The sequence below is a fragment of the Ipomoea nil genome, unplaced genomic scaffold, assembly GCF_001879475.1.
Source record: "Ipomoea nil cultivar Tokyo-kokei standard unplaced genomic scaffold, Asagao_1.1 scaffold0327, whole genome shotgun sequence".
Classification (NCBI taxonomy): domain Eukaryota; kingdom Viridiplantae; phylum Streptophyta; class Magnoliopsida; order Solanales; family Convolvulaceae; genus Ipomoea; species Ipomoea nil.
Genome location: NW_017616755.1, coordinates 817713 through 889801, shown reverse-complemented (window position 1 = coordinate 889801; position 72089 = coordinate 817713). Strand labels below are relative to the sequence as shown.

General features: G+C 36.5%; 5 protein-coding genes across 5 annotated transcripts; all 5 read right to left on the bottom strand.

Annotated features, from left to right (window-relative positions):
* Positions 1 to 28: 28 nt before the first annotated feature.
* On the bottom strand, positions 29 to 1039 carry LOC109171660. The gene has a single exon (XM_019320731.1). The coding sequence runs from the start codon at positions 1037 to 1039 to the stop codon at positions 29 to 31; it is 1011 nt and encodes a 336-aa protein (XP_019176276.1).
* Positions 1040 to 2589: 1550 nt separating this feature from the next.
* On the bottom strand, positions 2590 to 3570 carry LOC109171658 (uncharacterized mitochondrial protein AtMg00810-like). The gene has a single exon (XM_019320730.1). The coding sequence runs from the start codon at positions 3568 to 3570 to the stop codon at positions 2590 to 2592; it is 981 nt and encodes a 326-aa protein (XP_019176275.1).
* Positions 3571 to 13995: 10425 nt separating this feature from the next.
* LOC109171657 (transcription repressor OFP15-like) lies at positions 13996 to 14913 on the bottom strand. Its single transcript, XM_019320729.1, has one exon. It carries the CDS (start codon positions 14911 to 14913, stop codon positions 13996 to 13998), a length of 918 nt encoding a protein of 305 aa, XP_019176274.1.
* A 17919-nt stretch (positions 14914 to 32832) lies between these two features.
* Positions 32833 to 37240, bottom strand: LOC109171686. Its single transcript, XM_019320752.1, has 2 exons — positions 35533 to 37240; positions 32833 to 33855 (listed from the first exon to the last, which is right to left on the bottom strand). The coding sequence occupies exon 2, from the start codon at positions 33818 to 33820 to the stop codon at positions 33098 to 33100; it is 723 nt and encodes a 240-aa protein (XP_019176297.1). The 5' UTR covers positions 33821 to 33855; positions 35533 to 37240; the 3' UTR covers positions 32833 to 33097.
* Positions 37241 to 37301: 61 nt separating this feature from the next.
* LOC109171685 (probable CCR4-associated factor 1 homolog 11) lies at positions 37302 to 38540 on the bottom strand. Its single transcript, XM_019320751.1, has one exon. The coding sequence runs from the start codon at positions 38433 to 38435 to the stop codon at positions 37569 to 37571; it is 867 nt and encodes a 288-aa protein (XP_019176296.1). The 5' UTR covers positions 38436 to 38540; the 3' UTR covers positions 37302 to 37568.
* Positions 38541 to 72089: the final 33549 nt, after the last annotated feature.

Genomic DNA, 72089 nt, shown 5'->3' with positions numbered 1-72089 from the left:
CTATTTTTGACAAAAACATATGACAAATTCAGTCAGAGTCAGAGGATGTTGCTTCTGGGGTTCCAACACCCTGTTCTTCTCCTTGGCTCTCTTCTTCTTGATCTTCTGCAGCAGTATCTTCTTCTTGGAATTTTTCAATCTCCCCTTCAGATTCTTCTTCATCAGCATCTACTCCTTGAGATTTTTCAGCCTCCCCATCAGACTCTTCTTCATTATTTCCTCCTAAAGCTGTCATCCATTTGAGTACCTCAACTTTCTCTTCCTGGATTTCCAATTGTCTCTGTTTTATGTTCTTTTCAGATGTAATCAGTTCATTGAGTCTCTTCTGGAAGTATTTTCGAAGGATATCATTGTTCATAGGGTCATCTTCTGGATTTGTGGTTCTCAGGTCATTTTGATGAGATCCCTTTCTCAGTTTAACAGACACATTTAGAGTTTTGATCTGTTGGAGCTTTTTCTTGGTAGACTTTAGGCCTTGTTTGGTGAGGATGGTTTGAATTAGGTTTGGAAAGATTAGAGAGGCCTTAGGAGATTTGTTTTCAGCTAGGTTTATGACTTGTTGATGGACCAGTTCTCCATAGCTGATTTTGATCTTTTTTCCTACTTTGTATAACAATTCAGCCAAGCTCCATTTCACAGTGTTTTCATGTAAGGAGGGCATCCAGTTTTCCAGAGCTATTTTTTGTTGAATGGCGTATTTGCTTGTCAGGCAGGCAGCTTTGATCTTCTTCTTTTCAAGAACTACATTTCCAGCTGTGATCTCCTGGGCTATGATGTCCCCATTGTGGTTGTACTGATCATCTTGTTCAAAGGTGTTGTAACTGGCATTTATAACATCTGGGGAAAAATCATAGTATTTTCCTCTTAGGTAAACTTTTCCATACAAAGGACTTGATGGGACTGATGATTCTCCTTTGAGATTGCAGTAGAATTCATGAATCATCTTTTCTTCAAAGGGTTCAATTTTTGTGACTGTGTCTAGTAATCTTCCTTGAATTAGGAGTTCTATGATGTTTTCTCCATCTTTGAGATTCTCCATACTGACCAATTTTTGAGGGATGATTTTTTGTTGTGAGATCTTGTGCCACAGATTGCTCGAGGCTTTATCCTGGAATTGGTTGTTGGGAGGTTGTAGTAAATTGGATGTTAGAAGTGTGGTTTCAAAATCTATCTCTGCTGTTTGTTTTCCCTTTTCCTTTGATGTGTATTTCCTTCGTGACTTGCCCCAGTCTTTTGAGGCATTTTTCTAGGGCTTTTTAGACCTTTCATTCTGGCATTCTTTACTGTTTTCCCAGTCATCATCAGTTTCTTTTTGTTTTCTTTTGGCAGTTCTTGTCATTCTTGGCGGTGGGATGTTAGGAGTCCTTCTTGGGGGTCCTACAGAGATTGGAAAATCACATGGCCTTTTAGCCCTGGGGTCAGCTCCTTCATATGGATCTACTCTTCTTCGTTTTCTTAGAATTTCATCAGGATTGTTCTCATTTGGGGCTGTTTCGTGATCATCTATTCTCACTTCGGTAGGGATTTCATCTAGCTCATTCTCAAAGCTGTCAATTGTGTCAGAATCCGTAACCCTAATTTCTGGGTTAGACTCTGATTCTATAATTTCTTTCTCACTGGCAGGGGGTTTTTCATGTGAGAATAAATCTTTACCTTGTTGGTGTGTGATTTTGTCTAGGTCGAGTACTAATTCCCCAAAGATACCCTCTGAACCAGTAGGTTCTTCTTCTGCATTTGGGTCCGAGGGAGATTGTGGGTTTTCATTTAAGGGTGTTTCGAGGGGCAGAGATGAGTTACCTGGTGGTGGGTAGATGCCCTCGAATGGTATTTGCGTGATTGGCACTGGATCCATGATTATATCTTCGGAGTGTTGTGGTTGATCGAGTGGGGGATTCTTGTTGATGGCAGGGGTTCCTCGTCGTGGAGGCCGACGGGATGATTTCTTCACTTTCGGCATTTTGGGGGCTCTTGATTTCTTCATGGTTCTGTTTTTGGCGAGTGATGAAGAAGGTAATCGACAATGGTGGTGGTCGTGGATGGCGATAGTGGAGGTGATCATGGATGGTGGTGTGCAAAGTAGAGGAGCGACGTGAGGGATTTCAATCGGAGCCGGGTATATTAATTTGGACTTTGAAGCGGGTTCATGACTTCGGTTTTCGGGCTGAGATACGAATTCAGGCTATGGCTACCATGGGTTGACGGGTTGACCCTCTTTAAGTAAGCATTCATTCCCCTTTTGTTTTTTTATAATAAATATAAAATAAAACTAATATATATATATATATATATATATATATATATATATATATATATATATATATATATATATATATATATATATATATATATATGGAAATAGAGAGAAATCAATTTAATCTACACAGCCCAATTTCTGACCTTAGTCTAGTAAATTTATTTCCGTCCAATCCTTTTGTCATTATGTCTGCAAGTTGGTTTTCTGTGTTGATGTGCCTCATGATGATGATTTCTTCCTCCACTAGTTCTCTGATGAAATGATGTCGTATGTCAATGTGTTTGGTACATGAGTGTTGGACTGGATTTTTTGAAATGTCTATGGCACTTTTATTGTCACAATATACTGTCATTTTTGCTTGACTGATACCATAGTCTTCCAGCATTTGTTTCATCCATAATAATTGAGTGCAACAGCTCCCAGCAGCTATATATTCGGCTTCTGCAGTTGATAGTGATGTTGATTTTTTTTTTTTTACTTATCCAGGAGACTAGATTTGTTCCAAGTAGAAAGCATCCTCCAGTAGTGCTTTTTCTATCATCCATGTTGCCTGCCCAGTCTGCATCACAGTATGCTGATAGGTATTTGTTTGTGTCAAAGGAATACCATATTCCTAGATCAGTAGTTCCTTTAACGTATTTGATAATTCTCTTCACAGTTTTCATGTGTGATTCCTTAGGGGATGATTGATATCTGGCACATATGCCTACTGAGTAGTAAATGTCTGGTCTGCTGGCAGTTAAGTATAGTAGGCAACCAATTATGCTACGATATAGTTTTTGTTCTACATCTTTTCCTTCTGTATCTCTGGCAATTTTCTCTGTTGTTGCAACAGGTGTTCTAACAGCTTTGCTTTCTTTTAGACCAAATCTGTTGACAAGATTGTTCGCATATTTACTTTGTGAGATGAAGATTCCGTCTTCCAGTTGTTTTATTTGTAGACCTAGAAAGTAACTGAGCTCTCCAACCATGCTCATTTCAAATTCGCTTTTCATGTGACGAATGAACTCATCTTTGTAGGTTTCTCTGGTTGATCCAAACACTATATCATCAACATAGATTTGTGCTATGATGATGTCACTTTTGTAGTGTTTGACAAACAGTGTTTTGTCAACACTTCCTCTATTGTATCCTTTTGAGAGTAGAAATTGTGTTAACCTTTCATACCAGGCTCGTGGGGCTTGTTTTAATCCATATAAGGCTCTCTTGAGTCTATAGACATGGTTAGGATGGAATGGATCCTCAAACCCTTTTGGTTGGGATACGTATACTTCTTCTTTTATATATCCATTCAAGAATGCTATTTTTACGTCCATTTGATAAAGTTTAATTTTTAGAATGCATGATACGGCAAGAAGAAGACGTATGGATTCTATCCTGGCAACTGGGACAAAGGTTTCTTCAAAGTCAATTCCTTTCTCTTGAGTGTATCCTTATGCTACAAGTCGGGCTTTATTTCTCACTATATTTTCTTTCTCATCAGTTTTGTTTTTGTAGATCCATTTTGTTCCTATAATGTTAGAGTTTTCTGGGGTAGGAACAAGTTCCCATACTTCATTTCTTTCGAATTGTTGTAGCTCTTCTTGCATGGCTTCGATCCAATATTTGTCAAGGAGGGCCTGCTCAATGGTTTTTGGTTCTATCTTTGAAGTGTAGCACAAATCTCCTTCAGACATTTTGAGGTAATCTCTTTTCTTTCCTCTTGTCTGTATTCCCTAATTTAGGTCTCCAATGATGTTTTCTGTAGGGTGATTTTTCTGGGTTTTAGTGATCTGTTTGATGGGTGCTTCATCACAATTTGTTGGTTTTCCAGTGTCATCGTTCTGTTCTGTTTCTATAGGTGGTGTTGAAACTTCTGTTTCAACACTTATGGTTTGTTCATCATCATCTTTGATTTCCGTTGAATCTATGTCAGTGAATGAGACATTTATAGATTCCATTACACTTTGAGTTCTGAGATTGTAAACTCGAAATGCCCTGCTGTTAGTGGAGTATCCCAAAAAGAATCCTTGATCACCTTTGATGTCGAATTTTCCCAAATGTTCTCGGTCTCTTAGAATGTAACATGTGCTGCCAAATATGTGTATGTGTTTAAGATTAGGAGTTTTTCCTTTCCATATTTGGTATGGCGTCATGTTTATCTCTTTCCGTATGTATACTCGGTTGATTAGATAACAGGCTGTACTTACAACTTCGGCCTAAAACTTTTGAGGAATTCTTTTGTGATTTAGTAGTACCCTTGCCATTTCTTGTATAGTTCTATTTTTTCGTTCCACTATTCCATTTTGCTACAGTGTTTTAGGAGCTGAGAATTCGTGGTGTATTCCTTTTTCTTGGCAAAAATCTTTGAAGTACGAATTTTCGAATTCTCTTCCATGATCACTTCTTAATCGCAAGATTTTTCCTATTTTTCCTTCTTTTTCAGTTTCAATCTTATTGATGAGAGTTTTGAAACTTTTGAAGGTATCTGATTTTTCTCTCAGGAACATGACCCATGTGAAGCGAGAGTAATCATCTACTGTTACATGAACATACCGTTTTCCTCCTATGTTTTCAACTTGAGTTGGACAAAAAAGATCCATGTGTAGGAGTTCCATAATTCTTGTGGTGTGGATTCCTGATATCTTCTTGTGGGTTTTTCTTGTTAGTTTGTTCTCGAGACATGTTCCACAAGTTTTGTTCTCGTTTATTTCGAGTTGTCGTGGTAAGCCTCGATATGCTCCTAGTTTTATCCCTTTCTTCATGTCATGGAAGTTTATGTGTCACATTCGTTGATGCCAAATTTGTACTTTAGTTTCTTTGGAAAGATTACAGGAGAATTGATTTGTCCAGACGTAGCACTTGTCTGATGATCTATTTCCTAGCATCACACATTGTTCATTTTGATCATAGACTTGGCAACTGTCTTTGGAGAATTTTACTTGTAGATTGTCATCACATAGTTGACTAATGCTGATTAGGTTTGCTTTAAGTCCTTTCACCAAGAAGACTTGAGTAAGTCTTGGTAATCCGGTCACATTTAGTGTCCCGCTTCCAATAATTTGGCCTTTTTCCTCCATCTCCAAACGTAACATGTCCTCCTTCTTTTGGTAGTATGTTAACCAGATGTTCTGGTTTCCCAGTCATGTGGCGTGAACATCCACTATCGAAGTACCATATTTCTGTATTCTTCTCTATTTTGGAGGTGAGAGCAACTGTTTGTGTTTGATTTTTTCTGACCCATACCTTTCTGGTTTGTGATTGTTTCCTCATAAGACGATTTTGTCTAATCCAGCAGTGTACTTTAATATGACCTGGTTTGTGGCAATAATAGCATCTGATCCTTCGATGTTGGAAATGTCGTTGCAACATCTCTGGATTTTCTGATTGTCTTTCATCAGTGTGTTCGATTCCCTGAGAGTTTTCCTTCAGGATTTTTTCTTCAAGATCTTTTTCCTTTTCTTGGAGTTTCTTTAGTTCTTCTTTTGTTTCCTGATGATCTCGAATTTCTCTTTCCTTTTCAATTTGTAAATCACGGTTCTGTTGCATGAGTTCTGTATTGACTCTAATAAGCTCCTGCCATTTTGATTGCAGCAATGTGTATGCTTTGAATAATCCTTGAATGTCCTCTTGGGAAGTGTCTTCCTCTTCTTGTGTAATGGTGAATGCAACGAAATTTTCATTTTCATTTTCACTGTTGGAGTCATCACTAAGTGTGGTGACATAGGTTCTATTTTTCCTTTTCAGGTATGTCGCACATTCCGATTGGATGTGTCCGTATCCTTTACATTCGTAGCACTGTATCCCATCGATGTTTTGAGAGGATTTTCCCTTCTTCTGATTTTCAGATGAGCGTGGTTGTGAGTTTGAGTTGTTTCCATTGTTGTTTGGGAAGTTCTTGTTTTTATTTCTAAACTTGTTGAACTTTTTAACCACTTTATTGAAATTCTTGGTGAGTAGAGCAATAGTTTCTTCCATGGTCTGTGTGACATCATCTGAATCAGTAGCTTGTGTAGTTTGTAGTGCGATTCCTTTGTTTGACACATTAGGTTTTCTTTGAAGCATCTCAAGTTTGTATGTTTGCAGGTTTCCCATCACATCACTGAGTTTGTAGGTGTCCAGGTTTGTACTTTCTTATATGGCTGTGACTTTCATGAGGAATCTTTCAGGTAAAGATCTGAGTACCTTTTTGACCAATTTTGGTTCGGGAAAGTGTTCTCCTAGATTATATGCTGCTCCAGCTATGTCAAGAATCTTTGCATTGAACTGTGTGATATTTTCGTCTTCTTCCATTTTCAAGGTTTCGAATTGAGTCTGAATCATCTGTAGTTTTGATTGTTTGACAATGGTGTTGCCTTCGTGATGATTGCATAAGATTGTCCAGGCCTCTTTGGCTATTTCAGTGTTTGATATCAGTTTGAATGTTTCTTCACTGACTGCTCCGTAAATAGAGTTCATGGCTTTCGAATTGTAGTCAGCTTCTTTGATTTCTTCTTCAGACCATTCTCTTTTAAGTTTCTTTTCTCCTCGTTCATTGGTAGGTGACACCCAACCTTCTTCTACTGATCTTCATACTCTCTCACCTTGGGACATGATATAGACTCTCATTCTAGCCTTCCAATAGGAATAATTTGCACTGTTTAAAGCTGGGGGTCTGCTACTTGACAAACCTTCTCTGGGAAAATCCATTGTGTTGTTCCTTTGGGTGGTGTAGGATCCTGCTAGTAGTTTTAGCAGCCTACTCTGATACCAATTGAAAAAAATATAAGGAGCAACACACACAGTAATGTTGAAACGTACGTTTGTAACACCAGGAAATTTGTAACGCAGTTTGGGCGAAATATCCTAATCTGCGAGGCACTTCTCGTATTGAGAATTAGCCTAAATTCACTATGAGCAACTTCAAAAATACAGAGTATAGGAAGAGGGAAACTTTACACAATAGATCTCACAATCTCTCATAATCTATTGAAACCTAACTCTCGTATTACTCCAAAGTGATAGACTCTCTCTCTCAATATATCTATATGCACCCGATCAGATTACAAAGGTAAGATCGCTGCATCTATTCTTCTAAGAGTCTTATTAAAAAGGTGACACTTGATCATAATCCTAATTGAAGTATGAATCCTAATTAGACTAGGATTTGAATGATACTTGTAGTTTGACTAGGAGATAATTGAATTTTATCTTCAATTATCTTTTTGCCAATAATATTCTTGACAAGTCTTTATTCAACATATATATATATATATATATATATATATATATATATATATGTGTGTGTGTGTGTGTGTGTGTGTGTGTGTGTGTGTGTGTGTGTGTGTGTGTGTGTGTGTGTGTGTGTGTGTGTGTGTGTGTGAGTTAATACCAGCTAAGGTCCCTCGAGTATAGTGGTTCTGCCACCTATGATCCTAAACTTTCAAATCGACCCTTTGTGATCCTCCGAGTTTCAAAATCGACCTACGATAGTCCTTCCGTTAATTTTCTCTGTCTCAACCGTGAAAAGTGAGGACATAATAGTCATTTCACATTTTTCCAAATCCTTTTGCTTTTCTCATCTTCCCCAACTTCATTTTCTCGCTCAACCAAGAAGTTCTTACTTCTTTTTCAGAGAGACATTTTCAATTCATGTTTCTTTTTCCCTTTTCTGTTTCATACCCATTATAATACCTATTTCGAAAGAGCACGGGAGTTACAACCTTAGAAGACATTTTCATGAGACATGAAGAAAAAATATTGAAAGAGCATTGCTGGCAGGCTTTAATTTTTTTTCAACTGGGATTTGATTAGACAATCATAAACAGGGGCAAAAGCATATCATATTAATTAGACAACACTAACATCAAATCCAAGCACATCTACTGTATTTTTCTTTCTCCTTTTATTCAATCAAAGTTATCCCCATCCATCACATCCCTACAGTGAAGGAGAGGAAACAAATTGCTTGGGTAAACTAAAAAGATCTTTCTCTTCAAAAGGAGAAGTTCATTCGCGCGACCCACCAGCAGATGTTTCCACGGGAGCTATTTCATCCTGCAACCTAGGAATTGAAATGCCATCCACTCGAAAAAGCAGGTTTCATAGCAACTATGGCCCCAAGTCCATTTGTAAATGAATTGAATGCATGGTGGTTGCACGAGAAAATGTTGGAGGCCGCGTCCGACAAGTTCATGGTGGTCGTCGACCAACGAACCTCGTCTCGGGGCTTGCTGGGTCGGGTCTCGCAATGCCCGTCGAGGTCGTCCAATTCTGCTGGAAATACAATCTGCTCCGCCTCCAGGAGATGTTCAGAGAATTGGATTGAGAAGCCAAGTTGAGATTGGACGGCGGTAAGCCTTATGTGACGGATAATTCCAATTACATTTGACTCCTATTAAAGATTCACGTGCTGCCTGGAAGGAGATTTCGGCTTTGGAAGGTGGATTGTTCTTGGATATGGCCGCCACTATGATCATTGCTGGAAACGAAGGAGTGTATGTGAAGAATATATGGTGGTTTACTGGTTGTTTTGCATAAGTGAGTTCATCGTTGTTGGCCATAGCCCTCCTGATATGGGACGAAATGAATTAGGGTTAGGGAAGGATGAATTATTTTATTTTCTGATGGAATTAATGTATATTGGGTGGGAAATAAATGAAATGACTATTATGCCCTTACATTTCACGGCTGAGACGGAAAGAATTAACGGAAGGACTACCGTAGGTCGATTTTGAAATTCGGAGGATCACAAATAGTCGATTTGAAAGTTTAGGACAATAGATGGCGGAACCACTATATTCGAAGGACCTTGGCTGGTATTAACTCATATATATAGGTCAGCCTCAGACTACTTGATTGATTCTTTTATATTTGATTAATGCATTTTTTTTTAAATTCGTGGTGAACATTATACTATGAAGTGAATTCAGACAACATTATTCTTTAATTTACAGTAAATATTGACATCAGAACTTTTCTAAAAAGGAAATATGCTTTTTCAATCTCATTTGAACGATGGGTCGTTGGTGGAAAGTGATAATGTTGAATTTGGCAGTGACATTGCGAAGAGAATATATTAAATTTCTTGTTTTTATCCTTTCAGCCAGTGAGGATTGAGGCCTACCAACGAAACCCTCCAAAAGTACGATTCTCTGTTCTGGTCTCAATCTTAGAAAAGAAAGAAATTTACAAAATGAGAAAAGACTGATTTAAACCCAGGAATTGAAGTAAAAATTTAATACAACAGCATATTCAGTTACTATAAAGAGACATAGGGATGAATATAATGTTCTTCAATATCATTATCTTTATCGATTTTTAGGTTCTTTTTTTTCTGGTGATAATGTTGCAGACTGAGGATGATGAGATTGGTCGTGTATATAAGAATCTGGAAGGACCACACTTTATGAATTTATTCATCCCACACTGTTAAGTCGTAGCCATCAACTGAAAAATGACTTTCAGATTTGAAATCTAAAATAATTGATGCCCCTAGCTTAGCTTTGTGTGTTTTTGGTTATTATGTATTTGGCCTCATTGGTTATTCTTTAAGCTATAAAATAATTGGTAATTGTTTAAACTTTGTATCTGATGAGGATATATATACGGATGCATGTATGTATGGATAGGCTAGATGCAACTAGTTTTGCAGCTTTCTAGAGTTCATTATTTGTGTTCAAAAAAGTATAATATCAGTCCTCACGATCCTAATGCTCATATTAGTGCTCGATACATGTTGTGACCAACTTGAGCTACCCATAGTCATATGCCACATTAACCTTGGAATCAACAGGTTTCCAGCATTAGTCATATGTCACATTAACCTTGTCGACAGGCCGATTTTCAGCATGTGTTCAGTGCTCTAACACTAAATAGAAAGCTTTCGCCTACTTGTAGAGTGATCTCATTTTTAAGACCTCTAGTACATTTCGTGACCTAGTTAGAGCGTAGCCTCCCAAACTCACTTGTAATCAAAACTGTGATTTAATTTTAGTCTCTATAATGTTTTGATCGAGTTAGTTGTATTGATTTGTAATTGTCATATAGGTAAATCGATATATGTCACTTTTTATTGTTCCAAATTAAATTATTGTGATTTTGCCTTTTGACCTCCCTGACTCCTTCCACTAAAAATGACAATAGGTAGTTAAAATTTTATCAATTATTAAAAACATCCCTTTCAGTCGTAATATTAAATTTAGCGACGAATCAATACGCTAAATTCCGGTAATAATAAGTATTTTTGGACAAATGAATGCATTACACCACACGTCTAAAAGAAAACTTTACCTAATGAATGTGTTAATCAATTATTGACTAAAAAGGGGGGGTTTTTTTTTTTCTCGTGCAGTCAATCATGACATAGCAAGTCAAGCAAAATAAAAAATAAATAAATAAATAAAAATTGTCTAGCTACTATACGCACCAAAAATAATTTTCTTAGATAACAAATCTGCATTATATGTAAATCACACTGTCGCTGGTGAGACTCGATCTCTCTTTCAAAGTTTCACCTCTATGACCAATTGAGATGCTCATGTGGGTATATATATAGCGGATCACGTGCAAATATAACTTCTCGTGTGATTGTGCGGTTAACATAAAAAGACGCACCTTAAGCACATAAACAGAGCACCTTAAGAACACAAACCACGCACCTTAAGTTTCAACAATTGACCCATCTGGCCTTAAGCATACAAGTCATGCACCTTAAGAAGGAAAACAATGTAACGCACCTTAAGAAGGAAAACCACGCACCTAAAGCTTTACGCCGATGCACCTTAAGTTTCAACAACTGACGCACCTTAAGCCCAAAAACCACACACCTTAAGAAAAAAAATCATGCACATAAAAATTTAGATCGACATACTTAAGCTTTCAACACCGGCCCTGCCGCACCTTAAGCCACATAGTACAAAAACCACTCATCTTAAGCACAAAAACCACGCACATTAAGAAGGAAAATCACGCACCTTAAATTTGACCTAGATGCAAAAAGACCAAATTGCCACCGCGTGATTTTCTAATCACTGTTAATCCTGGACGTTGATTTAGGCAAGATCAATGGTTCAAATTTAACTGCACAACTGCACGGGACACACTCAACCGCATGGGATCTAAATTATATATATATATATATATATATATATATATATATATATATATATATATGTATATATATATATATATATGTATATATATATATATATATGTATATATATATATATATATATGTATATATATATATATATATATATATACATATATATACATATATATATATGTATATATATATATATGTATATATGTATATATACATATATATGTATATACATATATATACATATATATATATATACATATATATGTATATATACATATATACATATATATATATATACATATATATACATATATATATATATATATATATACTAGTTTTTTACGCACATTGCGCGATTGGGATAATGCCCAATATTTTTTTTAAAATAAGTACTTTAAAGTATATCAATGCAAGATTATATTGGAATTGTTCATGCATAGATAATTGAATGTGAAATTTGCGTATTTGAATAGGTAATTCTAAGTTTACAAATGCAATATAATATACTTAATTGAATGTTACTCATGCACCGCGTTCGCACACATTTAATTCGCGTTCGCACCCACTTAATCTAATCTAGACAATTAAAAAATATTAAATGAATGCATACGATTTTTTCTCACGTTGTTCTCATATGATCCGATATATATATATATATATATATATATATATATATATATATATATATATATATATATATATATATATATATATATATATATATATATATATATTGAAAGGTTCCCGTACGGTTGAATGCTTCCCGTGCGGATGTGCGGTGGATTAATGTGCGTGTAATTTGTACTCAATGTGCGTGAGTGTTGTGCTTAATATATATGCCTAAGATTTGTACTTAATGTGCGTGAATGTGTAAAATGCAACAAAAAATATTGATGTCAGCTTCTTCCCCGTCCTCAGTAGCCATTTCCCCCTCCCTGATGATGATGATGCGGAGGCGAGCTATGGTGGTTAAAAATTATGGGAATAATACAATAGAAATCCACACTTAGCTGCTGTGCAAATTTTACTGTGCGTGCGTCATTTATATAAACATTCAACTACACTAAAGGTAGCTGATAATCCAGAATCCATGGCCAAATTGAAGGAAGAAGTAACAAGAAACTTGGGCGTTAATGTGCGTGAGTTTCTGTTCTGCTTCCTTCTGAGCTCGTAATTCTGAAATACGCACGCACATTAAGCACAAATCTCACGCACATTAAACACAATACTCAGGCACATTAAGTACAAAACTCACGCATATTAACATGACGCACATTAAATACAAATCTCAGACACATTGAGTACAAATCTCACGCACATTAAGTATAAACCTCACGCACATTAATCCACCGCACATCCGCACGGGAAGCAACAAATGCACTTGATCTCTTCCCTATATATATATATATATATATATATATATATATATATATATATATATATTTGCGATATGATTAAAAACGTGAAAAGAAAGAATACAAAAAAAATTCTGCACATACATTTGTACTATATATTCAGCTAGGGACAGGTCCATCCTCAAACAAAACAAAACAAAAATGGACACCTTGAAATTCAGCATAGCATTAATTAACAACCCAAATGCCGTTGAAGCAACCTCAGCTACTTTTCACTTCCTCACTCCAAACAAAATATACTAAACTATTGTCATGCTCTTCCTCCTATACGGATTCCATGTATATCAGATATGATTCATAATAGGAAGACCCTTGAAATTTTAGGGAAAAAAAAATAATCTTAGTTGAAGACAATAATTTAACTATTTGTTGGTTGGAGGTCTGAAAACCTAGTATCTTGATGCCGATGAACATTGGAAATACAATAGTAGCCACCGACTGACATTCGAAACATGATGCTAACTGTTATGCAATTATAAAGAAATAAAATTAGTGACAAGAGAAATCCGCAGTCACTATCCGAGGGTTTGTACCGGGTAAATCCCGTCTTGTGATTCTAACTAGCCGGCAAAGGACCACAAGGAAGTAAACTAGTTTAGGTTGACCTGCTCAAACCAAGAAAGTTAGGATTCCCCCACCCCACCCCAGGCCGACATAACATTATTTGAGAGAATGTAAATCACGGTGACTCAATGATTCATCAAACAGGCCAGGGCCAATGTTTGTGTGCACAAGGGGATTTGTTCACTTTGAACATAATCTCCATATTGCTGCTCCCGAGGTTCGAACCTTGGTCTCTTCTCCTAAATGCTGAACCAATGAACTAAGCCTGTGCGGGCTACAAATTTGTATCTTTAGCAATATTGGCTTGGCTAGGCTAGGTAGGGTTACATGCATTTAGTGTAGTGATCTGATAAGATGCTTATTCTAACAAGCTTAAAATTTTAAAATATCACTCACTAAGCAGAGTAGATATGGTGTATTATATGCCATTGATTTTCACACAGGTAGTGTAATATATTAATCATTGAAATGAAACCTAGCTAGAGCCAAGCAAGAGTAAAGATATAGTTATTATTTTCAAAAATGTTCATCATGTACCATAAATAAGGCTAAAAGTACACGCATGCATACAGTGAGTAATTAAGAAGCCAGTGGAAATGTCTACCACATACAAATTAAATTAATATAATGCAACCCATCCAGGCCAGCCAGTATAATACAAACTATTATACTTTTTTTTTCTTTTTTTTGGAATTAATTCAAGAAAAATGTGGAGACGAAGATGAAGATGAAGATGAAGATGCATTGTCTATGGGATTCTCAGTCTCATCCTCAGCTTCCTCTAGCAAAGACAAAGAAGAACAAAAAGATAAAGGAGAGGTGAAGGAATGGGTAGTAGAAGAAGAAGAAGAAGAAGAGGAAGATAGTTGACAATGGCTATAAGTATTGATTGAAGATGTTAATGAAGAAGAAGAAGAAGAAGAAGAAGCCATGGATGAAGAGGAAGAAGCGACATTAATGGTGTCAGATTCTTCATTGGCTAAACTCTGATTCATGAAAAGCTCAACCAGCAAGTCCACAAAAGCTCCAACTATGTATCCATGGCTGCTTTTCCCATTGATTCTCAGATAGCAAGCCAGGAGATCTTCCAGAAACTTCCAATCTTGAGGAAACCCGCCGCCGTGGGCTTCCACCATCTCCGCCATTGATCTCCTGAAATCAGCAAAAGGGTTTCTAGAAGCGATTTCCATCTCCACACTCTCCTTGAACACAAAACTCTCCCCGCCACCGCCGCCGCCACCGGCGGCCACCCTCGGCGGCCGATCTTCCTCTTCCAACAGCTTCGAGGATCTCGCTCCCCCGGGCTCGAAGAACAGCCTCTCCGACGACCTCAACCGGCGAATCACATTCTCTACACACTCGCCGCCATCACCAAAACTTTCCGGTGCCGACGAGAAGCTCTCCGCCGCCGCCGCCGCCGCCGGAGACTCACCCCAACTCACGGAGGAACATCCATCAACCACATACGCCGAGTTCAGAGTCTTTAACATGCTGTGACTGTCGCCATCGGCTCGGAAGGAAAGCGTTTTGGGATTGCCAATAAAGCCGCAGCTCGGCCATGGCGGCCATGCTTCTGAGCTTCTGAACAGAAATGGAAGCTTCATTTTCTTCCCCATTTTTTTTTCTGCTTTTTTACCTTGGATCGATGATGAAGAAGAAGAAGAGAAATGAATATATTTTCTTGGCTTGTTGGGCGATGGGAGAGATGCCCTTTTTCTGCACTGTTAAATGTTGCAGTTAATGTTGTAGACAGGGTCGTTGTTCAATTCAATAACCAGATTTAATTTTAAATAAATGGATTTATTGCCACTTCTATAACAATAAATAAATATTCAATTTTGTATTTATATTCATTATATTTCTCCCTTTTTTTAATATGCAATTTTTTTAAAAAAAATATGAAATATTCAAAAATGTAAAATAAGATGTACCATACTAGAAAAATTGGTGCTTTAATGGTACCCGAGTGTGGGGTATTGACTCTTTGTGTTTCAGTAAGTTGAGAAAGTATATATGAGAAGATACTACATTGTAATAGAGTCAATAACATTCAAAAAAATGTATGCAACTCCATAATTAATAGTATTACACATTTTTTGAGTACTATTGGCTCTATTACTATGTATTATTTGTCTATACATACTTTCTAAACCTATTGAAGCACAAACAGTTAATGTCCCTGCTAGAGTTTGAACATGTGATCTCCCATTTGAAACAATAATCATCATTTAGTATCGTTACTATGTTTGTTTGTTAAAATAAAGGGAAAATTGTCAAATTGATCATCTAAGTCAAACGGATAGTGCAATTGAGATCATAAATGCAAAAAGCTAGATCTGAGCAAACATGTGGTGCGATCTGAGCTGTTGATCAAAATAGATCAACGGCTCAAATCTAATAAAAATTTTTAGAAAAAAAATGCACATCCTAGAAGTAGAAGCAGAGTCTAAAAATGGCGCACCTTAAGTGTTACAAAGACGCACCTTAAATGTTAAAATGATGGCACCTCTATCACTCTATGGCTCCCTTGAGGGAAGGTCATAGGATCGAGCCCTGGTGATGAGGTATTGACTCTTTGTGCTGCAGTAGTTAGAGAAGTATAGAATAGATACTACATTGTAATAGAGTTAATAGTATTCAAAAAAAAAATGTTAAAATGGCGCACCTTAAGTGTATAATGTTAGATCTAAATATAATCTAACGATACTGAATAATAATATACGAGAAACCTAACCTCGTAGTCTCGTAGTAGCGGAAGCAGAAGCAGTGCTGACCTCCAACCACAGTTGATGTCTTGTTGTGTTACCTCTTGAACGGTAGACCGTCAGCCATTTGTCCCATACTTGACTCAAAACCACAAATGGTGTATTGGTGTCTATTGAGCAATATAAGTACCGTAACTGAATGTGCTATATAATGAATATGGCTTGTACCCCATCAATCTAACTACTTAGTAAGCTTAGTCAACTTGCACCATTTAATTAAAGCATCTAATATATAATATATATTATACGGGGAAAACTTACATATAACTGATGCACCTTAAATGTTAAAATGATGCACCTTAAATGTTAAAATAGCGCACCCTAAACTTTGAAACGACACACCTTAAGCTTTAGAATGACGCACCTTAAGTTCTCAACTGAAGAACTGATGCACCTTAAGCACAAAAATCATGCACCTTAAGAAATGAACACGATGCACCTTAAACACAAAAACTACGCACCTTAAGTTTGACCAATACGCAAAAAGACCAAATTGCCACCGGTTAGTATAACATATTCAGTTTTATTTTATATACATTGTAGTTTCATTCCAGCACAACTAAAGTTTCATTTTATTTCAACTACAGTTTCATTTGACATTGTACATACAATAGTCTTATTATAACGAGACATGTTATTGAATTTCGTTTTATACTCATTGTAGTCTTATTACAACACCGTATCACTAAATTATAATTATAATTCAATTACAGTTTCATTGGACAATATACACTCAAATATAATATATGAAACTGTTATTTAGTTTCATTTTGTATTACACTGTAGTTTCATTACAACACAACTAAAGTATCATTTTGATATAACTAGAATTTCATTTGACAATATACACTCAATATGTGAGACATGTTATTCAATTTTTTTTATACATACTGTAGTTTCATTTCAGTAAAACTAAAGTATCGTTTCAATTCAACTACAGTTCTATTTGACAATATACACTCAATATGTGAGACATGTTATTCAATTTCATTTCAACACAACTAAAGTATCATTTCAATTTAATTACAATTTCATTTGATAATATATGCGAGACAAATTATTCAATTTCAATTTAGATGCACTGTAGTTTCATTTTGTTATAAAAATATAAAAAATACGAGATTTGTTAAAATTTAACAACAGCCGTTTCTTTACATAAAAAAACAGCGTCGTTTTCGAACCATGATCCACAGTATAACAACCATTTAAATTTTCGTAACAGATTCAGACCTAATTTTTTAAAGCTCGACTTCGCTCGACCTATTTGCCTCTCTATATATACACACACGACAATAATTAAGAGAGTAAACTTTACCTAGAGTATAATTCAACGACCATATATACTATTTTCCCTATAATTAATTTCCTAATGTACGCATGCAGTGAGCTTGTTGGTTGGTGTAAAATTAAATAATAAACAGTATACAGTACTTCTGATCTAATAAAAACTTTAATTGCTACTTCAATTTTTTATTAAAAATTTTTTAATAAATTATATAAAATTAATTAATGATTGTCAGTTCTATTTTTTTTTTTTTTTTTTGAATTTGGTTGGGCATCTATCCCAGAGGTGTCAGATTCTTGGCCACTTCTTCTGCTCTGCAAGACAGCAAGAGTGTTTTCTTTTTTAAAATTTATTTGAAGGGGAGTTCTATTTTGTTGTTTTCTTATATTATATAGTTGTACAATATTTAATACTTCTACTAAGGATTTTATATCATTTGAATAATTGAATTAGATCAAACTTTAGTAGTTATATATCAAAGGACTTTGTGATCATGCAGCATAATTATGGCTCTCTTAAATGAGATGTCATACGTTTGAACTCAAATGGGATATTGACTTTTTGTGTTTCAATATGTTTAGAAAGTAGGTATGGACAAATACTACTATACATTGTAAAAGAGTCAATAGTACTCAAAAAATTATCATTATTATAGATCAAGTCCACTTAGCTTGCAAGGTATATCATGATCTAAAAATTTTACTTTCTTAATTTATTGTATACAAAATAAAATTAAGGAAAAATACATTTTTAGTCCATCAATTGTTTCTTGCTAGTCGTTTTAGTCTCTAATTTTTTACCGTTGCAATATACACTCCTAACCCTTCAAAAAAGTTATAGTTTTAACCCTTAGATCAACAAAACTATTAAACTCTATTAAATATTACGGAATACTTAGTACACGTTTATTTTAAAATTTTATTGTCCTTATTCTTTATAACTTTTTCATTTTTGGTATTTGATCGGCAATATAGAGAATTGACAATATTCTTTCTTAAATTTTTCTCCTTTAATTATGGTACATCGTCTCTATTTTTTCTACACGAACCTATTAAAATCAAATTTTTTATTTTACAAATGAAAATTTGAGACTAAAGAATATTATAATTAAATAAGAAATATTATTGTTAAGGACCTTGTGGTCCATTGGCACCAAATTGCTCCCCTATGTAGGAGGTTGTGGGTTTGAGCCTTAGTGGATGTGGACTATTGACTCTTTGTCTTTTGTTAAAAACAGATACTACATTGTAACAGAGTCAGTAGTACTCAAACAAATAAGAAATATTAAGTATTAAAATACCTATGTACTAGGCAATAATTTAAAAGTTTTGTTGATCTTGAAGTTAAAACTACAACTTTTTAAAAAAGTTAGGAATGTATATCGCAACTCTAATAAGTTTGGGACTAAAACTGCTAGCAAGTAACAATTGAGAGAAAATACATTTTCCTCTAAAATTAATGTATAAAAATATGTCATTAAAAAGTTTAATTGAGATCTACTTATATTATACTATTAAAATGTTTCATTAAAAAGTTTAATTGAGATCTACTTATATTATGCTACTTTTATTAGAAACATTCAATGTCTGGTAGTCATAATGAACTAACTTTGCTTAATTAAAAATTAAATTAGTTGTCAAATCTATTTTAATGCCCTTGAGATTCTACTTGTACAAATAAAATTGATCCCAGGCGCGATTTTAGTTGATTGATGAGGAAAACTTGTGGTTAAATAAAAAAAATCATTTTCAAATTCCATATAAAAAATTCACCTTAGTGTGTATTGTTATAATTCTCCTTTTAAAGTTGTTATGTGATTTTAATTATTTTGAACACAAAAACTTGTGTGATTTTTTTCATATTAGATGTATAATACTTTTTAATGAAGATATAATATCTTTTCTTTATAATTCATTAAAAAAAATTTATATTTTCGTTAAAAAGTATTATATGTTTCACATTCGACAATCTCACACAAGACCAATTAATCTCTAAATGTCTACTTTGTTTAGTGTATATTGTTATTACTTATTCAAATAAGCCTATAAATACAGACATATTTGTACTTTTCTAATATCATCAATACAAAAAACAGAATATTATTTCTATTTTAATATTATTTACTGTTTTATTAATTTTTCTATCATATATTTCTACTTTTCTGATGAGTTGTATTATTATATTAACATGTATTGCTCCGTTTACTATCATAATGTTATATAAGTTATTAGATCATCCTCCACCGTTCTTATTTTTAGGAATTTTTACATGTGTGATTATGAAAGAGAAAATGGGAGGAAAGAAAAAGAAGAAAAAAAATAAAACAAAACAAAATTTGAATTAAAAAAAAATAAAAAAAACTCGCATTAACGCGCCCTACTAGGCATTCCTGCCTTCCTGGTGCGCCTCACACATGGCAATTTATATCGTGCACCAGGGCACGCATTGCATTGTGCGCCCTGGTACAAAACGACGTCATTTCGGATTTTATTTTATTTTTTTTTTGAAATTTCGCTATCCTGTGTTGGTTTTTAATTTTCTTTAAAAAAAAATCTCATGTTCAAAAATGTAAATATTTGTATACTAAAATGTACATAATTGTATACTAAAATGTAAATAATTGTATAACAAAATACACATACTTTTTTTGAAAAGATAATACACATATTCTAACATAATACATAATACACATATAAAAAAATGTATATAATTGTATACTATAATGTACATAATCGCATCAACTCCCTACATAACTTACTAAAACGACATCGTTTTGGGAGGCGCAGAGCGCACAGTACTATGTGCGTCGTGGTATAGGGTATAACGATTGCCTCACACACACTAAGTGAATTTGTTCTAGCTAACTAGTGGGACCCACAATTGAAACCAAAAATTAGTTTTCCAGCAACACACTAAAATTTTCTTTCTCTTTTTTTTTTCTCACTTCCATCTAGAATACATTGCCTCAAAAATCCACCAAAAATTATTGGTGGAGATGCTTTTATGGTCCACACTCATCTTGGTTCAATATTTATAATATAATTGATAAAAGTTTAATTGTAGACATGCAAACTGAAATGTTGGCTAAAAGTAGATAGGTACTATATATGAAAAAGAAGGATTAACCATTGAAACTAGGTTGGACCTACCATCCCATATTTATCGCTTACTTTATTATAATTCTATTATCTATTAATATCTTCTTAGTTACTAATCTCAAACTGCTGCAATTTCTGACAAAAACGTGACGTGTAAGAAAATGATAGAAAGGGATGAATAAGATGGTTGAGAAAAAGTGCCCAAAATGGATTGAACAAAGAAAATGATTGAGAGGGACAAACCCTATACATCAAAATAAATTATCAATTTTACAATTTATTTTTATAATTATTGTATTGGTATATTTTCTATAAAAAAGTTATTAGAATCAAAAGCTTACCGCTACAGTAGTACCTAAGTTCGATATCACTTGTTAGGATAAAAAACGCGCATACCACTATACTAAAAATTATAATTCATAACGAATGCGTAACTTTAATTTTTATTGATCGCCATATTTTCAAAAGGTATGGTGCTAGACTTGGCCAGATGGAGCCTAACCAAATAAAAAGGGACAAACTTCCCCATTATATTACCACTTGCCAATTCTCAATTATATTTCACACCTAACTCAACAAGGTTCTACATACCTTAGGTAATACTTCAATTCCTGCTTTTTTCCATACTGATGAAAAACTGACTAATAAGCTAGTAAGCTACCATCCCTCATATATTTCTTCCTCTAAACCCGCATGGGCAGCTCAATTGGTTATAGAGGTGAAAAGTTAGAAGAATGACCAGGAATCGAGTCTCACTAGCGACAGTGTGGGAGCTACCTCTCAAAGTGATGGGGGCTCCTTGTGCGCCAAAGGTCTAGCCTCTGTGGTTCATGTTCAGTTGAGTTACCATGATTTACATCCTCCCAAATGCTCTGTCGGGTTGGGGTTCAACCTTTTAGAAGAATATTTCTTCCTCTAAACCTGGTATGATTGAATAGATCTTGTTTGAAATCTTCTTAAAAATCGGTAATATTTTGTAATTAAAATGTAATAATGTTTTATAAACTAATAAATAGTAATACACTAATACATTAATTTTAACTAAAAAAAAATATTATATGTCCCACATGAGATAATCCTACACATACAATACTTTAATTTATGGAAAAAATCTGCGGATCAAAAAAAGGCTCTGTGTGAAACCGACTTTGTGACCCAAGCTAGCAAAAGATCAAAAGATAGTAAATCGGCTAAGGTTGTCCATAGTTGACTGGCTCAAATTAAGAATACCAATTGGTAACTTCCATGGGGAGTACGTTGAACATGGAACATTGTGCACACATACAATACTTTTTTCTATGATTGTATTCACAAATTTTCCGAATTCACAATTACTCTCCCTGTCCCATTTTATCTGTCATGTTTAATATTCATTAGTCAAGCCAACTCTTTCTTCTTTGCTTATTTTCTTTATTAGTTTTTAGTGTTATTTAAATTTAAAATTTTGTGATTTATAGTACTTGTTGGTTTTACGGGTTAGGGCAGCCGTATGGCGAGCCAACATTACCGTAAAATTACTAAATAAAAGAGAGTATTTGAGAGAAAAATTGATCAGAATAACGGTGCTTGTATTAAGGCCCTGTTTGGTAAAATGGCTCATAGCTGATAGCTGATAGCTGTTAGTTATTAGCTGATTGTGTTAATTAGAGGTCAGGGTATAAATGTTGATAACATTAGCTGATTGTAGAAAAGTGTTTGGTAAATTAGCTGTTAGCTTATAGCTGTTTGGTATAATTTATTTTCTCAAAAAGCTAATTGAAAAAGTTGCTTGGAGTAGCTTTTTGAATTTTAGCCTTTTGGAGTTGCAAAAAGCTAATTAATCAAACATTTATATTGATATTTTAACTAAATCAAACAATTAATAGTGGTCAAATAAGCCAAAATTGGCCTATAGGCCAATTTTTTACCAAACAGGGCCTAAATTTAGAACCCCTTACAATGTGACCTCAGTATGGTGTTTATGGGCCTTGTAAAAGGCAAGAAAGAAGAAATTAACTAATTTTTTTTTATTACAAAGGAAAGAGGATACTCAAATATACAAACTACGCCTCCACAGACGCTTAAACACAACACCTGTTACATAAGGGAGCAAGGTGATACCAGTGGACCACAAGGTCCTTATAAAAGGCAAGAAAGAAGAAATTAACTAATTTAAATCTTAGGAAAGCTTCAAAAACTCCAATGTTAGCTTCCTAATGAGAAAAAAGGAAAATTCCTTGTTGCCCAAGGAAAGAATCTCCGCAAAATCTTCATCCACCGCCTCTGGACGTGGCACCCAGTCGAGACACCCTCGACTGCCTAGCACGGTCGTTCGGCCGGGCGGACTGATGAGTCGAACAAGGGGCAAACAAGCCCTAAGCCGCTAGGGTCCTTTCTCCTTATACTTCTAAGTGTTTTAGCCGCACCCACCTGACCACCTAGGGGCACTCCTGACTGGGTACCCTACTAGGTAGGGGTGTGCAATCGGTTAACCGTTTGGTTAACTGAACCATTTTAACCGAAGTTTTTAAAGGTTTAACTGTTAATCGAACAGAAGTTTGTATAATAATACCTACAATAATAAATCTATAAGAAAATATACAAACACAATACCATAACAATACTAGAAACATAAAATCACAAATTATATAGTCCAAACATCCATATATATTTAAATATATATATATATATATATATATATATATATATATATATATATATATATATATATATATATATATATATTTGTAAAATTTTGGTTAACCGTTCGGTTAATTCGGTTAACCGATAGTTTCGAACAAAATTAACCGTTAACCGAAATTTTACAAATCCTTTAACCATTAGCCGAACTGAAGTTTTTCGGTTAAAGAATGATTAACCGAATTTTTTTGGTTCGGTCAATTAACCGAACTTTCACCGAAGTTTGCAAACCCCTACTACTAGGGGTATCTATCAGTACTTTTCATGTTTACTATTAATTAGTTATTTTTAAATTTAATTTTTTGTATTTTATTGTACTTTTTATGTAATTTCTAAATATATAAATTTTATATACTAATATTAAACTTAATATTATAAAAATTTGAATTCAAAATTACTTCAGTCAAGACTTGTTAACCGAACTAGACACAGAATGGACGGAGGGAGTACATCTTTTTTTTTTTTTTTGTAATAATTCTTTAAGGTTTGAATTTAATTTTAGAAGTATTTTTATTTTGTTGTAATTAAAAGTATTTGTTATTTAAGTGTAAAATATTATCTGGGTAATTAAGTTGTATTGTAATTATTTATGAATAACAACAAAAAGTTGAGATGAAATTTAAACCACTTTGTTGAAAACATGACATTTGATATATATATATATATATATATATATATATATATATATATATATATATATATATATATATATATATATATATATATATATATATATATATATATATATATATATTGGGGTGATCACATGTGGTCATGTTGTTAGGTGTGGTCGTGTGGCGGAATTTCATAATATACCAATAGTTAAGTAAGATATACACCATCAACGTCAAGAAATGCATCACAAAAAACGCATACAAATTAGGTACGCATCACCAACAACACACCATTAGGTGTGAGTAAAAACATCATACAGTGTTCGGAAATACACCATTGGGGTTGGTGAGTTACATGGTGTATTTTTTGGGTCTGTTGTGTATTTTTTGGTATTTTTTTTGCATTTCATTGTGGTGTGTTTCCTTTACACTGTTGGTGCATGTTGTTAACACTGTTAGTGTATTCTGAAATTCCGCCACACGACCACACCTAACAACATGACCAAATTTTCTGCCCTCCCAGGAAAGAAATGAGAACGCATGCCGTTCGTCCACGTGTTCAGATCTAACGGATGAGAAACACTGTTTTTTAAAAAAAGTGATGATATTTTTGTAAATAATTAAACATCGAAGTGCAAGTTAAATGTATTACTAGTGCAAGTAGTAGTTTCATATAGCGCACCCCAGTACAATTAAAATGTATTACTAGTGCAAGTAGTAGTTTCATATAGCGCACCCCAGTACAATTAAAATGTATTACAAGTATGTAAAATGTATTACAGGTGCAAGTAAAATGTATTACAAGTGCATGTAAAATGTATTACAGGTGCAAGTAAAATTTACACTGAGCATCAATACTAAGTGCACCTAACGTTATAACTAGGTGCACCTAACGTTATAAATAGTTCAAGGGCTCGAATGTTAACAAGGTAAATTACTTGCACTTGTAAGTGATTTTACTTGCACTTTTTACTTGCAAAGGTGCACCACTACTTGCATTTATAATACATTTACTTGCACCAAAATTTGATTTATTTACGAAAATGTCACCTCATCGTTTTTTAGAATTTGGATCATATGCGAAGGAACTGTTTAGGTAAAAAATAGGAATAAATCTCAACCATAGATATAGTCCAAATCAATAGTCCAGATTGAAGATTAATTAAAAAACACGCGGTGGCATTATTGTAATTTTGAGTAAATCAGATTATCTTTGTATTCGAGTGCACATTTTTCTTCTTTGAGTGCACATGTTTCCTTCTTCAAGTCCATATTTATATTCTTCGAGTGCATCTGTTTTGTTTCAGTACAAGTTTCTCCTTTGAGTGCACATATTTGTGCCTTTGCGTGCAAAAATTTAACCTTCAAGTGCACGTTTTGTAACCTTAGCTTCAAGTTCATGTTTTTCTTTCTAAGAGTGCACAATTAATTTTCTTCGAATTTTCCCTTTTATTGTCTTTTTTCCCCCTTGCCTTCTAGTGATCCTCTTTTATGCCTTCAAGTGCTCACTTTCATGCCTACAAGTGCATGTGTGTCTTAATACTATTGTGTAAAAAAAAAAAAATTACTTAAGGCCCGTTTACTAACAGAAAACTGTTCTCTGTTTTCTATTTTCTATTTTTTAGTTTTCATTCTTTGCTTTTCATCCTCTGCTTTATGTTTTACTACCACTTATTTTTTCAATTTTCTTTTTTAAGATTAACGTTATAAAATTAACACAAGTTTAATTTCAGTGATTTTTAGATCTTATATTTAAAATATTTTTACATATGTTTGGTTTAAATGGAATATATATATTTTTTTCTTTTTTACTTTTAAGTCTAATATATGTAAGGATTTTACTTTTGATATCCGAAAAAAATTTATATCTATATATAACATAAAAATTAAAAAATATATCCGAACCAATAATCTACTAAGTTCACCTAAAATTTAGTTTAGATAATATTAATATTTTTTGAGCTAATATTTAAAATATTTTTTTTGCTATACTCATTTGGATGGCATGTATATAAATATATAATTTTTACTTTGAATTTTAATATATGTGAGATTTCAATATCCAATATCCGGATCGAACTTGTATTACAATATAACATAACTAATAAAAGTATCTGAACTAATAATCTATTGAGTTCAATCAAAATCTAAAACATTGTATAGAGTTCAATTTTTAATTTTGATAATGTAAATAATGTCTAACTTTAAAGTGTAAACAAATAAGTTATGTTTAAAAGAAGATGATAATAAATGTAATCACAGTAATGTGGTTATAGTGACATAAAACCAAATAGATGATAGATGATTCTGTTTTCCATTTAGAAAACAGTTTTTAAGAATGTTCCAGTTTCCAACTTGAAAATTATTTTTAATTTTCAAAATGGAAAACTGTGCTAGTAAACATGTTTTCTGTTTTCTATTCTCCAATTTTTCAGTTTTCTAGAAAATTGGAGAAAATTTCCAGTTAGTAAACGTGCCCTTAACATTCCATTGAACCATTTTTTTCCTTCTAGTGGATGTTTTTAGCCTTCAAGTGCACGTTTTGTAGCATTCAAGTGCATGTTTTCCTTTTTAAAAGTGCACAATTAATTTCCTTCGAATTTTCCCCTTTAGTGTCTTTTTTTTTTCTCCCTTGCCTCCTAGTGATCCTCTTTATGCCTTCAAGTGCTCAATTTCAGGCCTACAAGTGTATGTGTATCTTACTATTGCGTAAAATATATATATATATACTTAGCATTCCAGTGAACCATTTTTTTCTTTATAGTCCATGTTTTTAGCCTTAAAGTGCACGTTTTGCAGCTTTCGAGTGCATTTTTTTGTTTACCTTCAAGTGCACAATTTTGGGCCAGTATTTGTTATATCTTTTGCATTCTTTTCAATAACATATAACTAAATTTCTAATGAAATTTGTGAGATTTACAAACGATTTGTATGGGTAATTGCTTTAATAACACTTAAGTTGAATAACTATCATTTTTGGTACCATAAATTGCATCAATTGCACATTTATTTACCTTCGAGTGCATAATTTTTGCCTTCAAGTGCACATTTTTGTATCTTCAAGTGCATAATTTTGAACTTTCAAGTGCACAATTTCTATTAATTCGAAAGTATATATATATTTTTTAAAGAGCATCAAATCTGAATGAATTCAATAGATAAGATATTTGCACATTTTTTTTTACCTAGGGAACTATGGTGAGCAGTGGTCGTATGGTGTCTTCATTCACACATAATCCTAGACCTATATATATATATATATATATATATATATATATATATATATATATACACAAGTGTAGAGAGATTTCGTGTCAAGTGGAATGCCATAATGAATGGGACTTACAGCATGTTTGGTTCACGGAATGAATTTTGAGGTAATAGGAATGTTATTCCATAAGGAGTGGAATAGGCAAGGAATAGAATAGGAATTGTATTCTATTGTTTGGTTCGCGGAAGGAATAGACTTTAGGAATTATATTACAGTGTTTGGTTGATTTAAGGAATAGAAATGAAATATGTTTTAAAAGACATAAATACCCTTATAAAAATATGTGGTGGTGGTGGTGGTGGCAGTGGTGGTGGTGGTGGTGGTGGTGGTGGTGGTGGTGGTGGCGATGGTGGTGGCGGTGGTGGTGGTGGTGCTGGGGTGGTGGTGGTGGCGGTGGCAGTGGTGGGGGCGACGGTGGTGGTGGTGACGGTGATGGTTGTGGTAGTGGCGGTGGTGGCGACGACGGTGGTGGTGGTGGTGGTGGTGGTGGCGGTGGTGCTACTGGGTGGTGGTTCTAGTGGCGGTGGCGGCGGCGATGGTGGTGTCGGTGGTGGTGCTGGGGTGGTAGTGGTGGTGGCGGCGGTGGCAGTGGTGGGGGCGGTGACGGTTGTGGCGATGGTGGTGGTGATGGTGGCGGCGGCGGCGGTGATGGTGGTGGTGGCGACGACGGTGGTGAAATAGGATAAATTTATATATAGGATAAAAAAATTAGGTTAAAGAAAGGTGAAAAAAAAAAAGAAAATAGATTCTAAAATCTATTCCTGAGCGTTCAGTAATAGGCTAATACCAAGGGGGCCCTAATAATAGCTATTACCTTATTTGAGGTAATAGGCTATTACCAAGAATATTATTCCTGGTAATAGAAATGGTTACCAAACAAAGGAATAGGCCTATTACTGGAAATGCTATGTCATTCCCGGCCTATTCCGTGAACCAAACGGGCCATTAATGACTTGTCGTTGTTGTCAGTGGGTTATTGTCTTCGCAACCACTTTTAACAAAAATGCTTCAAAATTGCATTTTTATACTTCAGTTATACATGTTTAGTTTTTAACTTATATTTTGTTACGATTATCTTTTAACTCTTAAGTTATTCATGAAGTGATGATTTTAATCCTTCAGAACTATTTTTGTCACCAATATGTCACTTAATAAAGTGGTTGATTTGATCCTTCAGAGATTAAAATTGTCACTTTATGTATAATTTAGGATTAAAATAGTCATGCATATAACCAATAGACTAAGTTTGTAACTCAACAGGGTAGCTCAAGTGGCAAATGAACTCTCTTTGTGGGGGAGAATTTTGGGATAACGCGGGTTTGAATCCCACAAGTGATGAATGATGATTCCCTTTGGGCCAACTTCTGTGTCTCTTGGAGAGAACCGAGTGGACTTGGACCGTTCAACGGACAGAGAAAGACCCAGACCACAAGACAAAAACAAGTTGAACCCCAACTCTTACTGCGCACAAAGAAAGACTCGATCCCTGGTCATTCTTTCCAACTTCACCTCTATATGACCAGTTGGGCAACTCACAAAAATCTAATTTTTTTCAAAATAATTTAATAATTTTTTCCCGCACCTCACTACTACATTTGGGCATGTAACTACCTTACTAAAATGTGAACTTTGCCAGTCAGGAAATTTAATATTTTTTTTTCTTCCTGTCTTGTTTTATCAATTACAAGTAAAGGACAAGGTTGAGCATACCAAACTTTTTCCACAACACTATTTTTATTTTAGTTTTTTTTTTTGGAGCATTATTTTTATTTTAGTTCCTCAACTATAACAACATTTGTTATTCTTAGTTCTCAAGATTCATTTCATTTTTAATCGTTGATTTAATATATATATATATATATATATATATATATATATATATATATATATATATATATATATATATATATATATATATATATATATTTTTAATTCAAAATAGCAAAATGTTCTCGACATGTTTATTATAATGAAAATTTTAAAATGAAACATATCAATACTAAAAATCAATTGCGAATACGACTCTTATTCACTTTATTTATTGAATGACTAAAATATTGTATTTTGATTTAATAAGTTGCACAAATAGAGATTAAAAAAAGGTATGTTAGAAGTTACTTGACCCCTAAACTTTGAGTTTATTTATATACTCCGTATTTGTGAATTTATTTATTATATTTGTAAGACCGAGATGAAATAAATCTCAAATATATACTTTTGTTTAGTTAAATTATACTCCCTCCATCTCTTTCTATGTGTCTCGTTCGGTTTTCATAATATTAAGTTTAGTATTAGTATACAAAATTTATATATTTAGAAAATACACTAAAAGTACTATTAAACACAAAAAATTAAATTTAAAAATAAGTAAAAAATAGTCAAGAAAATAAACAAAGAATAAAGAGTTCTTGACCAATGAATAGTAAGTAAGACAGATAAAATGAGACAGAGGGAGTAATACTTTTTATACGTCAACAAATATGACATTTTTTACTAAAAAAAATATTCTTTGTTCCTTAAAATAAGTGGCAAATTATACCATGGACCAGAGTTTACTTTGCAGTGTGGACCCTAATCCAAAAATTACCTTTAAATTATGTACATTTTATGTGTCTACAAATAACATATATGTACCTACAATTAACAATTTGTATATCATGTTATGTATCTGTAATTATCATGTTATGTGCCTTCAATTTGTTTACAAGTACAAAAATTGTGTGTTAACTGTGAACAATGATATAACAATTGATCTCACGTGAGAGTCTCATACAAGACCAACCATAAAAGCAAAAACAATAACAATAATAAAACCAAAAAAAATAAAAATAAATAAAAAGAAGACAAATCATTACTATTTCACAACTAACACATTTATTGTGAGTGGGTAAATTGAAGAGGGTACCAGCACAAGAAATTCAAACTCAAAAAAATCTTCATTGAATTCTAGATTTTATACATGCACGTGTATACACAAAATTACAAATGGATTGAGTGCTGTTGTAAAGTAGGGCTTTGATGATACATACTAAAATTGTTGTCTACATGGTGTACTCCCATTTTCTACCCACAACTTTTACTCTCACACACAAAATCTTGATGTAAACACTTATATTGGGACCCACATGAAAAAAATAGTTCATCAGAGCCCACCACAACAAGGAATAAAATTGAGGGAGTAAAATTTAAGAGTACATGTCCAACAAAGAACCAAATTAAATAAGTTTTACTACATGTACTCCCAAATCTCTCCCTAAATTTTATTCCCTGATGTGGCAGGCATTGATAAACTACTTTTTTCATGTGTGTCCCAATACAAGTAGATTTTGTGTGTGAGTAAAAGTTGGGAGTAAAAAATTGGAGTAGACAGTATTTTCAAAATTAAATACAGCTGACACGGTGGGGTTGGGGGTGGTCCTTCTGGACAGTGGACATATATATGTATATATATAAACCCCCAGTAGTATGTGGTTCTGCACTTCCTGTGTTCAAATTTCAAATCCTGCATTCATCAAGACAGCTTCAGAACATAAATGACTTGAAACGGTTCGGTTTCACAATTCATTTTGAGTTGCATAGCATAGCCCAGAGAAAACTTACGCTAGATTCTGCGTGACTGTACAAGGCAGATGAGAAAATTTTCGGTATTGAACACTGGCAAGATGAAAGGATACTGTGAAGATATATAGGAATGAAAGCACCATTCTATAAGAATATCAAACATCCTGAAAACGAGCCACATCTGCAGGATAGACAATTCTGACAACACAAATACTGAAACCGTCGTTTAGCTTGAAACCATAATACAAAATGCACAATTGAAACCGTAATACTATTTCTAAGGTGAAATAGTACTATGTGCCACCTGTAACATGTTTTTAATAGTAACCAGCAGATTCAACTAATTTGAATATAACTGATTCAGGTTTTCTCGTCTCCTACCTGGGTTACCTATAGTGCAATTCCCCTTTTAGTACACAACTGATTCAGGTCACTCCAGTTGGGATTTAAACTGGAATTAGTTCACTAGTGTATGCTAAGATCGCAGTTTGACCAAGCTAAAGATTGTAGTTTGACCAAGAAAGATACAGAACTACCTCTGGAAGCTAGACCACCTAGTACTCTGTTAAGAATACTGAACAGACAAAAAATTTCAAATACCCTGCAAGCTCATAAAATTAATACCAACCTATAAAGCTTTTATTTTTATTCTGTTAAATATTTAGAAGATACTGACTACTTCAATATTTGTTTATAGCAAGTCACTGAATATACACAAAACACATTTTGTTTATACCTTTAAATGCCGTACTTCTAGTCATGCAGCAACAAAAGCCTCTCTTTCCTAGAACAAATTATCAGGGGCCTAATGAATCTTCTGCATCAGGCAAATCTTTTATTGATGCATCTCGCAACCATTATGCATAATATGCTCTCAAACCCAAAATCAATTGTTTGGTTGGGGAGTGGAAATCCCATTTTAGATTCACCACCTTGACATGACATCCCTTCTTTTGCAAAAGGAAAATAAGAGTATAATTATACAAAGAGTTAATTCCATTTTTTGTTCTAGATTTATAGGTGACATTCCACTTTTAGTCCTTTATTTTTAGAATATCCCTTGTTGGTCCTAGAGTATTATTGTGGCATGACCATTTTTGGTCCTCCGTCAACAAATCTATTTAAATGGTGTTAAATATGAGGGCATTTCAGTCTATTCAATTCTAAGTGTTAATTTCTTTTTTACCCTTAGATTTACATGTGTCATTCAACTGCTGTGGAGGCGTGGATTGCAATTGAAGAAACAGGGGGCTCTAGCAGTGAATTAGGGATTTTTTTCAAAAATAAAAATAAAAATATAGCAGGTCAACCGAATTGGTATAAAAAGACCGAAATGCCCTTGTATTTAAGGTCATTTAAGCAGGTTTGTTGACGGAGGACCAAAAATAGTCATGCCACAATAATACCAATAGGGATGCTCGAAAAAAAAAAAAAAAAAAACTAAAAGTGGAATGACACCTATAAATCTATGACCAAAAATGGAATTAACTCTTATATAAAGATATCCACAGTTTTGGTTAGGGGAAAAAGGAAGGGAAACTCGATTAAACATTCAATCAAATTCCCCCAAGCATACATGCCCTAAATAACCTCTAGACATCATAAAAATGCAAATATCAAATAAGTTATTCTAGTGTGCCTTTTGTCATCTCCATTATAAGTTATGTTTCCAAGTAAAAGCCAATGACAACTCAAATCAGTGCAGAAAACAGTTGAGAGTGACAAGCAAGGTCAATGAGTGAAGGCATGGGCTACTTTTGGGAGGAAACTGGGAGAAACTTATATGCAGAGAGTTAGATTAAAATGTTAGGGGAAGTCCTGAGTAGAATTTTTGGATGGAAAAGAGTATCTACAATCTGATTAGGACAGAATAGGAGGACAACCAACCAACTTTATCCCTGGCAATTTCAATCCCCAAACCAAAGAAGCCTAAACAGTAAATTTCAACCTCATGATAATTATCATTGAAGAGCAAAATCAAATAAGTTGCTCCCTCTACATTTGATATGAATCATATAATCCAAAGTTATATTTGCAAGTATATATGGAAATGATAACTAATAAAGAGTGCAGAAAACATTTTATAAATTTTAAATAAGCAAGATCTATGAATGTTGATGTTGACTACTTCAATCCACTTATGTGCTAAAGGTCACAAAATAGAACCCCAGCATTCCTCAAGTATCTATCTATCTATTATCTATAATACTAATGAAGAAAATGTTAAATATAAAAAGGAACATGTATGTATATGTGTGTGTGTTAGAGATAAGAACAAAGAGGTATGTTTTATTGACTGAAAACTTAAAAAAAGGAACAGGAAGTCATAAGACCTTCCCCACAAGAGTATTAGGCTCTTGCCCAGCTACTTAGAGCTTCAAAGACTAAGGTAAAGAATCCGATGCCCTACTCTCTTCTAGAGATTCTGATTTATAGTACTAGGAAATAAATAATTATAGAAAGGAGATGATTGCTGAGATGATTGTTGAGATGATTATGCCCCTCTTTATTTGTCAAAACCCTTGAGTTAAGCCTTCCCATGTATATCCTGATTTGCCTGATTTGCATCCTTCCTTTTTCTGCGTGAGTAAACCATCCATCCTTTTGGATGCGTATCATTGCCACCCACCAAAGAAACAACCTTGTCCCCAAGGTTGGAGTGAGGAAACTGACCGTTGAAGTCAGATACGCTACAGTATTCAGCCCAATGGAGGAAGCGTCCCCATTGCTTTGGTTGTTCAGAAGTCATACACCGCAAATACTGCTCCAGGCATCGATTGAGGACTTCTGACTGGCCGTCCGTTTGAGGGCGGTATGCAGTGCTCAAACGCAACGTGGTGCCCCATTTGTCAAAAAATTCTGTCCAGAGGTTGGAGTAAACCTCTGGTGCCATGGTGTCATACTTATTCTTTTGACACACTAGGCATTCAGCTACGAATTGTTGCGTTCGCTTCATCCACCGGAGCCAATGTAGAGCCGGTCCTTGCATATTGATAAAGGTTGTCGGAACCTTCAGATCTTCCCGGGTGTGATGTATGGCGAAATATTGCTCCACTCTGGGCAACCATCCTATCGGGTCGCCACCATCAAATGTAGGAAGTTCCAATCTTCCCGTGGGAAGTGTGGTGTTGTCGGGAGGAGCCAATCGTTCTGACGAGGGGTTGGAATCAATAGTTGGGACTGCTACCGATGACGCACTGGCATCGCCCTGCCCTTTGCTTTGGAGGGAGAGAGCGAGGAGGTCGGACATCCTAGCCACAGAAGCTTCTACGGCTGCAAATCGATCTGTCAATGCAGTCAATTCAGTACGGATTGCATCTTGGTTCTTCTCTAACGTCTCTATGCGGGAATCATGTGTGTTCGCCATTCAACGGCAGGTCGGACCAATTTGTTAGAGATAAGAACAAAGAGGTATGTTTTATTGACTGAAAACTTAAAAAAAGGAACAGGAAGTCATAAGACCTTCCCCACAAGAGTATTAGGCTCTTGCCCAGCTACTTAGAGCTTCAAAGACTAAGGTAAAGAATCCGATGCCCTACTCTCTTCTAGAGATTCTGATTTATAGTACTAGGAAATAAATAATTATAGAAAGGAGATGATTGCTGAGATGATTGTTGAGATGATTATGCCCCTCTTTATTTGTCAAAACCCTTGAGTTAAGCCTTCCCATGTATATCCTGATTTGCCTGATTTGCATCCTTCCTTTTTCTGCGTGAGTAAACCATCCATCCTTTTGGATGCGTATCAGTGTGTATCTCAACTATACAGTACAAATACTAAGGAAGTCTTCATTAGTTGGAAATTTTTCCAGAAAAACGGAAAATAGAAAACATTTTTCCAAGAAAGTTGGAAAACTACTTAAGGTGCTCAGTTTTTGGTGCACAGAATTAGCACACACTGCTAAAACACAATTCAGTAAGTCATTTAGGTTGGAAAAACAAATGGAGGGCAGAAAGAGCGGAAGGAAAATTCATAAGCCCTTTATATCTAAATGCAACAAATAACTGAAATGAATAACGTGGGTGCCTAATTTAACAGTACTGCTTTCTTCCACTCCAATAACGGGGGAAAGAAAGGATGGGATAAACCCAGCTGTCTTTTTTGCTATATTGCCAGCAAACAGTGTCAGAAATGAAAAAGATTGGAAATGTATCTTCTGATATATTTAAGGAACAGTGTGACTGCCACATTATACATACTTGAGAGTTAAATTTGGATTTTTCTCAAAATTTCCATAAGCATGATGCAGGTCCCTAATTTTTTCAGAATGGATTGACAATTTGACAGGTCAACATAGTCTTCAATTCTTAGTGTCCTTCATGAGCTAGATTACAAAACTTCAACAAATAAAGGAAGATTCCATAATTGATTAACCATTAGAAGTTCAGGTACAATAGTACTTGCTCAAAAAGCTAAGGGAAAAGAGTCAAATAAGCCCTCAAACTATACAAGATTATGCAATTGAGCCTATGAACTAAAAAAGGCCTCAAATAAGCACCCAAACTTGCCAAAAGAAAGTGAAATTCGCACTTTTAGTAGGTAACCTATTGACTAAACCAGTAAAAGCTGACATAGAGTCTATGTGAAATTTTATTTTATGACATGGCGTTGAGATGGACAACCCAATGTCCCATGGGATTTAAATCCAAAAGTATTTTAATAAAGATTTAAAACTCATACTTAATTATGAAATTAAATTTATACTCCTGAACAACTAATTCAACTTTTTTTTGGCATGCGCACTGGTATCCGCATCAAGAAACAGATTGTATTAGAATGATAGTCTCTAAGCAACAAATATGTATATCCCTAATCTAAAGGGATCATACACCAATTTTAAACTGTGGCAAAGATAAATAATAGATAAATTAGATATTTCTGTAGCATTTACAAGTGAGGAACTGTATTGCTTGAATAAAGTAGACTCCTTATCATAATGAACAAATAAGCTATTTAACATACCTTTTTAAATATAAACAAGACTTCAGTTTGGTCAATTCCCTGCACCTTGTTGATTTCACTTCCTTTAGCAACCATATCACTTGTGGCTCAGGCTGCATGGAACTCTAACATTGAAGCACAGTAATGGTGAGGGAAACACCTTGCAAAAAAGAACTTTACTGGTTAAGGCTGCATGAAATTTTCCGAAATCTTAACCTAAAGTCCATACTTTAAACCATGTGTATGTCCACTAATAAAAAATAAAATAAATCCAAATTGCACTGCTTAGCAGCCAATATGCATATCAGTTTCTTTAAACTAGATTTAAGGATTGGTGCCATTCATGCATGCACGATGATAAACATAATTATCTACAAGATCAACAAGTTGTCATTTCTTTCATAAAGAGTATACAGTGAGAACTATTATTTCAAAGATGAGAAAAGGAAAAAATATGTCCAAGAGCAAAACTGATCATAGCCAATCTATTTAAAGTCCCTCCATAAAAATAAAGATAAGATATTCCCCACAAGAAGTTCTATTTTCCTTTCTTTTATCTCAGTAATGTTTCAACTTTCAACCCAAAGAAATTCCATCCATACCAGTGACTCACATGCAAACTCCAAATATTATCTAGTGGCTACATTTATTCAAAACCTTCTCAACACTTCAGGTTCCACCACCAAATATATCCACAGGCTTTTAATGCTATTTGTGTACATAACTGAATATAATCACCTAAAAATTCTTTAAAAATAAAATTTGTAAATACAGCTTAAAAATTTACTACAAGAGGCCTTAGTGATCCCAACTCTTTCATCAACTATGTCCAACCCACCCCAATTAACCACTTGAGATTAAAATATACAATAGTGAATCAGTGATCCATCCAAGTCTTATCTTAACAGAAAGATAAAGTTTCAAGTTTCAACTCCAAAGAACTTTCCTAGTGGCCACCTCAATAATACGGAATTCTAAGTCATCCATGACATCTAAACCACCTACTTATTCAATTTACCAGCATCCTCTGAATATATTCCCAACTGCCTCGTAAATAAGATGATTTTAAGCATGTTATTACAAGCCAGGCATACTTATTATCTTATGTTTTGTTAGCCCCTAGAGTCCTTGGAATAAACCACCATTAATCCCACAGAGTTGAGTGCTGCTTTGAGAAATCAACAAACTTCTAAAATAGAAGGCTCACATAGCATCTCTTCTCATTACATAAAGCAAAAAAAAAAAAAAAGTAAAAGCCCCTTCAAAGACATATATTCTTTTAAAGTGTCATAAAGTAGAAACTGTACAATGAACTCATCCCTCTCTTAGAACTCAGCATTAATTTATTCGTTAGATGTCAAAATTGTGGTTTTTAAATTTTAATTGAAGGAACTATTTCAACAGGTTTTAAATGAATAAACTAAATTGAAACTAGGTTCAACAGGTTTTAAAATAAAGAAAATCAAGAAAGACTTAAAATCAGGTTTTAAATCAGGAAATACTTGGAGTTAGAGTTCACATTGCATAAACTAAATTTAGAAGGTACTGAATCCTACTTCTACAAATAAGGGAAATCAAGAAAGATCTAAGTTCGGCAGGATTTGCTACTTCTGAATATATTAAAATAAAGGAAATCTAGAATGAGTATTAGACAAGATGAAATGTGTGTTGAATATGAAATGTATTGGCTGGAAGTTAGTAAACTTAATCATCAAATTTGGTTCTTAGAAATTACCTCGAAAATTTAAGTTGTGGCTTAGAAATTACCTCCAGTATTTAAGTTCTGGCCCAAGATTTTAACAAGTACTATGGCATTGGAGTAATTTTAAACTTGTGCAACTTTGTGTCATAGTTTTGATCACCTTCCTCTAGAGTCCTTGATTTGGTTGGAATTTGCAGGTTTAGTAACCATTACATGTTTGTTCTTTATTCACAAACATGAAAGTCCAATCAAGGGCAAAAGAAGAATAATTAAACTAGTTCCTTTTATCCTTTTTATACAAAGGAAATGGTTTTACAGATTATCATCAGGGAAATTTGAACCGGAGACTCAACATCTACAGAGTCTGCGGAAAGAGGACCTCTAACCCATAGAGTACGCCTGCATACTTCTCAGTAAGCGCCTCATTGTTGTCAAAGTAGAGCTTTCGGATCTTCTGAAAAGAGTGCCAAGTGAGTAAACTATCAGACCCGGCCTGGTGGCACTTCCCGACAGCCCTGTTAACCTCAAGCGAGCTGGCCACTCGGTCCAGTCCACCATAGAGGCTCTTGCAGAACTTCATCAAATGTTTCACGTCATACACCCTCTTCCCAAAGAAGAGCCCTAGCAATCCCAGGAATTGCCGGAGCTCCCCCGGCAGGTTCCGGCCGGTTAAGGCCTTGATCAGGTATCCAAAGTCATAGCCACTGTGGAAGGTGATGTAGGTGACGGCCTCATTGCACACCAGACCGGAAGACATCATCAGCTCCGCAAAGCGGGCGGTATGCGCCCCAAAAGCCCGAGTCCGGTCGAAATCAATGCCCTGGTGGCGGAGGAGCTCTATGGATCCCGGAGCGTGATCATCGCGCACCACATCAAAGTCACAGAAGTTGAACTCCCAAATGAAGCGGAAGTGGGAGCCCAGGTCCGGCAGGTTCCCGGCGGCATCAGTGAGAGTGATCCCCACCTGGATAAGCTTCAGCGCGTCAACATTCGACTTCAGATAGATGTAATGCTCGTCCGGCTTCCAGTCCCGGAGGTCATGGCGGAAAACCACGCCGGGAAACTCCGTGTCCATCGATACGAACGGGTAACGGTCGAGGACGCGGCGAATCAACGCGAATTCCGACTCGAGATTTGACGACCACACTGAGCGGATCCGAATCGGCTTCTTGGAAGCTACGAGCGGAGGAGGAGGTGGAGCAGGCGGTGGAGAATTAGCCATGGAGGATTGGAGTGATCGATGATGATGATGAGAGCTGCTCTGACAGTGATGGGCCGGCCGGGTTCGATTAGGGCTGGAAAGCCGCGTATTTATACATGGAGTTTATTATGCAATCAATTACTATATGCGTATATATAAACTGTGTATCTAATGCCAACTACTAAACGTGCAAGTTTTATATGCAGTTTTCTTTTTAAATTATCCGATAATCACATTAGATTATGATTAAGGGAAAATGGCTCTTTTTATCCCTTAGTTATATACTTATAGCACTTTTCCCCCCTCAATTATTTAGGTAAGCACATTAGTCCCCTTAATTATTCTAAAAGTGGTGTTTTTTCCCATGATATATTAAATTGACATTTATACCCTTAATGTAAATATTTTATTTATTTTACTACTCCAACAAATTATTGCGTACACGTAGGGATGACCACGGTTCGGTTTGAATTGAACCGGATACTAAAGCAATCGAATTAATAGTTTTCGGTTATAATTCAGATCTAGAATACAATATTTAAATGTCAATTTATTAAAATTATGTATCAAAAAAATTGAATCTTGAACCGTGAACCGGCGGTTCCGGATCCGATTCGCGATTTTGAACCGTCTTTATTTTAAAATTTTATTTTTTATTTTAAAATAGTCTAAATTCAACAATAAATGTATTTTATTTTTTCAGTTCGAAACATGAACCGTCCATTCCGGTTCACGATTTTAATAAACTCTAAATATCGAATTTCAATTCTAAATTGTAACTGGAATATTTCGATTTGGTTGCTATAGTGTTTGTTTGGTTTGAACCAAATTATGGTCATAATTTGTTGGAGAAAAAAAATAAATTAAATATTTAGTTTAAGGGTAAATATGTCCATTTAACATTTCAGGGGAAAAAACAGTCACTTCAATAATTTAGGGAGAAAAAATGCTATAGGTATATAACACAGGGGGAAAAAGTGCAATTTTCCCTATGATTAATTATCGGTTCATTATCCAGTTTCATTTTCAGCACATACCGTATCCTTCCTAAACGCGTTGCTTAACTATATAATTTGGAAGAACTATATAATTTTAATCAACAATAATAATGTTTCACCGCATCTAATTTCTGATTATCTAATCTGTAATCTCTAATCTCTAATCTCTAATCTTCCACCTCTCTTTTTGCCAAGGTTGAATCCCCGACTCCAAGGCCTCCACGTTTTGACCCGACAAAACATTTGAAATGATGTAAATCACAGTAACTCAATGACTCAGCAGATAAGGTCAAATGTTGTGCTAAATGAAGGTTATACATTAGTGTTAAATGAATGTTATAATCCTTCATTTATGTTCCGTTTTTTCCATTACTTTGGTTCATACATTATGCTATACAATATTTTGATAAAAAATACACTTACAGCAAGTTTGGTTCACATAATGAATTTTGAGGCAATAGTAATATTATTCCATAAAGAATGGAATAGGCAAGGAATAAAATAGGAATTGTATTCTATTGTTTGGTTCGCGGAAGGAATAGACTTTATGAATTATATTACAGTGTTCGGTAGGTTTAAGGAATAGAAATGATATATGTTTTAAAAGACATAAATAACCTTATAAAAATATGTGGTGGTGGTTGTAGTGGCGGCGGCGGTGGTGGTAGTGGTGCTGGTGGTAGCGATGACGGCGCCGGCGGTGGTGGTGGTGATGATGGTGGTGGCGGTGACGGTAGTGGCGATGACGGTGGTGTTGGTAGTGCTAGTGGCGGTGGCAGCGGGGGTGATATATATATATATATATATATATATATATATATATATATATATAGGGAAAATTGTAAAAAAATGCCCCTCAATAATATGTCAATTATCAATGTCACCCTTGAATTATGAGTGGTGTAAATATTGCCCTTCAATTATTAAAACGGTGCACATATAGCCCCTCCCGTAACGGACATGTGGTTTCCCGTTAGTGTACGACACCGTTAAGTCGGAGTAAATATGTAATTTAGTTGTTTTTTCCCTCCCTCGATCCGAAGTACTAGCGATGGACAGTGGTGGGGAACCACATGTCCGTTACGGGAGGGGCTATATGTGCACCATTTTGATAATTGATGGGCAACATTTACACCACTCATAATTCAGGGGTGACATTGATAATTGGCATATTATAGATGGGCATTTTTACAATTTTCCCATATATATATATATATATATATATATATATATATATATATATATATATATATATATATATATATATATATATATATATATATATATATATATATATATAGGGATGCACTCAGGTGCGAATAAGTGCTCAGGAGGAAAATGCGAACGAATCATCGCGCGACACATGTCCAGATCTAATAACTTACAAAAAATGCGGTGGCATTTTCGTAAATAATTGAACATCGAAGTGCAAGTAAAATCACTTACAAGTGCACCTACTTTCACCTATAAGTGCATGTAATTTTGCCTTGTTAGCATTCACTTTCCGCAAACATTCATGCACCTGGGTGTGCTTATAACTATATGTGCAACTATTTATAACTATAGGTGCAACTACTTATAACTATAGGTGCACCTACTTTCACCTATAAGTGCATGTAATTTTGCCTTGTTAACATTCATTGATCTGAGTTCAGCGGGTAGTAATACCCCTGAAAACCACTCGCAAACATTCATACACCTAGGTGTAACTACTTATAATTATTTGTGCAACTACTTAGAACTATAGGTGCAACTACTTAGAACTATTGGTGCAACTAAGTATTGATGCTCAGTGTAAATTTTTACTTGCACCGATAATACATTTTACATGCACTTATAATACATTTTACTTGCATTTCGATGTTCAATTATTTACGAAAATGTCACCGTGTTTTTTAAAAAAATCAGTGTTTCTCATCCATTAGATCTGGACACGTGGACGGACAGAATCCATTCCTATTTCGCGCCTGGGCGAAGCATTCGCACCTGAGTGCGATTCTATATATATATATATATATATATATATATATATATATATATATATATATATATATATATATATATATATATATATATATATATATATATATATATATATATGGGTGGGGGTTGGATGAGGGGGGGTAGCTGACCCCCTGCCCCCACCCCCTGGCTCCGTCCATGCATGCACAGAGCCAGGCCGGGACCAAAGGGGTTTTACACACGTGTCGTAATATATCTGAGGAGATGTGACCATGCTGCAAATTGTTTATCAGGTCGGCCCAACTTCGAGAGGTCGGATCACACATCGCCCTCCAGGTAATCTGCGGGCGTGCCCACCCTGAACGTCGAGTGAAGGTTCAGGTCCGAAAGTTATAAACGATGATCATATCGGATCGGATCTTAACCGCCAAACATCAAAAGCTTCCAATCAACCATCGTACTTAAAGTCGGAGAATAATCCTATCATCTTCTATGTAATATTCTCACATTTCTATACGTTATAGTATTACACCATAATCTATCATTTTGTCTTTCTCTTCATTTATTTAATGTCTTCTTAGTTATATATATATATATATATATATATATATATATATGTACATATATACATATATATGTATATATATATATGTACATAATATATATATACATAATATATATATATATATATATATGTTATATATATATGTACATATATATATATATATATATATATATATATATATATATATATATATATATATATATATGTACATATATATATTATGTACATATATATTATGTATATATTATGTATATATATATATATTATGTACATAATATATTATGTACATATATATATATATATATATATATATATATATATATATATATATATATATATTATGTACATATATACATATATGTACATAATATATATATATATATATATATATATATATATATATATATATATATATATATATATATATATATATCGGAATCTGACCTTTGATTTTAGCTTGATCTATGGTTCATTTTTTTTGTTTAGTTTTGGATTTATTTATTTCATTTGTGCTGGATATTTGATTTAGGGGCTTTATTGTCTTTGCTTCTTTTTTTCCTTTTTTTTTTTGTTTTTTATTTCGGCTGATTTGCTTGTTTTTAGGTGTATTAAATATGGTAAATAAAGATATTTTGCATTCATGTAGTCCGTCAGTGTACATCTTTATATACACTGTATTTTTCTGTGTTTTTTGTTTGTGTTGTGGCGAAGATTACAGTCGTTTATTTATTTTTTGCTTCATTCTCTATGCGCTTTGGGGCTATGGAGTTACGAGGTATGGCTTTTTGTGTGTTTGTAATATATATTTATTGTGCATAAGGTGTTATTAGTTTTGTGCATAAGTATGTGTTCTTGTTAAGATATGCGTTGTAGTTATGCGCCGTGGGGCTATGGAGTCACCGGGTTTGGATTTTTGTGTGTTTGTAATATATATTTATTGTGCATCAGGTTTTATTGGTTTTGTGCATAAGTATGTGTTTTTGTTAACATATGCGTTATAGTTATTATCTTTTGGTGTTGTGTATGTGTTTTTAATTTATCTATATCAGTTGTTGTTTGTGTTCGTTGGAATAGTGGTTTTCATATAAGTAAACTGTGTGTGTTCTTCTTTTTTTTTTTTTTTGGTAGTGTTGGTTTTTTTTTTTTTTTTTTTGGTAGTTTTTGTCATTTCGATCTTGTGCAGTATCTATTATTTGGTTGTTGCAATTATCAATTTCTTTTTTCCATCATATTCATTGGCTTTTTGTTTTGTTTTTAAACTTATAGCTAATTTACATTTGTTTCTTTTGTTGGTTTAACTTCGCTCATGTTTTGCATGGGTGGCTTGTGTGTTTTTACCCACCTAGGTTATTCTAATTGTAGTCTTTTGCAATACCTATTACATGTTCTTTGCAGTGTACAATTTTTTCCTGTCAATACTATTCACTGGCTGTTTTTTTTTTTTCGTTTTTAATTTTAGTATTATGTGTTTGGTAATTTTTATGCATAAAATATTTTAACGTTCTATTTCGGGGTGTGTTTCTTGTGTGTTGCCTTTGTTTTTATCGTTTTTATTTGTTATTTTGTTGGTGGGGTTTTTTGCTTACTAATGTGCATTTTTTGCCATATTAATTGTGCACTCAGTCTATTTTTTTTGTTTTTTTTTTTTTTTTTTTGCTTGCGATGCATGTTTTTTAAAATTTTTTGTTTTTTGTTTACGTATGTATTTGTGTTTGTTGCGTGTGCAGTTGGGTCGGAATCGCTACAGGCTTTTGTTATGGACGTTTCTCCGGATGGGACTAAGTACTGGACACCTTCGTGTGACTCGGGGGTTAGGCCTTTTGAGGGGCAACTTTTCCTTCTCTTGCTCATGGTATTGCTTTTTATCGTCAGTATGCGTCTCTTGTTGGTGTTGACGTACGTCGTAGTTCGGTGCGTAAGGATAGGGAGGGTGTTGTTGTGAAAAACTTGTTGGTTTGTTCTCGTGAGGGATTCAAGCAGTCTGGCAATGTACCGTTTGTTGGGAATGATGCGTTGGATCAACCACCTGTGGCTCAAAAGTCTGGATGTCGTCAACGTCAATGCCAAACTTGTGAAAAGTATGGCCATAATAGCCGTACCTGCCCAATGCGCAACGGAAACATATGAGGAATGGGTCGCACTTGTCTTTAAATTTTATTTTTGTTTAAACACATTTCTATTGGTTTTACTTCTCCATTCACATGTTCCTTTTCTGCATTTTGTCTTGGTTTTTAAATAATGGATGTGTTTTGTTTTGTTACTTATAATTTTTTCGAATATATGGAACAATGTTATCCCGTTTGGTGTTTTTAAAAATTTCTCGATTGCGGTGTTTGTAGAATTTCTCCACGCGCTGTTTCTAATCTCGTTGCTTCCTTTGTTCTTAAAATAATGATATGAATTTGATATTGTTGTATTTTGTTTTCCTTTTTTTTTTCTTTTTTATTTTTTTTTTTACATTCCCCTATTACACAGTATAGTTTCATGTCTTGCACATTGTATCTGGATTTGTGTGCTGACTTGCACATTAGCATCCTTTGTTGTTGCACATCAATAGACAACCAGTGTTGCATAAAAACATGTCCTATAATAAAACTTAATTGTTACGTTGGTATATTAACTTCGCAACAATGAAACATCGTAGGTTGCACAGAATGTCTCCCAAATTCTTACCGTGATGCATTAACTATTGCTACGTAGGTGCACATCAACATAACGGGTAAAAAACTATTTAGCCAACTTTGGGTTACTTGTAATTACACTTAACATTGCATTACTACATACACCGTCGATGCACATACCGATTTTGTCAATTATATCGTATTTGCACAATGTCGTACACCAATGCTGCATGAATTCGAAATGTAGAATATATATCAATTCCTCGCTAACACAGCTTAAAGACTTGCACATGTGGATTTGTTTTAAGCCTCAAACATTTGGTAGTTGCATGGTTCTTTGCTATCTGTTGCCACTAACAGTATCCCTAATGCTACAAGTTTTTAAGCAAAAATACATTCATGCACATGAAATAGAATAAATATAAACTAGCCTGTGTGCTCATGTCTATGCTCATGTCTTCAATCGCTTTTTTGCTGCCTATCATCAACTCAGTTTTTACCTCCCCTAATAACACATAACATAAACCTGCAAACACAAAACTGCTCATGAAAAACCAAAAAACCATACGATACCACTACCTCCGGTCATTCTTCCCGTAAACCACCCCCGTTCCCACCGTCGATTTTCCTAACTGTACTCCTTTGCCGGCGACATTACATCAAAGTCCGATGAAGTTGCGGCCATCAACACCCAGTTTTCATCAATTTTATTTATTCATTTTAAAAAAACCTCACTCTATGACCAGTGTATTCAAACATGAAATTGCACAGACATGCAATACAGTTGTGCAGATAATCGATCAAAACAAATACCATTCTTAAAAAAATAAAATCCCTTACACATTCTACTCATAGCCTCGATCGACGCACGCCGCTGACTCCTTCTTGTTGTTCTGTCCGCCATAGTTTCCGGTTCTGTACTTGGCCCTACAACTTCACCTAATCGCCGTTCGTTCCTTTTGCTCCCACTATGTTGACTATGCAATACCGACACCTTCCCTTGACTTTCGCCGTTTAAACCCTTTGCGTACAGACCCGGACTCTTCGGCCTTTCCTTCATAGTCTTGCACGATCATTAATCCATTTACCCTTTTACCCCCATTTTAATTACTCCTTCAACAAATTTAGTGGCCTTTTAATTTCTCCCATTGTGCACTTACAGCCGTTAGATGGCATGATCTGATGGTTGGAATTTGACCACAATCCTCACCTAACACAATAGCCTCACTTGAACCTCACCCTATATATATATATATATATATATATATATATATATATATATATATATATATATATATATATATATATATATATATATATATATCCTAAAACATAATAAGCTTCAATGATGGTTATACCCTTGTTTTTTGTCCTTTTTTTAACCGCTTACTTTGTTGTACATTGTGTTCTTAATGTTGTACAATACATTTGTATTGACAAAAATATCCCATATTCTGTTAATTTTAACTTGACTAACAGAACCGTTAAATCTAATAAAAAAAAAAACCAAAATCGATTTTCCTCCATTCATTTTCCTTCTATATTTCCTATAATTTCTCTGCTTATCTTATTTATTTTAGAAGATATTACAGATCTGCAAATCGCAATAATTTTCCACTCAATTTCTACGCAGATTCCTCCCACCATTCATCCGCAAATCGCAATAATCTTCCATTCAATTTTTACATAGATTCCTCTCACCATTCATCCGCTCTTTTTTCATTGCCTCTTCCCCTCAGATTCCTCCCATCATTCATCCGCTCATCTTTCATTACCCATCTATTATACGATACCAACAATCACCGAATCCTCTCATTCCCTTCTCAACAGTTGGAAGAAGAACTGCAATCAATGGTATTCAATGGGTATGAACTTAAATTGCGCCTCAATATTTAAGTGAAAATTTAAGTGAAATTACTACTGCATTCTTTCTTCCAAATTTAATTTAAGGTAAATTATTTAATATTTTTGTTAATTTCATATAATTTGATGGCAGTCCTTGATGGTGATGCACTGCAACGTGTGGCAATTTTGATGGTGAGGCACTATGGCAATTTTGATGGTGAGACACTGCAGCGTGTGGCAATTTTTGGAAAATATATATTAATTAAAAGTGAAAAGTCTTTCACAACAATTAAATCTAATTTTGTCCTGCTTCCATTATATTCGAATTTTCATGTACACAACACAACAATTTGTCAGTTTGTACGAAGGACCAAACAGAGACCTTTCATTCCCTTTTTTCTTAATTGCTATGATGCTATGATTATGTCTATAATTAAGAAATTCTTGATTTATTTCTATTTATTGCTTTATTTAGTTTTGGAATGTTTCTTGATGTTAGGATGTATATATATAGCTATTTAAACTGCTTCATTGGACATGAATGCACCATAGAATAATTCCATCCTTTTATTTGATTCTTTCTCTAAAACTTTAGTCTGTCATTTCACCCTCTGTTCTCTTCTTTGCCACCTTCAGGTTCTTACTCCCCTCTGTTTATTTCGATTGTTGGTTTTAGATGAGTTGCAATTTAATGTGTTTTATATAGTTAATTTGCTGATATTGTTTCTTTCTCTAAAACGAAACGATTTCCAGTGCATATAACTTCCTTAATCTGTCTTGAGCTACAGTGTTTAAAGAATTTACAACTCCTAAAATGCAGGTTTGTTTATCATACTTGCAACTCCTAAAGAATTTACAACTCCTAAACCTAACGTCCCAGACTTGAGTGATATTGTGATTTTCACTTATATAAGTCTTTATGTTACTTTTGTGCTATTTCAATAATTCATGACTCAAGTGTCTATATAGACACGAATAAAAGTTATTCATTTTGAATTATATGTTATATCAAGTAAGAATTTTTATAATGCTTAGTTATGTTGTTACTTGTAATCAATAATAATTCCACCACTTTAAATACGTTACAAGGTGCACGAATAACCCTAAATTCTCATTTTGGTAGAAAAATATGAGAATTTATAATAAAAAGGTGATATCAATTAAATTAAAAAAGTTCATCAAAGTTAATAAATCTTCATAATAAAAGTAAAAATATTAAAAACAAGTTAATAAACCTTCATAGTAAAAGTAAAAATATTTTTTTTTTAAAAAAAAAAAAACTTAAAGTCCCATAGTATATAACTTCACATTCATTAAAGGAAAAATAAAAGGAAAAGAAAATTGGACAATTGAAAAATATTCTGTCAGTATTTTAGTTGTGACACCTAAACTTAATGATGGGATGGTATTGATATTATTTTCTTTTCAACAAAAATAATGATTCTAAATATGTTTGATAGGGTGAAAACGCAATAAACTAATTTTGTAAATGAACTGATATTTTTCATTTGGAAGAATCAGAATGTGATCTTTTAAAATCAGAAGTTAATATGTTTTTTTTTTTTATCAGAAATGTCTTTTTGTCTAAATGGTAAGTGTAATTTAGTATGTGGATCAAATGCATATACCAAAAACAATGGTTAATTGAAGTTTATTTTTTCTTGATGTTTTATGTGCTCCTTACCCATTATAATCATTACTTATAACAAAGTTAATTCATTACTTATACATTTGTTTAACCCGCAATGGTTTTTTCTCCATTGAGGTTTACTATATTGATCCGTTTTTTATTTTTCAAAAAAAAAATAAAAATTTGTGGTATACCTAAATTTTAATGCCAATTTCTAGATTTATGTTATGTTGTTGTTGTTGTTATTATTACAATAGGCGATACTTCTAAGGTAGAATCAACATTTATTGTAATTTTTTTTTAAAAAAATTAGATTGGGCAAAAAGGGCACCATGCATGGCCATGAGAATGTGCATATGCATATTTTTGGTACTTAAATAGTACAAAAAATACTTTCTGAGTCATCTATAAAACACTTTTTGAGTCACGTACAGCGACATCAAGAAAATTTGTGCCACAAGAATCTGCATATGCATATTTTGGGTACTTAAGATAAATACAATTATGAATTCTAATGACAAAATATTACAGATTACACTATTGTATGATGCGTTTAAAGAGCTAACTATAGCCCACGAACAGTAGCATAAACCTTTTTTTTTTTGAATGCCATTCCGCGACGACGTCGCTGCCGCACGAGACCGACGGTAGCATAAACCTACTTGTTTCTAAGTCAACAAATCATAATTCTACACCACATGGTTTAAGCTAGCATTACTCCATTCCTCTTAATTCTCTACTACAACATCAACAAAATACATTTTACGTGAATATTTATGAAATTGCGTCAAAGCAAAAAAATAAAACTTCACAAATGCAATTCATCTACTTGAAAATGATTTACTAATGAGTTAAAACATTGGGCACAAGTTTTCGCGCAAAGCGCGTACAAAAAACTAGTATATATATATATATATATATATATATATATATATATATATATATATATATATATATATATATATATACAAAAAGGATATTTTCAGTATAAGATTACAAAAGCTATTCCCAAATACTTGGGAATAGCTAATATCAGGGGGTCCCCTAGGAATGGCTATTCCCCCTGCAAAGGGAATAGCTCATTCGCGGGAATGCTATTCCTAGCCATGAAAAGACAAACCAAACAATGGGATAAGTCTATTCCCAGGAATGGTATTCCATTTCCGACTTATTCCATGAACCAAACACGCTGTTAATGTTATGACATCCGTTATCTTTTCCAACTATTGTTACCATGCATATGTATCACCATATATTTTCTTATCTTCTTCAATGGTAATAATATATAAACATTATATATTGTAGAACTATATAAGTTATTTCCTAAAATATAAATATAAATTTACAAAAATGGTTTACATTATTATTATTATTATTATTAGTATTATTATTATTATTATTATTATTATTATTATTATTATTATTATTATTATTATTATTATTATTATTATTATTATTATTATTATTATTATTATTATTATTATTATTATTATTATTATTATTATTATTATACAATAATATAAATATCTAAAGTTTAAGTTAATCTAAGATTTTAATATAGAGTATTAATATTGACATCTACTTTTGCACATCGCGCATAGAAAATACTAATTATATAATACGGAGTATATACTAATATTTTGAATTCCTTACAAGGATTAGAAAAGAATCATTAGTGTTCCCCAAAAAAAAATATTAGTATTTATAATTAGTAACGCAATTAAAAGTTATTTATTCAATATTAACTAGTAAATTACTCGTGCGATGCAAAAATAAATTTATTTTTATTATATATTTAGATAATAAAATTATTATGAAATTATAAACATTTCTAATATTTGAAAGTGTACATTTATTTAATTATAAGATTAGTGTAAAAGTATCACTCAATTAATTGAATAATATATGTCTCGTTTGTCTGCAATTATCTTGAAAAAATCATTGATCCAAAACCATTGAGCAAAATCATGTCCAGTGAATAGTTAATTCTTTTCAGCAATGTAGTATTGATAGTATGAACCAAAACCATTGAGCCAAAACCATAGCATATTGACATTGTGCACAGTTTATATGCCAAGACCATTGAGCCAAAACCATAGCATTTGACATTATGCACAGTTTATAAGCCAAGACCATTGAGCCAAAACCATAGTATATTGACATTATGCACAGTTTATAAGCCAAGACCATTATGACAAGACCATACCACTTTGATAGTATGCACAGTTTATAAGCCAAGACCATTGACACAAAATCATACTTGACAGTGTATACTAATATGTAAAGTCTTGTATGCACAATATATAACCAAAACTGCTCCATTCAAAAAACTATAGCTTATCTCTAAACCTCACAAAACAATTTACAGGAGCAACCATGGTCCCCATCTTATATAGAACAGTTTGCAAACTTTAAGTTTATTACAGGAGCAACCCATAGTCCCCTACAATAGTTTACAGAAGAGTTTACGAATCTCTTCCATGGATACTTGAATCAGCTCATTTGGATTTCATATGGGAGATATATGTCAAAAATACTCTCAGCATGTCGCTGCAAGGTGGTGTCCTTGGGGCGTGTCACATTCTTCCTGATTTTTCGATCGTGATTTGTCATGAATCTCTAAAAGCTATCAATCACCTCATTTGGACTACGAATGATAGAGTTATGACTAAAATTCTCCCATCACATCGCATAGTGTTTTGTTTTATCATTCTTGCTTATAATTCCTTGAAAATCAAGTTTTAATAAACTAAGCACAACATTCTATCAAATTAAAGAAGACATAGGAAAAATGGATATGAAATATCTATTAGAAATAAGTTCAATTGAGAACCTATCAATCATCTCCTATAAATACTATGGTGTTGTGCATATGATTTAAAAACGTTGAAAATTTATTTCTCTACTCCAAAAACTGTGTCTTTGTTCTCGTGAAAACTTCTAGCCACACATTCCTTATAATTCTCTTGTATTCTACCTATTATTCTAGTTTGTCGAGAGTAATATAGTTTGAGTGTTCAACTATATTCCTATAAATCCATTTTATACTGGGAGACTGACGCTACATCGCTCTTAGCACCCTCGGGAGCTAGCGAATCAGTTTTAAGGAGAGTGTGTGTGACACCCCAAAAATCCACATTCAATCCATGGATTAATTGAGTAATTAATCCTATTTTTATTTGAGGAATTAATTCCTAAAATCCTGATTTTTAATACTCAAGGACTAGAATTTGACTAGTCAACCTTTAAGTTGTGTTGTACCTTGTGCTTTGAGGGGAGTTCCCTTGTTCCTTACACTTTCTAAGGGTTAGTAAGGGTATTCTTGTCTTTTCACCAAGAGTTAGTATTGTAACCTAACCTAGAAGACTTCTTCATTTCATTCCCTACAATTCTTAGAAAATAGTTCTACCTTCTCTCTAGAAAAGAAGTGTAGCTTATTCTCCAAGCCAAGTTGAGACCCTTGTCAAGATTCCAAGATTTGCTTCCAAGATTCAACCTTTCACCTATTTGGGCATCTAGGAGGGTAAGATCTAAGTTCATCTTGTGTTTTTGGTTCCATCTTAGTTGTCTTTTTCTTAAAGGTAGGATCTTTATGATCTTTTGGTTTGATCTTGAAGTGGGTTTGGAAAGTAAGCCTTGTGGAGAGCTTGTTGTGGTGTAAAGTGAAGTCTTTTGGTCTTCAAGAGGTAACCCATGCTCTACAAAACCTATTTTGCTTACCTATATGTGATTTCTTGGATTCTACATGTGTTTTGCTATGAAATGTGAGGGTTTATGCATTTGTCTTGTGATATTGCATATCTAGAGCTTGTGTTTAGGGTTCCTTTGTGCCATTGCTTGGCATTTTCCATGGTTCAAGTCATTTTGTTGTGTTTTGTGAGATTTGGCATGTTTTGGACTTGAATTTGTGTTTGGAGAAGAAAATCCCCGAAGGGATTATTTTGCACAGGAATATGTACCCGCGGGCGGAACGACGGGTCGAGCTCCACCCGCCGCCCACCCACGGGGAACATAAGTCTCGTGGGTAGTGTACCCGCGGGCGGGACCACGGGTGGGAGCCTACCCGTGGGTCCATCCGCGGGGAACACGATGGCGTTGAGATGGGATTTGTTCCCCGTGATTTGTTTGGCTCGGTATTTGGTCTTTTGGCTTCCCGTTGTTCTTTTGTGGAACTATTTGAGTGTCTTCTTGATGTTTCGTACGTCTAGAACTACATGATAGGTATCCGTGTAGGACTTTGGTGTCTTGAATCGTGCTAAGTGTTCAACATTGTGTTTCGTTGGACCAAGAGGTGTCTTGTGTGTTCCTCGGAACTATCTTGAGTTTCCCCGTTGATAAGCATGCTAGTTTGTTGTCTTAATGCTAGCTTGTGTGTTGTTTGTACCTTCCGTTTGGTTGATGATAACTTGTGTTATTCATCTTTGTTGTTGTTGGGCTGTGACCCATTCATTGATTGAGTATGTTTCATACCTTCGTTGCGATCCGTTGTTTGACTCTTGTTGAGTTGTGGTGCGTGTGTGGCTCTACCTGGATTGCACGATTAGTGGTATGGGACACTAGTCACCAAGGTATTGCAGCGGTCCTCGTGGTGGCCGTGACGTGATTATGGAGTTGTGGCCTGAGTGATGGGTCCACGTTTATGGGGGATAACATGTGTTATCCGGGCATGTGTTGCCGTGATTGGTGGTTTTCGTTGGTGGTTGTTGGTGGGGGACGACGGTCCCGGGGGAATAAGGTTGGACTAAGAAGTACAGGGGTCCTGGAGGTAATGGTTGGAAAGAAGGTACAAGGTTGGGGGTAGCCATAAGGTTGGAACAGGGCATAAGGAAGGTATACCAACTCGTGATGGGTGATGTTGCGAGGGCTTGTAAAGCCGGCGTTGTGTGATCTTCTCTTGTGACGTGTGTAGTCACGGAGGCTTGTGTTGTTTTGGCATGTGTTGCCGTTGGGTGAGTCTTTATCCTTTGCGTGTGGTTAACCTTTGTGGTTTGGGATGTGTTCCCGTGTTATCCTTGAGAGTGATGAGTCTTGTGTTGACAGTTGATCTTGGTTTTGACTTATATATATGTATTCCGTTTCGAAAATGGTTTTTATGACTTATATCTATCTATTTATGATACTTAACGGTATTGGTGGGTTACCAGCATTATTCGCTGACCGGGCGTCGTCCCAATGCTTATCTTTGTATCTTTCAGGTGATGTTTAGACGAGCGCGATGTCTAGAGCCTGGTAGCTTAGCACCTTTATCCTTGCTTTTTTGGCCTGTGCGCCGATGTAGTTAGACTGATGTTTTGGGATAGATATACACACTTGCTGATTGTTTGCCGTAGCGTTTACCGTGTTTGGTAGACGTGGCGTGACACCCCGTTGGATTTCTTTTTATCCAGTTTCGTTTTTATCTTCCGCTGTGCTAGTTTTGTCGCTTAATCTGCATGTGTAAAGGCTTTTATATAGGTCTTGTTTGGGGGGTGTTTCAGTTGGTATCAGAGCCTAGGTTTGAGCCTAGGAAGAGTTAAGTCTAGACTTTCTAAGTGGTTAAGTGTGTTTTGAGACCTCTAAGCGACCTTAAGAAGCTAAGTGTTAGGCTTAGGACTCTAGGTTGCGGGGTGAGATGTGTGTTGCTTTCTGTCTTGCTTGTTTGCTCTTTTTGGTAATCTCGTTGTTGTTGTAGAAGTTTGCGATGCCTCCTCGTCCCCGCGCTCGCACCCCGGAGACCCCGACCAACGAGCAGCTCGCTCAGAATCTCCATCAGCTGACGCAGACGATGCAGACGCTCAGTGAAGCCTTGCTGAACAAGAATCAAGCTGTGCCGCCTCCTCCCCCTGCTGGACATCGCGATGTAGGTCGTTTGGTGTCGGGGCATCGGCCGCCAACCTTCGCTGGCGAGGAAGACCCTGTAGTCCTAGAAGAGTGGCTACGGGTGTTTGATAAGATCTTCATCGTAGTGGGTTGCCCTGAAGAAAGGAGAGTAGAACTGGCAACGTTCTACTTCTGCCAAGAAGCTGATCTGTGGTGGGTCCACGAAGGTCCGACCTTCCTTGAAGAGCCTGGGTTTGATTGGACCGCGCTCAAGGACAGAATGCGCGAAAGGTTCTACCCAGCGCATGTGCGAGCCGCCATGTTTGATGAGTTCCTTCATCTGCAGCAAGGATCCTTATCTGTGGTCGAATACCACAAGAAGTTCTTAGAGCTGGCGCGCTTCGCGAGGATGCTTGTGCCTACAGAGCTTGCCAAGGTTGAGCGTTTCGTTGCCGGTCTGAATTATGAGGCACGAAAAGCGTTGACGGTGAGTAGGCCCAGTTCCCTTAAGGATGCGTATCTGTGTGCCGCAGATCTGTTTCGTGTTCAGCAGCTTCAGAAGGGATCGTATGAGTTAGCTAGGAAGAGAGTTGAGAGCGGAGGTTCTTCTACCTTCAAGAAGCCCCGACCGAGCTTTCAAGTCAAGGCCGTGTCATCTTCTTCTCAAGGACCTATCAGAGTGGAGCATCAGGATCAAGCTAAGTCGGTTGGTTGTCGAAGATGTAAGAAGGTGCACGCGGGCCATGATTGTTATGGCCAGGCGTTTAGGTGCTTCCGATGCGGGGATCGTGGTCACAAAGTCGCGGAGTGTCCCCAGCTTGCCGGTCAGAGAGCGTTGCTGCCACCCCCGAGAGCCGGAGGAGCACCAGGAGGGAGTTCAGGTCGCGGAGCTCTCGGAGCTAGGCCACCCGGAAGAGTTTTTGTGATGGCGCGTTCTCAGGCTGAGTCGGAGGGCTTGATGGAGGATGAAGTGGCAGGTAACCCCTTTCTTCTAGCCTACCCTTGTTTGTTTCTCCAGAATCATCGTGTTCATTGTATCTTGAGTGTTACCTTGTGTTTCATAGTTGTCTCTTGCTTGGCAATCCTTGGTATGCTTTCTTTGGTAGCAATTCTTTTGAGGCTTAGTATAGACTCTTCTTGCTAAGTAATTTCTTTAGTTGGCATATGAGCTTCGTTGTGAAGTTAGCAATCAACCCTTGTACTTGGTTGTTCTTACAACAATTCCTTGTGCACTTCCTAAATTTTCCAAGTATTCTTTGAATTGGAAAATAGCAAAAATTCTTACCAAGAACCCTCCCTTGTGTAGCTTAAAAGCCAAGCCTAATGTTTAATTGGTAGCCTTTGAGTTTCAAACCCGAGCCTAATTTTTGTCAACCCAACCTCTAAACTACTTGAGCCAATTGTCTATCTTGAAACTTAACCAATTTTAATTCCATCTAAACCATAAATTCCCACTTTACCCAAAATCCCCAAATTAAATCATCTTTTCTCCCAATTTCACCCAAATCCCTAAATTCCCAAACTCTCTTTTTCTTTCTTCCTTCCCTACCCGTGAACCACCCAGCACCCACCCCCTCCCCGTACCTCCATCTGCAACCCGCCACCACCAACCTGCCCGTCGCCCCGCCGTCGCCGAGCCACCGCCTCGCCGCCGTTCGCTAGAGCCCGCCTCGTCGTCGCCGTCGCCGAGAGAGAGAGAGAGAGAGAGAGAGCAGCGTGAGAGAGAAGAGAAAGAGGAGAAGCCTTGGGTCCTTTTTGTTGAGCTTTGGATCATCTTCAATCATGCCTAGAAGGTCAAGTTTGGCAAGGAAAGCGGAATGGGTGGATACCCATTACCTCGTTCTTGAAGGTAAAGCTTTTGATCCGGAATCTTTCCCTAGCTCTTTGTTGGATATGCTTAGATATCAAGGTTTGTTGGATGGGTTTCTCGCCATAAGGGCCGAGACTTACCCGAGTTTGGTGAAAGAGTTTTATCTTCACAGGGTTGTGACAAAGGAGGGCGATAAGTTGGAGATCACCTCTAAGGTGAGAGATGTGAAGGTTGTGTTGTCTGAGAAGAGGTTGGCTCAGTTGTTGAGTTTGTCTGCTACCGGAGTGGCTCAGTACAGCGGTCATTCTTGGGTTAGTACGGATACCATGGGGTACCGTGACTATTTGAGCTATTTGTTGGGCCGTACGAGTGGTTTCACTCAAGCATCTAGGCCGGAGAAGAAGTGGTTGTCTGCGGAGCAAAGGATCTTGGTGATGTTGGTGTCAGATTGTTTGTTGCCTAATAACAACAAGAGCAGTTTGTTGGGTAAGTTGGAGTGCACCTTTGCTTTCTGTCTGAAGAACAGGGTTAAGTTCAACATGCCTGCTTTGATGATGCAACACATGGTGTTTTGCCGGGATCACAATCGGAAGAGCTTGCCGTATGGGATGGTGTTGAGTTGGATCTTGGTCAAGAAAGGTGTTAGTGTGGACGCTTGAAGAGTTTGCGAGGAAAGCACCTGATGAGAGGGCGGAGTTAGCTGCTGAGCTTGGGATCCATGCCGGGAAGTTGAGCCTCGCAGTCCAGAGTTTGGGCGGTGATGAAGAAGTTGAGGAGGAAGCTGACCAAGAAGAAGATGTAGGAGCACCAGAGGCCGCCGAAGCTGAAGAAAGTGATTCGGACAGTGAGGAAAGCCGGAGAAGGAAGGAAGCTCGCACAAAGAGGGAGCATGACGTCGTCACCTTGCTTCGTTAGCAGAACAGCATGATCGCCGAGGGCTTTGCGTTTGTGAAGGCGCAGTTCGTCGCAGTGCATCAGAGGCTGGACCAGATTGAAGCCAGTTCTAGCCACAGAGATGAAGACGAAGAGGAGTCCGAAGAGGCCGAGGAGTCGGAGAGCGAGGAGTTTTAGTTTGTGTTGCGGTAACCCCGTTCGCTTTTTCCTTGTTGTTTCTTTCTTAGCCGTTGTTAGCTTGGTGATAGGTTGTTGTGTGCTTTGTGTGCTTGTTTGTTTTGTTTGTTGCCTTGTTGTTTAGCTAGTTTGGTAGTGGTGTTTGGAGTTAGTAGTTTAGTGCTTGGTTGTTGTCTAGAAGTTGGTGGTTGTGTTGAGGCTAGAGTTCTTGATGCTCAATCTATCCATTTGTTGACCTCTTGCCAACCCTTGAATTTGAAATGCCTTCTTCTTTGCCTTGGGAATCCTTGTGAGTTCTTTTGGAGTCTTTGACCAAAAGAGTTGTTCTTGAACTTCTTGTCACAATTTCGTTTCCTTTTTACCGTTCGCTTTTAATTCGTCGTACCCAAGCTTCGGGGACGAAGCTTCTTTGAAGGGGGAGAGGATGTGACACCCCAAAAATCCACATTCAATCCATGGATTAATTGAGTAATTAATCCTATTTTTATTTGAGGAATTAATTCCTAAAATCCTAATTTTTAATACTCAAGGACTAGAATTTGACTAGTCAACCTTTAAGTTGTGTTGTACCTTGTGCTTTGAGGGGAGTTCCCTTGTTCCTTACCCTTTCTAAGGGTTAGTAAGGGTATTCTTGTCTTTTCACCAAGAGTTAGTAATGTAACCTAACCTAGAAGACTTCTTCATTTCATTCCCTACAATTCTTAGAAAATAGTTCTACCTTCTCTCTAGAAAAGAAGTGTAGCTTATTCTCCAAGCCAAGTTGAGACCCTTGTCAAGATTCCAAGATTTGCTTCCAAGATTCAACCTTTCACCTATTTGGGCATCTAGGAGGGTAAGATCTAAGTTCATCTTGTGTTTTTGGTTCCATCTTAGTTGTCTTTTTCTTAAAGGTAGGATCTTTATGATCTTTTGGTTTGATCTTGAAGTGGGTTTGGAAAGTAAGCCTTGTGGAGAACTTGTTGTGGTGTAAAGTGAAGTCTTTTGGTCTTCAAGAGGTAACCCATGCTCTACAAAACCTATTTTGCTTACCTATATGTGATTTCTTGGATTCTACATGTGTTTTGCTATGAAATGTGAGGGTTTATGCATTTGTCTTGTGATATTGCATATCTAGAGCTTGTGTTTAGGGTTCCTTTGTGCCATTGCTTGGCATTTTCCATGGTTCAAGTCATTTTGTTGTGTTTGGTGAGATTTGACATGTTTTGGACTTGAATTTGTGTTTGGAGAAGAAAATCCCCGAAGGGATTATTTTGCACAGGAATATGTACCCGCGGGCGGAACGACGGGTCGAGCTCCACCCGCCGCCCACCCGCGGGGAACATAAGTCTCGTGGGTAGTGTACCCGCGGGCGGGACCACGGGTGGGAGCCTACCCGTGGGTCCACCCGCGGGGAACACGATGGCGTTGAGATGGGATTTGTTCCCCGTGATTTGTTTGGCTCGGTATTTGGTCTTTTGGCTTCCCGTTGTTCTTTTGTGGAACTATTTGAGTGTCTTCTTGATGTTTCGTACGTCTAAAATTATATGGTATGTATCCATGTAGGACTTTGGTGTCTTGAATCGTGCTAAGTGTTCAACATTGTGTTTCGTTGGACCAAGAGGTGTCTTGTGTGTTCTTCGGAACTATCTTGAGTTTCCCCGTTGATAAGCATGCTAGTTTGTTGTCTTAATGCTAGCGTGTGTATTGTTTGTACCTTCCGTTTGGTTGATGATAACTTGTGTTATTCATCTTTGTTGTTGTTGGGCTGTGACCCATTCCTTGATTGAGTATGTTTCATACCTTCGTTGCGATCCGTTGTTTGACTCTTGTTGAGTTGTGGTGCGTGTGTGGCTCTACCTGGATTGCACGATTAGTGGTATGGGACACTAGTCACCAAGGTATTGCAGCGGTCCTCGTGGTGGCCGTGACGTGATTATGGAGTTGTGGCCTGAGTGATGGGTCCACGTTTATGGGGGATAACATGTGTTATCCGGGCATGTGTTGCCGTGATTGGTGGTTTTCGTTGGTGGTTGTTGGTGGGGGACGACGGTCCCGGGGGAATAAGGTTGGACTAAGAAGTACAGGGGTCCTGGAGGTAATGGTTGGAAAGAAGGTACAAGGTTGGGGGTAGCCATAAGGTTGGAACAGGGCATAAGGAAGGTATACCAACTCGTGATGGGTGATGTTGCGAGGGCTTGTAAAGCCGGTGTTGTGTGATCTTCTCTCGTGACCTGTGTAGTCACGGAGGCTTGTGTTGTTTTGGCATGTGTTGCCGTTGGGTGAGTCTTTATCCTTTGCGTGTGGTTAACCTTTGTGGTTTGGGATGTGTTCCCGTGTTATCCTTGAGAGTGATGAGTCTTGTGTTGACAGTTGATCTTGGTTTTGACTTATATATATGTATTCCGTTTCGAAAATGGTTTTTATGACTTATATCTATCTATTTATGATACTTAACGGTATTGGTGGGTTACCAGCATTATTCGCTGACCGGCGTCGTCCCAATGTTTATCTTTGTATCTTTCAGGTGATGTTTAGACGAGCGCGATGTCTAGAGCCTGGTAGCGTAGCACCTTTATCCTTGCATTTGTGGCATGTGCGCCGATGTAGTTAGACTGATGTTTTGGGATAGATGTACACACTTGCAGATTGTTTGCCGTAGCGTTTACCGTGTTTGGTAGACGTGGCGTGACACCCCGTTGGATTTCTTTTTATCCAGTTTCGTTTTTATCTTCCGCGCTGTGCTAGTTTTGTCGCTTAATCTGCATGTGTAAAGGCTTTTATATATGTCTTGTTTGGGGGGTGTTACAGTGTGTGTTACACACGACTTGAATTTTTCTTGCTTTAGTACCGTTGATATTATTGGGATTATTTCTAAAAATTTATATTCAATTATTTTGTTTTATATTTTTGTTTATCAGACGTATTCAAAACTACAAGGATATGTGACTCAAGATGTGACTGATGATTGGTTGGCAAATTTTACATATTGATAGATACCCTACATCAGACACTCAGTGTAAGACCCCAAAATACATTTTTACCAAACTCCTATTATATTCAAAATTTTAGAACCAACATTTATTTTTATTCCTATGACAATTTTCCCTATGAGTCTAAAATTAAATATTTTTAAACCTTTTATTATGAGGTTTTAATATAAAATATTTATGTAGTTATTCATGGTTTTGGAAACCCTACATAAGAGAAATATTTATTTGTCAAAACTTTGACCTAAAAGTTTATTTAAGAGGAACCTGTGAATCGGATAGAATTGTTTTTAACCCAAAAATGATTTTAAAATGAACCTAACATAGTTTTATGATTTTTATGTTATATTTATCCGAACTTGACCCAACTTTTGACCCAAATTATAACCCAAAATTTTTAGAACCAAAATTCCCATTTTACCCTTCTACCTAGCCTTCATTTCAGCTTTGGACCCCTAGGGTTTTGTGCACCATATAAATACTACATTAACATGAATTGCCTCTTCATCCATCAATTCTTTCGTTTGTTTGAAGAGAACATCTAGCTAGCTTAGGAGATTCAAGCTTTGGAAGTAAGCATCCTTTCATTTCTTTTTCTCCCTTCTTCGTTTCACTGCTGTAGTGTATGTATATGCTTGTGTATGATGTGTGTTATCTATGTTCTTGCTTGGGGGTTGATAGGAGGTGAAGGAAGTGGCCATAATTGAAGAAAGGATGAGGGATTCATACTAGGAGGCTAGCAATCTCAAGGTATAACTCATGGATACCCAAAACCTAATTATTTACCCAAAAATCTATGAATAGATGTTTTATGTTTTAGATTTTATTGTGTAATGTTTGTTATTGATGAAATGTGAGATGTTATGATGTTTATTTGATGAGGGAATAATGTGTTGTTGTTGTGTTGATGATGTTGAATCATGTTGAGGTGTTGGTGGTCTGAGAATGGTGTTTTCAGGTGAAGAGAGGAGGATGACAGAGTGAGAGGAGGCAATTGCCTCCCCTCTGTCCGTGAGCACACAGGACTAGCCGCGGGCACGGAGTGCCTGTTGGCTAGCCCTGTGTGTAGTGGCAGGTGACGAGGGGCGGAACCTTGTGTTCCGCCACTTGTTACCGTGGCTGCCGCAGGACTTGGCGACAGGCATCTCGGCCCTGCTGCCTAGTCCTGCAGCCATGGGCGCTGAAGGTGGAATTATATTCTGCTTGATGGGTCCGGTCACGAACCAAACCTGCAGGTCCCGGTGATCTGTGAGGGCCGTGAAACTTGATTTAAGCATCATATAAATGTTTATGTGTCGTATGTGAAAATCCATTTTCAAAACAAAGCATGTATTCCTTATTTTCCTACTTGAGAATGTCTTGTGTTGTATTTAATCTCTAATGAAGCATATTACGTTATAAGCATGATAACCATTTATGAACATGATAATATTATGTCCTAGATATAATCTAAATCATTGCGGTGTACTGTGGTTCCATGCATTATGTTTGAGATACTTGATCCCTAATTGTGAGGGTGATGACATGCATACTCATATTCATACTTATGTCTATACCTATTCTTATCTAAAACCCAACTTATATTTCCCAAAAGTATATTACTATCTATGTACCCATTTTTTTAAATACTTATATGCATATACATAGATATACTCATATAGTGTACTCTTTCCAAAGCATGCATGCATACCTCTATTTACTTAATTAGTTATGAAACCATTTTTATACTCCCTTACCCCTATTCGCATATTTTAAGAAACTATATCTATATTTCATTTATGAATATATATGAGATATGTATGAAAATCATTTTGAGAAAAAGACTTCTAAAAGCTTATGCTACTACCATTATTAAATATAAGGGATCCTATATAGGAAAATGTATATTTTTGAAGGTTCCGTTTGGACTAGGGTCCCTTCGACAGAGTTGATGTTATATCCTGTAGAAATCATCCTAGATGCTTGATATGATAAGTAACCTAGTAGAAAGCATCTTGGGTTAATAGGACTGGTTACTAGTGATGATATAGAGTAATTCACACATGGTGAAGGCTCTCCTCCCACTATGTTTGATCAGGGAGTATGTTCTCCGGGACTGGATCCCCTATGGAGACATCCGATCCGCACATGGTGGATGTTCTCTCCTCCCTTGATATAGGATATGAGATAACCTCCAATATTATTATAGAACATGATTATTTTCAAAGTGATAGTTATCAATGATCCCAAAGCAAGTTTTGAGAACTTATTTATGATATGACTATGAGTGATCCTTCTATATATGTATAGTATAGTTGTATACTATTGGAAATACCTTTACTACTCAGTTTTGCGGATTTAGCTATTTTGGTGGTATAAGAGATTGCATTACATACTCATGATCTTCCTATGTCATTAAGCATTGTTTACTTAAAAGCATTAACTTCTCTATTTTTCTTTCACTTGTACAAATTTACATGTGGCGTGAGTTGTATATATATATATATATATATATATATATATATATATATATATATATATATATATATATATATATATACACACACACACACACACACTCACACACACACACACACTTTATGTATCTATTTGATTTGCATTTATATGCTCCTATATGATATATGTTGCTTGATGGTGGGTAAAAAAACTATTTTCCAAACTTATATATATATACCTATTTTACGGGGTAGAGTGGTTTATACTTAGCATTTATGCTAACGGGTTACTTTTCCTTGTTTTCTTGATAACCCCTTTCAGGTATGGATTGTATGAATGCCGAGAGCGCTTGAGGAGTTAGTTAGATTAGTATTTTTGCTCTAGTTCCTAGTACCTTATTTCCTTCTTTATGCCCCGTTTTGTGATGAAAGAACTTGAGACTCATGTATTAGACTGGTGTAGAGGTGGTTAGCTGATAAGTGCCAAAGATACATGCTTTTATGGGTCATGAAGGGGTTGTGTTGTGCTTACTTAGAGTCCTTTGTGGATGATTTATGATGTAAATGCTATGAATGTGTTAATGTGTTGCAAATTCCCTATAAGTATGTACGCTTTAGTGTTTTGAAGGTTTTGAGCTTAAAGAAGGACATTCCGGCGGCAGTTTGGTATTCGAAGCATATCTTGAGCTAGGAGTATTCAAATGAGGCGATTCAAGTGGCATTGGAACGGCAACGTAAAGGAATACAACTTTGTTGAAGACCAAAAAGGCTGATTCGGACTGTGTCGCATCCACGAAGGGCCACGAACGTGGAGCATTCTTGGATCAGAAATAGAAAGTTCCACTAACCCAATCCACGAAAGTGGGACTTCGTGGATTGGGATCTGGGCGGAAATTTTAGGATTTAAGCAAAGGCTTGTGGCCGATGATCTACTTTTCATTCCATCTTTCCACTTTGTAATTTTGGGAGAGCTTTCTCTCTCTAGATTAGATTAGATTCAACTAGCTACATCCTTTGATCTTCAATTGTTCAAGGATTGATCTTACTTTATGATTCAAGATTGGTAACCTTTAATCTTTGATCTTTTAATTCCATAATCTACTTTGCTATCTTGATTCAATTGCTTTGAGATTTCAATCAATGATGATGAGTGGCTAGTCTTCTAGGAATTGGATTGGATTAACTTGTGATTGTGCATTCTAGATTTGTATTGATTTATTGATGAGATAATGTGTAATGTTTGACCTAGAATACTTTTGTTGTGGATGAGTTGTGTATAGATTCTCTCTTCATTGTAGGATCTCAATAGGAAAGGAGTATGCGAGTGTGGAAGTAGCAAGAGATTGTGCTTTCATTAGTCTTACTCATTGCAATCCCCATCCTTTGATCTGAGAGGGTAAAGCCTGGGAGGAGAAGGTAGACCACCACGTGTTTGATAGAATGCCTTAGCCGACTTAGGACCTAAGAGTCTAAGTCATACTGACTTAGTGATGGTGCCATGGTTCTCCCTTGAGTTAGTCAAGCATTGCACTACCTCTCATCTACCATAGACCATTGAATGCATAAGAACAAGTTCCTTCCATCCAATTCCCTGTTTTACATATTTGTTTATTGTCTTTACATTCTTGTTCTCTACCGTTGTACACATGCTTCCATGCACTTTTCTTGCACCTAGAATACTCTTCTTGTGAGACCCCGTAAATCCAAATTCTATTTAAGGATTAAGTAAGTAATTAATCATAGCTTAATTGATAGTTTATTTCTAAAATCCTGAAAATTCAATAGTCGAAGGACTAGTAATTGACTAGTCAAGCCAAGTCAATGGGTTGTACCCTATGCTTCATGAATTGTTCCCTTGTCTCCTTACACTTTCCTGCTTTAGTAAGGGTAACCCATGCTTTACAAAATCTATTTTCTTACCTATATGATGATTTCTTGACTTCTACTTGTGATTTTTGCTATGAAATGTGAGTTTTGATGCATTGTCTTGTGAGAATGCATATCCAGAGCTTGTTATTAGGGTTATTGTATGCCATTGCTTGGCTAATCCTTTGATTCAAGTCATATTGTTGTATTTTGTGAGATTTTGGGTGTTTTGGACTTGAATTTGGACTTGGTGTTGAAAATCCCCGAAGGGATTAATTGTGGTACAGAGGTGTACCCACGGGTGGAACGGCGGGTAGTGCACCACCCGCGGGGTACAAGTGGGTTGGACAGTGGTACCCGCGGGCGGAACCACGGGTGGAGGTCCACCCGTGGCCCCACCCGCGGGGTACAATGATGTTGGTTGTTGGGGATTTGTTCCCTGTGATTCTTTTGACTCGGTAATTGATGTTTTGACTCCCCGATGTTCTTTTGTTGGGCTATTTGAGTGTCTTCTTGATGTTTCGTATGTCTAGAACGTAATGGTAGGAATCCATGTAGGATTTGGTGTCTTGAATCGTGCTAAGTGTTCAACCTTGTGATTCGTTGAACCATGATGAGTCTTGTATGTTCTTCGGAACTATGTTTTGTTTACCCGTTTGATAAGCATGCTAGTTTGATGTTGAAATGCTAGTGTGTGTGGTTTGTTCTTTCCTATTGTGGATGATAACTTGTGTTGATCATCGTTGATGTCGGATTGTAATCCTTCCTTGATTGAGTATGGTTTCATATCTTCGTTGTGATCCGTTGATTGATTCCTGTGATGAAAGTGCGTGTATTGGCTGTACCTGGATTGCACAATTAATGGTATGGGACATTAATCACCAAGGTACAGATGTGGTCCTCGTGGTGGCCATGATATGATTATGGTGTTGTGATCTGGGCTTCAGGCTCAGCTGGGCTTCAGGCTCATGTAATTGATTTGAACGATACCCTCGTGTTCTATGAATAGGTGGATATGTTGGAGATTGTCAGAGTGGGGACGACGGTACTCGGAGGCATAAGGTTTGACTTTGGAGTACAGGGGTCCTGGAGGTAAAGGTTGGAACTAGTTATAAGGTTGGGGGTAGCCATAAGGTTGGAACAGGGCATAAGGATAGAACATGGAATTTGGAACATGTGACATGTAGTGTCACGGTGGCATGTGTTGCCAATGTGTGATTGTTTATCCTCTTCTATTGAGCATGTCGAGGGGTATTTTACTTTGTGATCAGTAAAATACACCTCGAGTTGTACTTGTTATTGTTGTTGTCTTTGCCGTGATGTTTCTGCTTTGTGATCAGTAGATTACATCTTGAGCGGTGTTGAGTTGTTCTATTGTTGTTCTGTTGTTGTTCTTGTCTTGATATTGTCTTGGGATGTTGATTCCCTTGTTCTTTTGAGAGTGAAATAGAGTCTTTGCAGTTGACTTCTCTATCTACGGTTTTGAACTGATATATACTGTATTCCGTTTCGAAAATGATTTTGTATTAAACTATCTATATATGCTATTGAACGCGTATTGATGGGTTACCAGCAATATTCACTGACCTGGCGTCGTCCCCTTTCTTTATGTGCTTTACAGGTCCTGAGTAGATGGCGAGAGCGTTAGTCGTGGATAGTTTAAATCCCCTGAACAGTATAGTTAGTGTTTTGGCCTGTGTGCCACATATGTTGAACATACTAGACGGATGGTTTTAGACTTGGCCTGTGCGTTCACGTTGGGGTGAACGTGGCATAACACTCCTTGGTTTTCCCTGTTTTATAATAGACTTTCGCTGTGTTTACGTTTAATGATATGTGTTGGTTAGTTTACCTCGCGTATTTAAGTTTTAAATGGCATGAAAATCGGGGGTGTTACAGTTGGTATTAGAGCCTAGGTTTGAGCCTAGGATGCTAGAGTCTAGACTTTTAAGAAGTTAAGTGTGGTTTGAGACCCTAAGACGACCTTAAATATCTAATTGATTAGGACTTAGGACTCTTAGGACGCGTGGTGCGCTGTGTGTTGTTTATAGTTTGTTTGCTTGTTTGTTGTTTTGTTTCGTAACCTTGTTGTTGTTGTAGAAGTATCGCTATGGCGCTACCTCGCCAACGTGCGGTATCGCTTGACGATGCTAGCATTGTGGTTAAGAAACCCAAGGTGGCGGGAGTTCGCAACACTCCCAGTGTCGTTGAGCAATGGATCAAGAGTGGTACGTCTACGCGAGTAAGCCCCAGTGATGCTGCGGTACCGCCGCCTCGTGAGCAAAGATCGATTGGAAGTTTGGGAGTTCGGAACTCATCCGGAAGGCCGTCACGTGAGAAGACTCTTGTCTTAAGCGAAGCTCAGGCTGGGGATGGCGACGTGGTAACAGGAACCTTTATGGTGCAGTCGCTTCCGGCCGTAATCCTGTTCGACTCCGGTGCATCCAACTCGTTCGTGTCGCCAGGGATCGTGAAGAAGCTGGGTTTGTCTAATGGCGTTGAAGTGAAGCTGAATGTGAAAGTGGCTTCCGGGGAAATCAAGTCGTGCGACCGCCTCTTCAAAGATGTTAAGATAGTCATCGGTGGAGAAGAGTTCCCCAGTAATCTGATCCAGTTCGGCCTAGACGGTGTAGATGTAGTCTTAGGCATGGATTGGCTAGGGCAGTTCAAAGCTCAGATTCTTTGTGGTGAGTAGAAAGTGGTACTTAGATGACCAAGCGGGAAGAGGGTGTCTTATCGAGGAACAGCGGTGGAGTCCGAGGTCAAGTTGGTATCGATGTTAAGGATGAAGAAGTACGTTGAGAAAGGTCACGAAGTCTACCTGTGTTCCGTCGAGAATTTGAAGGCAAAGGGAGATGTGGCTCAATCCATACCTGTGGTGTGCGAGTTCCTTGACGTATTTCCCGAGGAAATCCCGGGCATGCCTCCCCCTAGAGAAATTGAGTTCTCGGTAGATCTTGTGCCTGGAATGGCACCTATATCGAAGGCTCCTTACCGTTTAGCGCCCAAAGAGATGCAAGAGTTAAAGGTTCAGTTGCAAGAGTTGTTGGACAAGGGGTATATTCGACCTAGTACATCACCGTGGGGAGCGCCTGTGCTTTTCGTAAAGAAGAAGGATGGAAGCATGAGACTATGCATTGGTTATCGCGAGTTAAACCAAGTAACTATCAAGAAAAAATATCCACTACCGAGGATCGACGACTTGTTTGACCAACTCAGAGGTGCAGGGGTATTTTCCAAGATTGATCTAAAGTCAGGCTATCATCAGTTGAAGGTGGTGGATAAGGACATATCTAAGACTGCGTTCAGAACTCTCGCTACGGACACTACGAGTTCACGGTGATGCCGTTTGGATTGACTAATGCACCAGCAGTGTTCATGGATCTAATGAATCGGGTATTCAAGCCTCACCTTGACAACTTTGTGATCGTGTTTATTGATGACATATTCGTCTACTCTCGGAATAGAGAAGAACACGAAGGGAATCTCCGGACAGTACTTCAGACTTTAAGGGAAAAACAACTGTACGCCAAGCTCTCGAAATGCGAATTTTGGAAATATAGTGTGGCGTTCTTGGGACATGTAATCGACAACAACGGTATCTCGGTCGATCCGGATAAAATTTGGGCGGTGAAAGAGTGGGTCGTGCCGACGACAGTGGCAGAAGTAAGGAGTTTCTTGGGGTTAGCTGGGTACTACCAAAGATTTGTGTTGGATTTTGCCAAAGTGGCCTAGCCTTTAACTAAGTTGCTAAGGAAGGATGTGCCTTTTCAATGGAACTAAGCTTGTGAGTCAGCTTTCCGGGAATTAAAGGAAAGGCTCACTACCACGCCTGTGTTAATTTTACCATCCGGGACAGAGGGGTTTGAAGTATACAGTGATGCATCCAAGAAGGGACTGGGTTGCGTGTTGATGCAGAACGGGAGAGTGATTGCCTATGCTTCTAGACAACTCAAGGTGCACGAAGAGAATTACCCGACTCACGACCTGGAGTTAGCGGCAGTAGTCTTCGCTTTGAAGATCTGGAGGCACTACCTATATGGAGTACGTTGCAAGATCTTCACAGACCACAAAAGTCTCAAGTATATATTCACGCAGAAGGACCTTAACATGCGTCAAAGACGTTGGTTGGAACTTATTAAAGATTATGAGCTGGACATTCAATATCATGAAGGGAAAGCAAATGTGGTGGCTGACGCCCTAAGCAGGAAGTCCAAGCACGCTGTCAGTTCCATTTGGATGGTGGCTGACGAGCTTTGTAAAGAACTTCAAAGGATGAACTTGGAAGTGGTGGAGCAAGGCGAAGTGGAGTCGGAGATTCGTCTTTTCAACCTGAGGATTGTGCCTACTCTTTTGGAAGAAATTAAGGAAGAACAGTTGAAGGACGCCGGTCTGATGAGAACAAGGAATAATCTAGCTAAAGGAACAGTAGGACCTTTTGAGTTATCTCCTGGCGGAGGATTGAGATACAAGGGCCGTTTGTGTATACCCACATCGTGTGATCGGTTGAAGCGTCAGATTCTTGAAGAAGGGCATAATACACCCTATTCGATCCACCCCAGGGGTGACAAGTTATATAAGGATGTGAAGAATCTCTTTTGGTGGCCCAATATGAAGAAGAAAATAGCGGAAATCGTGGGTCGATGTCTAAACTGTCAAAAGGTCAAGGCAAAACGTTGTAGAGTTAAAGGTTTGGTACAGCCGTTGGAAGTACCACAAGGAAAATGGGATTCTATCTCCATGGATTTTGTGGGCGGCTTACCGGTGACCCGCACCGGCAAAGACAAGATTTGGGTAGTGGTGGATTGGTTAACCAAGACTGTTCGGCTTATTGCAATGAAGGAAACGTGGACAATGACTCAGTTAGCCCAAGCCTATGTTAACCCAGTGGTGAAGTACCATGGTGTACCACGGGATATCGTCTCCGACCGAGATCCAAGGTTCCTATCACAGTTTTGGAAGTCTTTACAAGCGGCCATGGGGACGAAGTTGAGCCTTAGTACCGCTTTCCACCCCGCCACGGACGGACAGACAGAAAGGACCATTCAGACTATTGAAGACATGTTGAGAGCATGTATGCTGGATTTTCAAGGGTCGTGGGAAGATCACTTAGATCTAATAGAATTATCTTATAACAACAGTTACCACTCAAGTATTCGTATGGCACCGTATGAGGCCCTTTACGGTCAAAAGTGTCGCAGCCCGTTGTGTTGGGAGAATATGGTCAATCCAGTGGTGTTAGGTCCACAGTTCTTGCATGACACAGTGGAGAAAGTTAAACTCATCCAAAGAAGGATGAAAGTGGCACAGGACTGTCAGAAATCATATGCCGATTTAGGAAGGAAATAGGTGGAGTTTGCGGTTGGGGACAAGGTTTGGCTAAAGGTCTCTCCCACCCGGGGAGTTATGCGATTCGGTAAGAAGGGCAAGCTAAGCCCTAGGTTCATTGGACCTTATGAGATTCTTGAAAGAATAAGAAGTTTGGCTTATCGACTAGTGTTACCTATGGAGTTGGAGCGAGTGCACAATGTTTTCCACGTGTCTCGGCTCAAGAAGTATGTGCATGATCCGACGCACATAATACCACCGGATGTGGTCCCTCTAGATGATGACATGTCTTATGAAGGAAGACTGCTCCGGATTTTGGATTTCAAGACCAGGGAAACCCGCAGGAAATCAGTGAAGATGGTAAAAGTTTGGTGGTCACATCACAGTGTAGAAGAAGCAACATGGGAGCTGGAGTCGGCTTTGAGAGAGCGATATCCGGAGTTGTTCACCTCAGGTACCTCGTGTTACCTCTCTTGTTGTCTAGTTTTGGGGTAGGGGTAGGCTTATGTTTGCGTTTGGCTTTAGTGTTTGTTATGCTCAAAGAACTTTGTTGGCTATTTCTTTTCAACCTTGTAATGTTATGACTTCTTGATCACTTTGTATCTCTTTGAAATCTTGAAGTTTTGAGTCAAAAAGATGTTCTTGATTCTCTTGTCACACTGTTGTTTCGTGTTGCCGTTTTGTTTGAATTCGTCGTACCCAAGCTTCGGGGACGAAGCTTCTTTTAAGGATGAGAGGATGTGACACCCCGTAAATCCAAATTCTATTTAAGGATTAATTAAGTAATTAATCCTAGCTTAATTGATAGTTTATTTCTAAAATCCTGAAAATTCAATAGTCGAAGGACTAGTAATTGACTAGTTAACCCAAGTCAATGGGTTGTACCCTATGCTTCATGAATTGTTCCCTTGTCTCCTTACACTTTCCCACTTTAGTAAGGGTAAAGAAGATTTTTCACCTTATGATTGTATCCCAAGCTAACCTAGAGTCATCTTTCATTCTTTTCCCTAACAACCTAAAAAGAAAAGCTCATCCTTCTCTCTAGAAAATAGCTAGCTTCTTCTTCAAGCCAAGTCTGGGCAATTCAAGATTCTTCAAGTTAGTCTCCAAGATTCAACCTTTCTTAATCTTGAGCATATAGGAGGGTAAGATCTTTGGTCCTTTAGTGTTTTTAGTACCTTTTAAGGTGTCTTTTTTAAAAGATGAAATCTTTGTTGTCTTTTGGTGTGCTTGTTGAAGTTGAAGTTGAAGGAGAGCCTTAATAGAAGCTTGTAAGGGTGTGATAAGTGAAGTTGTAGGCTACAAGAGGTAACCCATGCTTTACAAAATCTATTTTCTTACCTATATGATGATTTCTTGATTTCTACTTGTGATTTTTGCTATAAATGTGAGTTTTGATGCATTGTCTTGTGAGAACGCATATCTAGAGCTTGTTATTAGGGTTCTTGTATGCCATTGCTTGGCTAATCCTTTGATTCAAGTCATATTGTTGTATTTTGTGAGATTTTGGGTGTTTTGGACTTGAATTTGGACTTGGTGTTGAAAATCCCCGAAGGGATTAATTGTGGTACAGAGGTGTACCCGCGGGCGGAACGGCTGGTAGTGCACCACCCGCCGCCCCACCCGCGGGGTATAAGTGGGTTGGACAGTGGTACCCGCGGGCGGAACCATGGGTGGAGGTCCACCCGTGGCCCCACCCGCGGGGTACAATGATGTTGGTTGTTGGGGATTTGTTCCCCATGATTCTTTTGACTCGGTAATTGATGTTTTGATTTCCCGATGTTCTTTTGTTGGGCTATTTGAGTGTCTCCTTGATGTTTCGTATGTCTAGAACGTAATGGTAGGAATCCATGTAGGATTTGGTGTCATGAATCATGCTAAGTGTTCAACCTTGTGATTCGTTGAACCATGATGAGTGTTATATGTTCTTCGGAACTATGTTTTGTTTAACTGTTTGATAAGCATGCTAGTTTGATGTTGAAATGCTAGTGTGTGTGGTTTGTTCTTTCCTATTGTGGATGATAACTTGTGTTGATCATCATTGATGTCGGATTGTAATCCTTCCTTTATTGAGTATGGTTTCATATCTTCGTTGTGATCCGTTGATTGATTCCTGTGATGAAAGTGCATTTATTGGCTGTACCTGGATTACACGAATGCACGATTAATGGTAAGGGACATTAATCACCAAGGTACAGATGTGGTCCTGTGGTGGCCATGATATGATTATGGAGTTGTGATCTGGGCTTCAGGCTCATGTGATTGGTGGTTGTGTGATTGATTTGAACGGTACCCTCCTGTACTATGAATAGGTGGATATGTTGGAGATTGTCGGAGTGGGGACGACGGTCCTCGGAGGCATAAGGTTGGACTTTGGAGTACAGGGGTCCTGGAGGTAAAGTTTGGAACTAGTTATAAGGTTGGGGGTAGCCATAAGGTCGGAACCGGGTATAAGGATGGAACATGGAATTTGGAACATGTGACATGTAGTGTCACGGTGGCATGTGTTGCCAATGTGTGATTGTTTATCCTCTTCTGTTGAGCATGTCGAGGGGTATTCTACTTTGTGATCAGTAGAATACACCTCGAGTTGTACTTGTTATTGTTGTTGTCTTTGCCGTGATGTTTCTGCTTTGTGATCAGTAGATTACATCTTGAGCGGTGTTGAGTTGTTCTATTGTTGTTCTGTTGTTGTTCTTGTCTTGATATTGTCTTGGGATGTTGATTCCCTTGTTCTTTTGAGAGTGAAATAGAGTCTTTGCAGTTGACTTCTCTCTTT

Coding starts and splice junctions, on each gene's coding strand:
- LOC109171660 (XM_019320731.1), bottom strand. CDS start 1,039: ATGGAGAATCTCAAAGATGGAGAAAACATCATAGAACTCCTAATTCAA.
- LOC109171658 (XM_019320730.1), bottom strand. CDS start 3,570: ATGGACGTAAAAATAGCATTCTTGAATGGATATATAAAAGAAGAAGTA.
- LOC109171657 (XM_019320729.1), bottom strand. CDS start 14,913: ATGGGGAAGAAAATGAAGCTTCCATTTCTGTTCAGAAGCTCAGAAGCA.
- LOC109171686 (XM_019320752.1), bottom strand. CDS start 33,820: ATGTCCGACCTCCTCGCTCTCTCCCTCCAAAGCAAAGGGCAGGGCGAT.
- LOC109171685 (XM_019320751.1), bottom strand. CDS start 38,435: ATGGCTAATTCTCCACCGCCTGCTCCACCTCCTCCTCCGCTCGTAGCT.